At 46.7% G+C, this 60,948-nt stretch overlaps 1 protein-coding gene across 2 annotated transcripts; it reads left to right on the top strand.

The window, feature by feature from the left end:
* The first annotated feature begins 7,348 nt into the window (after positions 1-7,348).
* clmpb (CXADR like membrane protein b) lies at positions 7,349-60,583 on the top strand. 2 transcript variants are annotated; one of them, XM_047035616.1, is made up of 8 exons: positions 7,349-7,822; positions 15,440-15,551; positions 49,436-49,593; positions 51,745-51,946; positions 53,696-53,863; positions 54,859-54,981; positions 55,519-55,660; positions 56,566-60,583. In XM_047035616.1, the coding sequence occupies exons 3-8, from the start codon at positions 49,474-49,476 to the stop codon at positions 56,903-56,905; spliced, it is 1,095 nt and encodes a 364-aa protein (XP_046891572.1). In that variant the 5' UTR covers positions 7,349-7,822; positions 15,440-15,551; positions 49,436-49,473; the 3' UTR covers positions 56,906-60,583. The 2 variants fall into 2 exon arrangements, with proteins under 2 accessions (XP_046891572.1, XP_046891571.1); XM_047035615.1 differs by lacking the exon at positions 15,440-15,551.
* The last annotated feature ends 365 nt before the right edge of the window (positions 60,584-60,948 follow it).

A 60,948-nucleotide genomic window follows, 5' to 3' on the forward strand; every position in this document is an offset into this window, starting at 1 on the left:
GTGTCCGGCCCGAGAGACTGTAAATCGAAGCAATGATAATCTGAGATCACCATTATAATCCACATGAAGTCGGCTGGTCTTCTTTACAAAACATGGTACCGTCGTAAAACCAAGTAAGCCCCCACAAATATACAAGCAATACATATATTCCTTGTCCAGTTATGCACATGGAATACCATTTATAAATAATAAGAAGAAAATATTGTGAAAAATTTGATCCCTGACGACTGATGGTGTGCTTTTTTATCCCCGCAATGCAGGACCGATACAATGTATAGCCCTTAGGGGCCCTGCAGCGAGGGGTCAAAATAAGGGGGCGTGGCCATTACAGTTATGAAAAAATCAATTGATTGATCTGTTTAAATAGCTAAGTCCTACTTGCATGCAGAGGTTCCACTGAGCCCCCAGCATGATTAGCAGACACCTGCTGGGAATGTTAAATGGAGCCACTGTAATGCCACACCCTCGACAGCACACACTGGGAGAGGATGGAAACATAACCTGGAGACCTTTCGTATTTCCGTAAAAGCCAATTTTTCTAATCATCAGATAGGTTACGCTCCTGGAGACAATGTCACAGCACACAGGATTCGTTGTCCCTTTTAACCCCCAGTGAGAACAGAAGTCTATTTTTAGTGCCCTGATATTTTACAAGTAAGTTAGGCTCACTGAGGCATTACACCCAAGCCTTTGTAGGAGGGTGCCTTATGGAACATGTGAAGGCATATGATATTCCGAATCAAAATGTACATCCTCACCTGCAAGATTGGTTTAGCAAGCTTCATCTTGCAAAGATATAGGGTATCATGTCTTTGTGCTCCATTTTTCATGTCTTGTCATTCTTCCTTGCTAGGGCTTGTCAAAGAAATGATCTTGCTTGACTGGACACTGTGTCAGTCACGCCTCAGTCCATAGTTGATCTGGAAAAATAGCCGGCCTTTAGATTAGTTCACGGCCAGCGGCATGGAATAGTCTGTGACCAATAAATTCTTTTTCTTTGAAAAATGATTTTTTTTCTTTCTTCCTGATTTGGAGGTTATTCAGCCCCAAAGCATTCCCGTCATAATCCCCCATCATTTTTTTAAGTCTAGTTCCAGAAATGTGCAGTACATTTATCCTTCGGCTTTCTGTGTCCCCATTTTGATACTAGACACTAACTGTGACCCTGTGTTGGAGGTTGTTTCTCTTAGTTTTCCATGTGGCAGTAACAACAGCATCATGGCCTGTCCAGTTTTGATTTGCGCATTGAGAATAATGCTTCTTCTTCTGCTATTTTTTTCTATGAAAATACAGCACCCAGCCTGCCAATCAAAAATGCCGTGCTGTTGCCAACTCAGCAAGGGCAAACAAGAGCATAATTGTTCCTGCTTCTGCAAATTAAGAGTTGGCCATTAAGGTTATGCCCGCTGTTATCTCTAAAGCTGAACCATTTGAGTCTCCATAAAGATTTCCAGGACCATCATCAAACTCTCTTCATACCACAGATTGAAATGAAGCCCTCTCAACCTTAACCTAGCGGAGCATCTGTGTTTGGAATTAATCCCTTTACAGATGCAATTTCACCACTGACCCAATGGCCACTGTGAAACAATAGACTATAAACAGTGGCGCCCAGACATTTTTCATAGCCGTAACTGAATTTCAGGAATCCTAATATGCTTATATATATATATATATGCTAGTTGAATTTGATGTCATTATGAGAGTTAAGGAATCAGATAATGATATACTTATTTTACAATTGATGTCACAAATGATTGGATGTGAAAAGACTAACACTGGTATGTTAACATTTTGAGTTAAAAAAATCCCCCCCAAATTCTAGACGATATGATGACTTGCGAGGGGAGGCCAGTAAGTGGGCCAGCGATTGTATCAGGGTGGCACTGGCCCCCCCTGGCCCCCCCCCTTGGTGGTGCCACTGACTATAGATTGCTTGTCTAGCACCAATAAAGGCTTGTCTAGCACCATAGAGTCCTCTTCGATAAGAAAATAATTGTCTTTGTTGGCCTTGTTTCAGTCCTTCAACTGTGTGTTCATTGTTTTGTAGAGAAAGCACCATATGCTACTGTAAGGATACTCCACAATGTCTGTTGGTGTAACCCTGGTTGGAATATTGTAATACACCTGATGATACCATTGGGCCACACTAGTGTTAATCATCGGCTGGGCCATTTACCAGTGTGATGGATACAGACCTGTGGAGGAACTATGGCTTTTCCCCTAGCTGACATATGATGCAAACGTGCCTGTTGATTTACACCTGCTCCCCTCCGCCACACGCCTCACCTCCCTCCACCCGCAGTCTCTCGGATGGGGAACACTTCATCAAGGAGATGTGGAGGGGCTGGAAGACGAGTGGGGAGAGGGGGCCACGCCATCAGACATCAAACACCCGTATTCCCCTAACCCCCCCCCTCCGCCTCTCCGTCGAGCATCTCTCGAGCTCTGCTTGTTTGCTTAGTGAAGCCTGCGGCCAGCCACCGCGTGTCAATAGACCCTAAGAAGGTAAAAGAAAGGATCAATGCCAAGGAAGGCATTCAATTTGCGTTGGGATCCAAGGGTAATCAGCTAATTCATTCGGTTCGATAACATATCCTAATCTTCCCGATCGGTGGCTGGAGTTCGTGAAACGTTCTAATAGGCGCGTTGTTACACAAGATTGTTTTCTTTTCACTCATTAGCTGCATTTGCGGTGTAGGGTGGGAGGGGTTAGCCATCTGGGGTGCTGACGGCTACAGTTTTTCTTGGGGGAAAACGTCCCCCTCTCAAAAGAAAGCTGCACCAGTACACTAGCTACAGAGCAACAATAGAAAGCACAGTAAAAAGATCATTTGCATAGTATATGGTTTGTTAAGAGTGAAGACTCACATAAACGGGTCCAATAAACGTTCATAAGCACTTTTTTATCTTTTGGAAAATGAGGTAAGGAGGTTAAACTGACATAAGAACTTCCTCTGCCATAACTTGCTGATGTCTTTAATTTCATGAATTTTTATTCTCTCACTCCCATTTTCTTTTTACCATTCTGTGCACCACTGCAAATGTAGGGCAGATACACTTTGTACAAATATGCAAACTTGGATGTGTTATAACACATTGTGTAGATGCATCCATGTGCAATTACACCATATAGTTATAGTATTTTATACAAATCAATATCCTCCAAACAGAAAACACATATACTCAAAACTCAATAATGTGCCAAATCTATGCCAGTCTTTTATTTAAGAATATTGCTGATCAATCACGGGTTTGTAGACAGACAGGAAATGTGTCAAGTGGTGCTGCAAACACCATCGCAATGTCAAGGAAAACCAAACTTCATGTGGTGTGCAATGTGGTGGAAATTATTTTGCGGCAAGATTGATCTGTTTACCTTGACCTACAGTGGACTGGCTGCGTTACAGCGAGGTCTCAAACTTCTCAGGGACAACACCACGTCATTCAGCACAAACAATGTTCAAGTCCCTTTGATCACAATCTAAGGCCTGACCTCGATTGATTCGTTCAAGCAAGCAGCTTACAAAGTCAAAAGAGGCGTCCCATTGGCTGCACTTGGCCTGCGCCTAAATATGATTCCATCATCTCTCTCTGGGTCTTTAATCAGTGCATGATAACATGTTACAACATCTCTCTCTCTCCCCTTCCCTCTCTCTCTTGGTCTCCCTCCCTCTGCCTGCATGTGATCACCACAAAAGATCCTCATAAATAACTTGAGCTGCAGAGCAACATCTGCTTTTGAAGTCGTTGGTCTTTCCACAGACATGAACACACTGCTACCACAAATGTAAAAAATAAAAAAAGAGAAGCAGATGCCGAAGACAGAGAAAAGCAACGCACGCTAATTTTATGCCACTGGAGTGTTTTGCAGTTCCGCATAGCCATGACATCATGCTGGATTCCAAATTAGTTTGTTGTTCCTTCCCAGGTCTGACGACTTCCTCTGTCGTCAGATACGTAGTGATCACATTTTCCCCACATTTGGCACTTGAAGGTACAGCAATCCTGTTATTGGATTAGAAGTTGCCTGGGAAAATATGCAGCACAAGGACTGGGCAGGTTTCTAAGGGAGTGAGTGAGCCATACTGATCCGTAAACAAACAACCGAATTTCGATCAATAAGCAGAGTGGCTTGAGATGCAGAGCATAAATCTAAAAGAAGGCCTCTCTTGCCCTCCTCCCTCATTAAATCACAAAAGATCTGTGAGCCGTGAAACAGTGCCGTTGAAGGATCCCAACGGTGCCTAAAAATAGAGGACGCCAACCAAACAAGATTTTTCAGTTCATATTGTTACTTGAGAATCTTTTGAACTCTGTCTCATTTCATAAGGTCAGAGGAGAGAGAGAGGTTCTCCAGAGGAGATTTAGACTGGCCAACGGTATCCGTACCGCGTCATCTCGTCGGGAAAACTTTTACACTTCCCCATAATGATGATGATGTCACAACGAGGACTGTACAATTGTGAGTGTAACCAGGAACAAGGGTCGTGTCAGTTTTGTAGCTCACATGCAGCATTTCGCTGGTTCACACTGAAATTGCAAATCTACTTAGGCCAAATGTTGCGAGTGCTCACAACGAAAACGGAAGCCATGTTGAGAGTTTTTATTGAAAAAATTATGGGACCAGTTGCACTTAGGAGAATTACATTTTCACTGGGTTGAAAAACAAGTCCCAACACATAACCATCATCAGTTTTAAAGGTAGGGTTCGTCAAACCTGTGATATTATTATTTATAGATATGCTTTGAATAAGAAATGTGCTATATTGCTGTGGAAATGGATTAGGCTTTGCTCTTACAACTGTGCAAATGTGCAAATGGACTATGGCCAGCTACTGAGGGGTAAAAGATTGTTGTTATATCCTTCCCTAGAACAGAACGAGTCACTGAGCTGTGCCTCAGAGACTTAAGCTGTGTCTACTACAGCGCACTTGTGCACTTTGAGCACTGACTTTCAGTGCTTAGGGCGCTTCACAAAACCTGCAGAATTCAGTGCACAGAAAGTACCCGGATGGCGCACTGCAAACGGTCCAAAAAAACAGTGTACAACGATGGACACTACTCGCCCTAAACGGGCGCCATCTTGGCTACGTAGCGGAAAAGGAGGAGCCCTTTCGGCAGCTTTTTTCACTTGAGTGGAGAAGCGCGTTCATTATGGCAGGTTTTGCGGGTGTCGCGAGCAGATTTGCGTCCGTCACTTCCACCAAGTGTTTAACGTAAGTGTTCCATTTGAGACAGCACTTATCAGCGACGGAGTGCACTGAATATGTAAGTGCACTGTTTTGCAGTGCACTGTATTGCAGTGTACTTTGTAAAGTGCGCGGTAGTAGACACAGCCATTGTGTAGGAGTTAGCCAGTCTCTCTGCTTGCAATTATAATAAAGACGTGTTGTGATAATAATGAATAAACATGTATCTCCTGGTTCCACCTTTGTCTGAAGCAAACAGGTGAAGAATCTTCCACGACATATCAATCTACTAAAATGAAAAAACATATTTTCCCAAAGCCACTGATGATGCCTGAGATTACGCCTCTCAATGATATTGAAGGTGGAGTGTGTGGCACATTGTGATTCAAACCAATCAGTGCGGAAAAAAAAACATTCCACACAAGTGGCTTCTCCGGGCCTGTGGTATAAATATCAGCCATCTGTGAGACCATCTGCATTGGGGTGCTGTGTCATCCAACCAAGCCAAGCCACCACACAGGATCCGTCCACCACGAAGGATCCGTCCACCATTTGTGATGGTGGTTGACCGGCTGCTGCACGCTCATTTGAACAAACACTGAACCTCCACATTGCTCCTCTAGTGTATTCGTCTGTTTACCGACTGGGCTCTGATAACATATGAGATGCCACTTGATAGAAGTTTCCCATTGATGCCTGTTCTTCTTGGCTGTTATGTCAGATATATCTGCAGCTCTCTGGTGCACCCCACCAATATGTACCTGGGAGAAAGGAAGAACAAAACAGTCCTTTGGGGAGCCATGCACCATGCAATCAGTGCAGAGGTGATTGTCCGATCAACTCGTTTTTCTCTGCGTCAGATTGCACTGTGATATCATACACTACAGACCAACCTTGATAGTATTGCTCTCTTGCCTACCAATTGTGATTGCAGCTGCTAACGTGGATTGTACTGCCTTGAATTGCAGCTTCAAGGGTAATCTGCCATCCATCATAGTTTGACAGAGTTGAAAAGGCATGAGCTACCAGTTCTGCTTCAATTCAATGAATACAAATTTCGACAGAATATTCGTTTTGATTATTCAATGATATATTTTTAGCCGTCAGATGAAATTGGAGCCATAAAAAAGTGTCAAATAATGATATTCGAAAAAGAACAAACATGATTTCAGGATGAACAAACCGTCCTGTGACAGATGAAATGAGAGAGGCACAGGCGAGTTTAGCACTAGTGATATTGGCTCGATGCTTGTGTGTGTATGTGATGTGCGTGCACATGCATGTGTTTGTGTGTGGCACTGTTTCGAGCTATCTGGCTATTGGGACGGAAAAGGGACATTTGTGTGTGTTTGGGGGGGGGACCGGTGGGAGAGCTGGTTTGTGCTTTGCTGCAAGAGCCACTTCAGAGAGGTAAGGAGAGTGGTAAAGAGGGCTGTGGGCCACAAAGGAGCCCCTGGCCCTTTTGTTATTTCTGTAGATTGTTCTGAGGAAGGATGGGGGATTCATCTGTCTCAAGGCCTGAGCACTGGCTGCAGCACTCTCCCTTTCTTTTGTTTACTTAACAGAGCTCAGGCTCAGGACACACTCAAACACATCCAGAGAGCCAACAGACAGATACATCAATTGTGCTTGGATGTGCATTGCATTGACAAGACACTGCCTGGAATTTTCCCCCTTGAAGCCAATAGAATAACAGCATACACTCATATTCAAATGAGTTACATTAACATTTTACATATAAAGTATTAATCAAAAACAACAAAAACGTCACCACCGTCTGCACAGCTGTTAAGCAAACTGATGCTTTGATGGATAGATTTTAGACATGCGTGATCTATCACTGTATTAATTAATATTATTTGCTTAATCCAACAGCTGTGCAATTGTTCTTTAAAAATAAAATGAAAACATCGTTTAATTATGAAAAAATGATTGATATGACAGTGACAACAAGGTTCATTTACTCAGTAATTGGTTCCGGTTGTTTGTACTCGTGAATGCGTGGCCTAACACCAACATTCAACATTATAAATCAAAATATCAAATGGTATCGCAGATATGCTTTCAACCCACTGATTATCATGCACACAGCAAGAGAGCTAGCTGCCTGCATCCCTATTCAACTGACCATTGTGCTTGGAAGATGCTTTGTGGTCATACGGGGCTATACAGCATTTGAGCACTTCAGACTCTAGAGGTCTCCATCCTTCAGCATCCACCTTCTCGCCCCCTCGCATTATTGTGCAGAGGTGAAAAGAAGAGAATAACGCTCACTGGCGACGGAGACAGGCGGAATCTGAGACACGCGTCCCACACCAGACAGAAAAGGAACTTTGATTTTAAAGGCGAATATGGTACAAATTACGATATGAAAGAGACGCGTTCTTTCTCGAAAGCTTACACATCCCGAATGTGTAAGATATGATGTCCTTGGACTCTGCTCAATATAGATTTGCATTGCAGTTTTATCTCTACCAATTGCCGATGTGCTGCTTTATTGTGACTGTTGACTTGGGTCACCCGAATTAATTTTAAGGCTGCCTGAGCGCATTGTTTCCAGCTTCGTTGCATGGGATTTCCAGACTTGTCGGGTGTCACGATGTCTGCAATATTTCGCTCTTTGTCTCTGGGTAAGTCCCATTTCTTATACATTATTGACTTACTGAACTGTCTGTTATCTATGATATGGTGTTAACCTTTATATATCAGAATCATTGTTTCGAGTTCCTATCAATTTCTTATTGGCAAAACGTTGCATGCATATGTTACACACCTATCCGCAGTTCACAAGGTAGGCTACATTTAAGAAATCCATTAATGCAGCACATTTCTATCTTTCCGACATTTGCCTTTAAAAATAAGAGATAAATCCATGGTTAATGATGGAAACACGTTTCCAATAAATTGGAGCTGAATAAGATCTCATTTTAAATTGTGGTCGCAACAAATTCAGCAAAAGAGCAAATAAAACATCTTTAGAAGGGAAAAAGTTAACTTAAAATAAATAATTTCTCTATAACAGTCGTACAGTATTACCCAGAGACTGACATGGAGATTGAAAACATATGTGTCGGTTCTATGATGACTGTACATGGCTACATTTCAGGCGATCACTAGCCCGTCACTGAACAAAGAAAGCTTTAGTGTTGGCAGACATTCCTTTAAGTTTCCGTTGTTTGCTAATGAGAGATTAAACACAACTACTTCTTAACAGTAAGCACAAAGGCAGGGCATGAGAGCTGAGCGGAATAACATAATTTGTTGTGACACCGACTGTTAATAAATAGACCTACTTAATAGATGGCCGGTGGAGGGAGAATGGCTTGGTTGGTGCCCTGAGATATAAGTGACCGCAAGACTAAAGGATGCTGGTCTCTCGCGTGCCCGCGTGTGCCGGGGTCAGAGCATGCGAGCTTGTGAGAGAGGGAAAGGCTTGTCTTCAAGACTCACAGTGCTTGTACGGTGGTTAAATATCCAAAAATAACATTCTTGTGATTGAGAATGCTATAACTTTCAAGCTAAACTGTCTGTTGACGTTATATATTGTATTGTATAGCCTGTGTGTTCGGTCTTGCATCCAGACCAAACATTTGTAACTTGAATAAATATTGCTATTAAGTCTGGCCTGATAATGGGAAATGAGAACATCTGGAAATGTCTCTCTGTCATCTGAAGCTGAACAAGATTCAAATGCAGTTATTTTATAGTAATAGGGAAGCACAAGCCACAGACTCTGCAAGCACACTGTATAAGTTAGGTTTATTAAACTTCAGGAAACAGCATTGCATCATGTCGTGCTGTGGTGTACCATTCATGTGTCAGGTTACTTCCATTGCCTTAGACACAGAGCAGACCATTGTTCTACTGGTAGTTCCTTAATGAGGTGTTGCCATTTTTGCATGTTCTAACTGTCCATTGTAAGGATCCCTTGTTTTATATTGCCAATAAATATTTGAATTGCATTACTGTAACATGATAAGTGTAACAATACCATAAGACTGATGAAGATTATGATTGTGCTGTCTGTTAATGTTAGATGATTAGTAGAGGGGGATAGATAGTAAGTAAGGGTAAAGCGTTACGACGATTTTTATGGTTACCATCAAATGTGTCCTACCAACTGTTTTCAGATATTTGACATTCAAATGGAGAGTGTTGAGTTGACAGCCAAGTGACACCCTGAAAAATGGAAAAATAATTCCATGATTTGGAATCAGGGTGAAGGACATCCTAAGATAACATCAATATTTAAACCAGACCACTCCAGAGGCTCAGCCGAGAGGGGAGGGGGCCTTCTATTATAATATGATCAATACTCATTAATAGGCCTCATTTCCTTTTTATTTGTTGTTGGACTTGGAGGTCCTGAGACCCCTTTAATTTAATATCTGTGGGAGACATAACATCCAGAGTTCACATGACAGATAAGTGCCGCAATTAATCGCAGCAAAATTCTTTAAACGCCTTTATCATGCAGCCCAGATCTCAAAGTGAATCCAGTGTAGCGAGTGATATGAAGGTAAAACAGCTTGAAGTGGTATTAGGGAAACCTAAGTCAAGGAGCTTAATGATGGATTGCCTGCCTGTCCTTGCCCTAGCAATGGATGGTTTTGAATTAGAAATTTTCAATGACTGTCTTGGAAGTAATAACAGATTGTAATTCATTTGACAGAAATCTAATAGAAAAAATGAGTATCTCATCCGCCAGAGTTCATTCCAGACCGCACATACCTCATTCTGAACAGAACTTAACAATGTCACCCTAACTATAAATGCTTTGTGCAGTCTCGCTGCACACTGCTCTCTGACAATGGCAGAAGCGACACAGTAGTGCATGTTGTAGCTTCACTTCCATCTCATTTGATTGAGACGAGCGTTGGATGTTCATGCATAGACCAGTGGCTTCAGAGTTGAATGTCTGCTGCCATGTTCTATATTTAGCAGAGTCCCAAAGCATATCTCCCATGTGAAGATGACAGGAGCCCCCGGTGCCAGAGGTCAGGATGTGACATCTCGATGTGTTCACTCTCGTCACACTCCCACGCACACGCAAACTGCCTCTATTCGATATTCACAAATAGATGAGCCATTTTGATACAAGTTATTAGGTTACCAAGGAGAATATCAAAGTTCTTCAACTTCTTGTAACTTAATTTGAGTCTCATGTATATAATTACGTTGTTATTTTTTTGTTGTGTATTTTGATTTACAGTTGGCTTTGACTTGGCTGTTCTCCTTTATGGGACCAAAATCGCACAGTATTTCACACATTTGGCCTGAGCCATTGACTCCAAGGTGGATATGACTTTCCTGTGGGGTTGAGTGACAACTTGGGTCTGAATCCTTTTTTCCATCTTTACCACCTCTCCCTTCTCCTTTCAATAATTTTCGGACTCACCAAAAAATGGATGACTGCTTTCACAGCTAAAAGGTCAGCACTTTGACACAAAAAGTGCGAAGAAGCGGTCAGAAATGATATCCATCGCAGGCATAGCTCCATGGCAATACATGCGAAAACAGGAAATCCAACTACAGTACAGCAACAGTCCAGATTGCATGGGGCGCAAAGGATGGATCAACCTTTACGGGGTGGTTGAACACAGAGGTCAAAGAGAGCTATCAAACAGACTCTCAAATGTGGTTTCTCAAAACCAGGTCCATGCATCGGTGCAGAGAAATACCCGCTGGTCTGCAGCACCTTCTTCTTTTTTCTCACACAACAACAAAAAAAGCATTTATGGAAGTGTACCAGTAAGGGGTAAGTGGAGAGCCAAGTAAATGGTCTCAAAGAAAACCAAGGGCTTAGTTACAGTATGCACCTCAAAACAAAATGAAAGCACTTAGATATGTATGTCTAAAACCCATTTTTTTGTTTTGTTTTACCCAATCAAGTGGTCCTCAGAGGAGAGAGGTAATGTTTTGCCAGTCACTGGCACAAGAGATTCTGCTTGAGACTCATATCACTACAAAACAGCAATTTGCATCCCAAGCACATTTTGCAGATGTGTTACTTGACTCTTATGGCCTTTAGATGACGGTATGTTTTTCCATTGCGGTAGTCCTCTTCTTTTTGTGGAGTGATCCTTCACGTTTCATTGATTGAGGAGCTTTTAGTCTGAAGGTCTTTCCGTCCCATAGAGCAAGCCCTGTTCTGTGTTTTAAACGAGCAAAAGTCGAGGTGAAAGAGTGGATGTTACTGTACACACCTTTCTCTCTTTCGCTTGCTCTCTCTCTATCGGTGTCCCTCTGTCAGTGGAACGTTTTCACAATGAGCTGTTTATTTTTACCAACCAAAGACATCCAAGGTAGAAGTGAAGGTCAATGGTAACATGGAAATGAATGTTTTAACATAACAGATCTCATTCTTCAGCACAACACTTATTTTCCCAACCAGTCTTTTTAATGTACAATTCGATGGATATATAAAGCTAAAAGATGCAAGGTACAAAGTTGAAATTGAGTATGTAAACAAAAGATCTATGTTTTACATTCTGCGTTTGAAATGTTGCTAAGAATGATAGAGGGCACAGATGTCTGCACATGACTGGCCCTGTTCTGTTTTCTGACCTATAAATCCTTGCCTCTTTTTCATCCTTCACTGGGAAAATTACTAACAGATTATTTTGGAACACATGAACAGGAACTGCCTATTTCACTTCTCGGCTAACCTTTGACAGATGTTCTTGGGAGGCTTCAATTCACGTTAACTCAAGCCACATGCATGGAACTGCAGTACGTTCATTCTTGAAAAAAAGGAAAAAGGCTTTTTTATGTTCTGCATCGCTCGAGGTGGCCCTTCCCTTACAGGTTGGCAAGCTGGTTTCAAATGTTAGAATGCCCCGCGGCGCTCTCTAATCTGTCCGGCCACGGTCATTTCCCAGCAAAAGCAAGGATTTCTGCGTTGTTTGTAGCAGTAAATAATCATGAAAGTCAATGGAGCTTGGACAATTACAGGCCTTTATTCATGAAACCTCAGACCGCTTTGCTGCCATTCAACATAAACAATTTTGATTCAAGTCCCTTTGATTGTTTTCTGATGATGCTAAGACCAAGTAGTTAATGAAACAATGACACAATGGTGAAGCAGTATTTCATGAAATACAGAAGGAGACAGAAGATAAAAAGAAGAGAGAAAGAAAGAGAGAGAGTGTTAGTATTATCAATTCCCCCCATTGATGTCTTGGTTTGGTCCTGGTGCACCGCACCTCAACCGAGTTCATGTATCGGTAGGAAGACGACAGAGAGATGGTAGACGTGATCAAGATCTTCAGGTGTTCTACATTGGGTTACAAATGATCTCCTTATCACGGGAGCCCGTCGAGATGCTTTCCTTCGGAGCACCCAATCCTACAGTGCTCATCTCAAGCATTCGTTGCTTAAGCGAAAACTGGCAGCTCAAAATAAGGCTGGCGTGCTTGTCTTCTCCCAGCAGAGCAGGCCTTTGATCTATGCTCTCTCTTGGAAACCAGGTATAATATCTCTGTTTTCAGTGTAGGGTTGAGCTCTACAGGAAAATAAACAGCTCCACACGCCCCCCCTACCACCACCTACCCCCCCCCGCTCCCCAAAATCCTTGTCACAGAGGTGTCTCTCAATTTCAAGCAGCTTAGAATACTGCTTACATCACTGACATAAAAGAATAACATGTTCCTTACAATATGTTTGGTGTATGCATTTGCCTTTTCAATGATATGGAAATTATAGATCTGCTAGAATAACACAGCATTTGCAAATAGTTTTAAAAAAAAGTGGAAGCTGTTGTGTGGAGTGTACTGCACGCACACATTGCGAATGCACACCCAAATACACACAGTCTGACACACTGACAAATAGACTGTCATCTAACCCCCCCATTAAGTTGACCAGGAGCACTCCTGTCGAGCTGAGATGATATACAATCAGTTTAATTGTTTCTTTGTTCAGCACACGACCTGATCCAGGGCGACTTGGAAGATTATTTGTTTAACTGGAGAATCAGTGACAGGCATGTCAGATATTCAGACATTGTTGGTCGAATACGAGTTCCACTCATCTCTCAACATCCAGACCAAACCCAGAGGCAAAGACGTCTCTCACCACTGTGATTATTGATTATCATGGCCAAAGAAAGTTTGGATGATTCAAAAGACAGGGTTCATCCAGAATCACCTGGGGAATATTCCTCACAGTTTGACTTCCTCGTAAGGCAGTCTAAGAATGCTGAGAAAATCATTTTTTCACAGGTAGAAGAGGAGGAGACTATCTGGCCATGCATTTCCCTCACACCGGGATAGCACTAATTCACTTAGAATTGACCGTCTCTCCCTTCATATGACATTCGGCTGTAATTGAATGACCAACATTGATTACAGATAGACTAACCCAACCCATGGTGCAAATGCATGTTTCACAAGACAGTGGAACCCCAGCAGGTTCCGTTTTTTGTTATTGTCTTTCTCTCTTTGGTTTCCTGGTGGAAAGCCGAGTGAATGAATGGGGGGAAATGTTCCACGTCGCTCTGTTTAGACGCCCGCTGTTCCTTTCAATTTGAAACAGTCTATTAGCTTTGCTAGCAGGCCACTCCATTAGGTGTTTTGAACCCGCGTGCACCATTGTCTCACTCCATTTCCTCCCTTGCGTGCTCCTCTCCCCCAAGCGTTAGCGCCTGTAATCAGAAAGAGGACTCCCGTTCCCCCTACATTCATCTTCGGACCCTTCGGTCGTCACAGCACGAGGCGTGAAAAGATCCCAAGATGGATGGTGTTTGGAAGAGAAGAATTTGGTGGCCATTGATTAGAGTGCTTGAACCTCAGGGAAGACAGAACAGTTACCTGGTTTAGTGATGGATTAGGACTGCATTACGACACTAGATGGTTCTTCTACAGTCTTGGTGGCTGGCTGGGCTTTGAAGGTCTCTGAAGTCAAGGGATGTTGAATATTATATACACTTCAATTCAATTCTATTCTTGGCTCATTTTTGGTCACGTCCATGAAATGACACTTTCATAAACGTTACCTTTAAATTACTAGTGTCCTCAAAGTAAACTTTTTCTCACAAATAAGCATGTATATTTGCTGTTTAATTCTTAATACGAATATATGCTTTGGTCATCACTTGCACCCTATTTATTGCTGTTCTGTAGTAATTGTACAATGCAATATACTGTAGTTGCTGGCTGTGTTATCTTGTAGTGGAGGCATAGTGATGGATGGTTTAATTATCGAACCACGGTGCCAGACATTTGGCTGTTCATACCAGAGCGAAAACATTGTAAACTGGATATCGCTGATCAATCGCTAGGCTGCCTGCAATTAAGTGTGTAATGCCCCTGATTGCGCTATAGCCTGCAGTGTGTCACACTAACTGAATGCCGCAACCTTTAAATGCTGAGAGACTGGGATGCACTCAACGGAAGAAGTTTATGTTTGCATAGGAGATTAAGTTACTTATTCAGGTGCTTAGGCCATGGGGGAGAGTGGGCAACAGTGTACTGGCCCAGCTGAAAAAGCTTTTTCTCTCTCTCTTTCCATTTTCCCGGGACACAGTTCCAGAACAGATGGCACCACCACCTTTGTTTTTTACGAGTCGTTAGACTTGACTTGTTGATGAAATGGAGCCTTTACGCTATACTGCCCATGCAGATGTGGTGTTTTATGGCTGTAACCGCCACGTCGCAGTGTCAGGCAGGGCCAGGCGCAGAAATCTGGAGTGAGTTGTACCTAGAAGCAAGACATTTGTGCCTTAAAAAAAAAAAGATTTTGCCTTGTCTACGATGAGGGTGAGACCGTCAACTTGATTGTGTAGATTGTGTAAAAGTGAGTTGTGTTTGATGGTTGCTATTCTGTGTACCGGACACGTGTAAACAGACACACACAAGCACACTGAGCACGCTAGCTGTACTGCAGTGCACTCTGGGGAATGGCAAATTAATGCTGTCTACTTCCCGAACTAAGCTCCCAGATGGATTGTGTACAGATGCTACTGTACTGGACTGTTCCATTGTCCCTACAGTTCCTCCATTGTTTAGTCATCCTTTGCCTCTTTTGTTGTCTCCACATGTGAAATGTACTCAATTATGGTCGTTAGGCAACGAGCCAGCGAGATGAATGACATCTTTCCTTTCGAATGTGTTCAGAAATGAAAGGTGCAGTTGGGAGCAGGTGGAATGCGCCTCTATGACTTCAGTTATCCTCTTGTCATTTTAAGATGGACTTTGGAGGTTTGAACTTCATCATTTTTACACTAGCACACATCACTTTATTGTCAGTGTCATTCCAGAGTTAGGATATGGGGGAGTGTCTGCCATGATTTGCCGCCGGAGGTCCAGGGTTTGCTGTGTGGGAGGAAAAAGGCGGCGTCTGCAAAATCAAGCTCTTAAGGTAATTAAAGTTGGCATTATGACTGTGTACTCAAGACCGGGGCCGCAGCAAAAAAAAAAAGAAGAACGACAGCAACAGAAATAACCCTCTCACGTCAGCGCTCTCTCCGTGTTGGAAAGCAAGTACGGGGATGTGACGATTCCAAACGTGGGTGGTCGTTTCTACGCAAAATTGTTAAACGAGAGCCTCTTTTGGCGGAGGGGCCTAATTTGAAGCCTGCTTCTTTGGTCTGGCCTTGACGAAGGAGAGCGACGCTATTTACTCCATTAACCTTTCCTCTCGGATGCTCTCTTGACATTGAACAATGTTGAGGAACACTCTCCTCACTCGCCCCTCTGCTAATGAGGCAATTAAGTCCCTCCTGCCTCCGCCGAGCGCAGGGCTGAGGGAGCAAAGCTAGGAGTCAGCTGCTGTCTCAGCAAACAACAAGCGCCTTAGCCCGCCCCGCGCAGAATGCACAAAGAGGCTCGTCTGGTGGGATTTGCTCACCCAACCTTCCGCCTCCATGACCCCTGCTCCTCGTCAATGGCGACCCTCTGATCGCTGACGATCACAAGCGAGGGATCAGGGCGCCTGGAAAAGGGGCGAGCTAGAAAGGGTCTTCGATGTACCATTAGCCTTAGTGTGCAGCGGGCCTTCTAGGGCCCTCTGAAGGGTTTCTTTGAATGTTATAGAATTGACAGCCAAAGTCCTTGGACAATGACGGCATTTTCTTTTTGATTCTGACAAAACAGTTAAAGAGAAGACTGTCATCTGCTCAATTTTATTGCACCAAACGTCCTAGAAGAGTTTAACAGTAGCCTATGCATGATAAAATATTAATACTTAATACTGTTGCATATTCTTTACAAGCAATCATTACCGTCTGTACACAATCAGCCAACTCCTGGTAAAGTTCTGTATATTACTGTCACTATTTCAAGCTAACAGTACAAACACGTATCTTAATATGTTTACATAAGGATTCAGCTGTGGACCAAACCCAATCTGTTTGATATACTGTCTGCAATGTTGAACTTTTCAAGCTTAAAATGGAGGGATTAAGTTTAATAAAATTAACATTCCTTAACGTGTTGTCCCATGAGTATAGACATGAGGAAATGAATGCTGTCCCTCTGCACTTTCAAGTTATTGTTATTGTATCCTGGACTTTTGGATCTTACTGTAAAAATGTAGTCATTTTTTCTAAATGACTGCTTAGCTATTCTCTTTGACTGTGTAATACATACAATAGTCAATTGTAACAGTGATCACTGAAATAGTCCCTATTAGATGGATTTATTTCACCATAGCAGTTTCAACAGACGTGAAAGGAGTGGAAACGTGGAGTAGCAGTGTTTTTCCTATCAGGGCGAACCCTTCGCAAGTGGAGTATTTAACATCTTTTCCTTTAGCCTATGAGTTATTCATGCTCTAGATAACTCCAGCGAGCTCAGACGAGAAGGAAGTTTGGGCCCGACAGAGCAGGCCTTGTGGCTTTGATAGCAGAAGGGAAGCTAGTGTAGAAAGAGGTAAATTTGTCCTGCGATCTCCTACAAGGCTCATTAGAAACACAAAGCCCTTACTTACAATCACCTGTTTCCTGATTACTGGAGAGCATATCCTTTGAATGTTGGTGTGATCGTGATTGTGTGTGTGTGTCTATTTTTAATCTTCAGATTGCATCTTCACTGAGTATATAGGGGATGGTTGTTAGTGAATGCTAATTCAACCACCTCAAGGCTGTTGTGTTTATTTCCTGGATTGTTGATTGTTGAAAATGCACTGATACTCCACATTCATACCGAACACCTCCTTGTGCCCAATTAAATCTGAGTGACATTAATTAGCATATCGTTTTTACCTCCTAGCTTAGCGACAGGCTACTGTTTCATGAAGAAGGTAAATTAGCTTAGCCTAAATTAATGTTTCGAAGGGGATGCACAATACAAATGAGTTTTAAAGGCTGATTACGGCTGTTTAGAAGGGATAAGGTGACATAGCTGTCTGTCTTGCAACGCTAACTAAACCGACAGACTGCTCTCCTCTCCTCGTAATGAATCGCCGGCGTTTCCTGACAGAAGGCATGAAAGAGAACGTCTCACTTGGCAAAGAATGAAGGCGGCTGCTCATTAGTACTGGAAAGGTGTGCCGAGCAAGAGACGGGGAGATGTTGGGGCAGATTTGCTTGAAATCAATGCCTGTCTCTGAAGTCCGATCTATGTGTCCGTTTCGGCGGGCGATTGATCAGACAACTTTGACGAGCGATCCATATGTGATTTGTAATGAGACTGTGGTGCAGGTGGATGGAGAATGTGCTGAGGTGGTACTGTGCAGTGTAGTGCTAAATAAAAGGACCATTCCAGATTGTTTCCCTATTTAGACGTCTTGCAAATATGCTAGCTGCGGTCTCTGTAGAATGTGACGATCCTGTTCGGTTTGCGAAAGAAAATGTCAGGAAGGACATATTGCGTGTCACAATCTATCTGCAGACGTCGTTGCCCAATCAATACCAAGAGATCACCCTCTGCTTTAGTATGAGGGGTGGATCTTGGAGGGTGGAGTTTTCGGTTACAGGTCACATGGAGGGCACGGTAAACCTAACAAAAGTGCCCTGTGAGCAACGTCTGACCACATCTGATCTGTGATAGGCTGGGAAGAGTGACACCAGATCTGGCAGGAAACGTGCCTTGACAGCCCAGCTCTCTGAAGGATAAATACCCTCATCTGTAGCCAGACATAATCCTTTCCTCCAAATGCACCGCTTACAGGGCCTTTATAAAGACATTAGACAGAGGAACGACTCTTTATTCAATATTGCAGCCACATAGCATGGTGGGACGAGACAGTGGAGGACTAGAATTTCCCTTGTTAGAGGAAATGCATTGGGTGTGCGCCCCTGTGGATTCTTGTCTCATTGCAGACTACTCCTGTCTACGTTATTGTCACTGTTCTGTGGTACCTTTTAGTCTACATGCAGCTAATGTTGTTTTTGGCAAGTCTGCAAGTTAGCCGGATAACTAGAAGTCGCTAACAACCGGTATAAATGGCTAGTCTCAGACTGTGTTTTCCTGAAGTCCATGTCGATAGTGCCACTCCCCCAGTGTACTGATTTGCACCAGGGAGCTCATTGACGCAGTCTAGTTAGCTCCATTCTGGAATGGCGTTTTTGTCTACAGTCTGGTCTTTCGGGAAATCACGTTGGTGTCGCTTCCGATTCATTTTTTGGATGGGTAATGAAGGTTGTTGGGTCTGACCTAGTTACCTGCAGTCCTAGCTTGCATGTCTCCATCCATTTCCTGTCCTGCTCTTCCCCCTTCAGACTATCTGCCTCTTGGTTAATCACCTCCCACAATTGATTTGTCTGAACGTTCATGCAGCAGAAGGGGAAAAAATACATTTAACCTGTCGTGTCTTGGGGGTGGACATGTTGATGTATCGCGCCGCGCATTTTCATCTAAATGCATTAACATGGCTAGCCTTGGGGAAGCCTACATAGGCTTTGAAAGACCCAATTACTTCACTTATTGATTTCCTTTTCTATTTTTTTTGAGCTGGTTGAGTTTGATCTTGAGTAATCCCATTTATTGTTTATCTATCCATTTTCTTTTTGACATAGGCTATTGTAATTTGATGTGGGGAGAAAATTCCTGTAAGAGCTCAGCCATTTTTCTACCCAATGCCCAACGACCTTTGTATCAGTCTCAATGTGCTGTTGGAATGGACTACAGGCATGAAGGATGGTTCATTCTAGCGACTCACACAGTCATTAATCCCAGTATTTATACTGTATCCACTCCAGGCTATGGCTTTGACTACAAGTAATCATAGCCTGCACCAAGTATCGAAATGAACGCTACACCCGCAGAACCCAAGTCCATCAATCTAGGGGACACGAGATTTTCTTTTTCTCTCCAGCCACGCTTTTTGGCTTTAACACCCCATCTCGGGAAGGAGGGACCATTTTACAAGCCGGTCCCTACTGTCCTTCCACCATCACCACCCCCACCCCAACCCCACTGTTATTGGACAGGGCATTGCCTCTGTAGCGTTGTGATGGATGGCCACTGAGCCACATGCGTCTTGCTCACCCGAGGCAACCCATATATATCATGTTCATCTCCCTTGTAGGAACTGTTTGGTGCAGGGTTTGGCTTGGTGGGGGAGGTAGGAGGGTTGCCTGGTTGAGGTCAACATGCCTCCAGGACCTTAATAGGAGTTTCCAGGTCAAGGAAAACACTGGAAGACACAAGAGGAAGTGTACGAGTGTACGACACGAAGGGAGGAGGCGGATATTAGAAGAGAGAGAAAGGCAAAGAAAGACAGAGAGGCAAAGCGAGTGGGAGGGGCACAGAAGAGTACAGCATGAGATTAATGTTTCAGTAACAAAGTCTGGAAGGGTAAGGGAGTTCAGAGCAGGGGTGGGAGGGATGGAGGGAGGGAGGGAGAGGCTGGATTGGTCATTGATCCTGAAGCATTCACCAGGGTTGTAGCTACAATGAAGTCTGTGCCATGCTTTGGAACGCGAGCATTTCTACAAACACCATACAAAACGTATCACATTGTCATTTTTGGGCGTGTGTGAATGTCCATGTTTGTATGCGCGTGTGTGCATGGAGGAGGAGAACTGTGGGACTCATCCATCATCCTCCCTCCGGCCCACGGTGTCCTCAGAGGAGCACCAGGCTGTCACGGTGACATTGGGCTCATGTTCACCCCCCCCCCTCCCCCTTAAAAAACAAACAAAAAAAACATAGAAATGGAGGAGCACACAACACACTTCACATCTAGCCCCGGCACCTCCGCCACCCTCCGCCACGCCGCCACCTCGGCGATGATCCCTAAGTCTTATCCCCCGTACCACCCCCCCCGCACACACACACACACAAGCAGACACATACATGTAGACACACACACATTGTGCCGTGGGACAGATCGCTAATCAGAGGCTGTTCGAGGGCCTCCGTTTAGAGACAGCCCCCCCTCCACTCCCCTCCCAGATAACCTTGGGTGCGTGTTCATGTTTTCGTGCCGGGCTGGGGGGCGGAGGAGGTGTGTGGGGGTGTGTGTGTGGTGTAAAGGAAGAAGGTGAAGAAGGTAGACGGCGTTGGCGTTAAAACGAGGGCCAGCTTATTAACACGGCACACACAGCCAACCTTCCTCCCCCCCAGGGCCGTAACTACCATTGAGGACACCGAGGTCGTGTCCTCGGTATTTTTTTTCGTATTTCAGTTTTTTTTTGTGCTTAAATCGTGGTATATAAACTCAAAATAAAGTACACGTGAAACTTACTGCAGGACGATGATCTTGGTCTCCCACAAACCGTAACGTGATTTTATACTTGAAGAGCCGAGTAGCTCAAGAGTTTGGACATACGTGCTGCGCGTCATCAACAAAACGTACTGTCGTTATGGTAACCACCAAACACAAGTCGGATGCTGATGTTACCGCCATAGACATACCGCTACTGTTAGTGAATAGCCTATGTTAGTTACAGTCACTGGAAGAGGAGCGCAGCAAACTAAACATGTAGGTTAAGAGAAGTTTAAGTGGCAGATGACTGTGAGAAGAAAGATTCATTTTCATGTGGAAATATTTGTATTGCAGCAGCGTACTACTCAGATAAGGAAACATCAAATCAAAGTTTGGTTAACTCCGTCAGTACCGGTTGTCAATCAATTTCCACCGGTTGAATCAACATTCATTTTGCGATTGATATGTCATTGATGTGATTGATTGAAAATGAAATTCAGTGGCAATTGGGAAATATCAAACTGACTCGCTATCGCTCGGTCGATACGTTCCAGCCTCAGTTTGATATTTCCCGGCATGACCGAACGGTCGAGGTTAGTAAGTAGTTTATTATATGGCAAGTTTAGATTATTTTCGTTTTGTAAACGAATATAAATGGTACCTTTAGGCTAATTGTAGCTAGCTCTCAAGTCTTCTCACGGTGTGTTTCATGTGTTGCCAAGCAACTCATTACTTTTGATAGAAAGCGGACAACATGGTTCTGCTAAAATGGCTTTAATTTCATCACAAAATAACGACACAAGTGATTCAAAGAGTCTGGTCTTCATCCTCACTTTCGATGACAAAGCTTTTCAGCATCATCTGGATAGTAAAACTCAGCAGCTGATTCGTCGATATCGCTCATTTTGAAGCTGACGTCAGAGGGCAATACGGATCCGTATTGACCGGCGAGGAGGGCAATACGCGGCTGGGGTGACTACTCATTATCCAATCAGAACGCTCGTACCGTCGTTGCCATATAATAATAAAAATGAAAATGAAAATGGCCATATTTAAATAATGTAATTTAAAAAAATTCCGGGGGAGCATGCCCCCGAACCCGCCTAGAAGTTCTGACTCATGACCTCAGTATTTTTTGGGCCCTGCGTACGGCCCTGCTCCCCCCCAACGCACACACACACACACACCTCCAACCCCAGCCCCACCCCTTTCTGGGTACTGTATCGGATGAGTCAGCAGGAGTGATCTAATCAATCTGTTTATGCTCGCCTCTGAGGAGGTGATGTGAATACCACACTGCCGGGACACTGCTGCTTCACAAGTCACAGGCTTGCCAGTTTCTCCCCAGCCTAACTAGCTATACGTACGTGTTTCTGAGTGTATGTCTATAGTGTGTGTGTGTGTGTGTGTGTACATGTACACTGTGTGTGTGTGTGTCAGATAGAGACTGTAAAGGCATGTGTCTGCATATGAATTGTTTGCACATGAAGCATTAGGCATCTGTCACGGTGTGTGTGTGTGTATATATTAGCATCCATCTGAGCGTGAAACGGCGGCACACACAAAATGCGCACACACACACACACACATGCAGTAAACACGCAAAAATGCACACACACACATTCCTTCCATCGTAAACTGCTGGGAAGGACAGCTGTCAAGGTCAGGTGACACACTGCCTAATCAATATACAATGCTGTCTTTCCCGGGAGAGGGGGATGAAGATACGCAGGAAGGATGAGGGAGAGATGGGAGGATGTATGGCAGAGAGAGAGAGAGAGAGAGAGAGAGAGAGAGAGAGAGAGAGAGAGAGAGACTGAGAGCACACTGTCTGCAGCATTATGGAGAGTAGTACAGAGTGTATAACACCAGGGCTTGCTCCAATGGACTACATTAACCCTCTCCACCATTGTTATGCTTCCTCTAAACCTGGGGCTTGTCAAACCACAAGACCTTGGACCAGTCCCTGGGCATCCTTAAGAGTGTACGGCGATTCAACATTAGCCATGTGTGTAACCTGCTCACAAGCAAATCTTTTTTCATACACACATGCACACGCGCGCACACCCACAGTCTTCTGCCCCCCGCTGACATTACGCAACACCAGTCACAACATCTTTGCGTCATTCCTCCCAAAACTCTGACATCCATCTACTGCCTTTAAGGATGCTGTGTGTGAGGGTGGGGGGAGGGCGGCGGGCTGGTGAAGGGAAGGCTGGGCGGGGAAGGAGGGGTGAGGGAGGGAGGGGGTGAGGGATGCAGGGAAGGGGGACAGATTCACAGCACGTTTGCCCCCTGCCATCGCCTTGTGTCGGCCGTAATTGTCAGTCCCCTCATCGGCCTAGCCTTTTCACACACAAACACCTTACCTTAAGGGACACCTTACCTTAAACACACACACCCCCCGTCCCCCCCCCCATCCCCCTGACATGAATCAGCGCCAAACTGGAACCGTGACACTGCCCAGGAAATACGCACACAAGCACATCCTGTCCTTCCCGGGTCCCTTAGCAGCGACTCCTCACCTCTGTCCTGCCCTTTTCCCATTTCTCGGAGGCGGCGCCGAGACACTCGCGTCCGCTGTCGCAATTGATCGTCCCTCCCTGTCACCGCCAATCAATGGCCATCCGTCGTCCGCTATCGACGATCCCATTTCGTCCCACGGCTCACCTGGCGACCTTGTGCTCCTCCGTCTGACCTCAGGCTTGCCGACGTCGTGAAGGGCAAAGGTCGCTCGCCTGTGTTATTAATTACCTTCCCCCCCTCCCATTCAGTTTAATGTACTATCGAACAGCAGGGACTATTGTCTTTCATATGCCCCGAGAATAACTTCCTTCCTGTTCTTTAATCGATAACATTAGTCCTGAGAAATATCACGACAGCCCATGCCCTTGCAGCGAGGATAGGGATATGCTAGCCATGGCCAAAGTATCCAATGGCCACTTGGCTGTTCGAGCTTGTGCGCACAGCATCAGATGGTTCACCGCGGTGAAAGTGAAGCCCACAGTGTTCAATCTCATAAAAGCTACACATGCATTTTTTTGGCGCCCGTGCCTGCCGTCTGCATCGAGCCGTTTCCCCTGACACAACCCTACTTCTACAGATTCACCACTCACAGTATTGTATCTTATCGAAGCCTGGCACGGTGAAGGAATGTCTGAATAGCGCATTTCAATCATTCTGCCACGGGAGAACTCTAATCTGACTCTGCTGCGCGGCATATGTCCTCAACTCCCCCCTAATCCCTATTATGCTCTGAGAAGCGAAGGTCATTGTCAAAGCATGAGGAGTGATTAAGTTAATCCACTTGTTTTGTGAATCCGATTTACCTCATTTTCCAAACTACAGGAACAATGATCCAGCACAAAGACATCAGGATGATAGCGAGGCATTAAGGAGGGGCCCCGGCTGGAAAGCCTTCTATTATCTGTGTACATTATCAGCTTCCTGCTTCAGTCCCCTGTGTTTCCTACCTCTATCAGCCCAGTGGATTGGTAATGAATACGTTCAGAGTTATCTCTGCTAGAGAGGGGGAGAGAGAGATCAAACCCAGGGAAAGAGTGAAAAGAGAAAGAGTATGAGAGAGAGAGAGAGAGAGAGAGAGAGAGAGAGAGAGAGAGAGAGCGATCAAACCGTGAGAGAGAAGGATAGAAATAGACCGGGGGGACTGGGAAGAGATGAAAGGAGAGAGAGAACCCATTAACAGCGAGATGATCTTCGGTAGTTATGGATCTATCCATCTATATAACTACGGCAGCAAGGCACAGTGCCCTCGTGAGCACCGGTCCAGTTCTGAGGCCGGCCGAGCTGACTTACGCAGTGCAGTCGCATTCAGTTGACTTCATTAGCAGTGGCTCCTTACTTTTGCATAGACTGGAGATTTACTACAGAGCGGGGAAAGAGGAAGATGCTGCTTTGTTAACACACCCCAGAGATCTGTGCGATCGGAAGAGAGGGTGTGTGTGTGTGTGTGTGCGCGCGTGCCGGCATGTAAGCGTGCATGCGCGTGTGCAATCATCAGAGACTTGCAAGCACACAAGTCTCTCTGTGTACCGATGCCATTACACTCTCTCTGTCACAAACATCCTGGTTCGTGTTGCTGCCATACTCAGATGACTTTTTTTCCGCCATCTCATTGCTCATTGTGCCAATGCCCCTTCACGTGAGGCAGTGAAAAAGAGAGAGGGAGACAGCGAGAAGATGTTTAGACACGTTCACCGGGTCCTGTCGAGGAGCGCTCAGTCAGTCATAATAAACAGAGACAGAATTAAAAACACCTGGTGCCCCTCCACCAGTTATTAAGTCGAGCTCATAATCATCAGGGGGTAACCGCTCTTCAGACATAATGACGGTCTCTTTTTCCATGTGCGTCTTTGTGCGTTGTGTGTCTGTTTGTGTGTTTTTGTGCGTGTGTGTCTATGTGTGTGTCTTTGGGTGTGGGGGGCTCCCGTCTCCTCATCTTTCACTTCCACAGGTGTGCAAATTAAGGTGTGACCAACCCAGAATAATAACTATCTCGCTTCAATTACGGGGTCACATTAAACCGTGTAGCCATACCAAAAACAGACTCGATCCTCCCTCCCTCGATGAGAAATGGGCCCTTGTTATTCCAGGATTCTTAGTCCTCCCCATGTTTTCTTGACAATCATGCAGCCCTTTTTTGAGATGCTATCGTTTCACTGGGTGTTTGACTTGGACTTGGAGACTGGAAGGATATAGATGATCAGAAAGCCTCAGGAAGACTTCACATATGAAAGCCACTTTTCTTTCTACTCTGTTGTTCTCAATATCTTATACCCTCCACCACGAGCTACTTGTTTTTCTGCCCATTCTCTGGAGGCTTTGCGAGGCATACTCCTCGCAATGGGGGTAGCCGAAGACCTTTGAAGTTTTCCCTCCTTCCGTGTGCTCTCTCTCTCTCTCTCTCTCTCTCTCTCTCTCTCTCTCTCTGTCTTCCTATCCTTCTTTTTCATCCCACTACCCAGGGTTAGCTCTCGCCCATTTCAAACTGAGTAAAGGGTGTGTGTGTGTGAGTGTGTGTGTGTGTGTGTGTGTGTGTGTGTGTGTGAAAGGGGGTTGGGAAAGAGGGGTGGTGGTTATGGGGTGGGGGTATATTCGCTAAGCAAACTCTGAACTCTCCCTGACTCCAGCTCATTTGGAATAGAGAAATAGGGTGGGGGGGAATTAAATCTATCCAGAGATTTGAAGAGTCCTACCAATACAAATACTTCATGATCTGGATCTGAAGATGGCTAGCTGAAGCTCCAAAATTAACCCCTCACCCCTGTTTCTCTACACCACTCCCCTCCACCCCCGCCTTTTTCTCTCACACGCTACACCAACACTCGCCAGGCGTTTGATAAATCCCAGAGTTGCATCAATCATAATTAATTCCTAAATTAGTTATCGCGGAGCGTTTCATTAGGATACAAAAAAGGTGGATGGCAGCAACAACTTAATTACATGCCATTTCCTTGCTTTATTATTTTCTCAAGGACCATTTGTAATGATGAAGAGATTAGGGCCCAGAAAGGGAGATGATGCTTATCACTCTATTTCTCATGGAACCAGCCAGGCAGACCCTTGGGCAGCCATTTTTAAGGACTACTTAGCTAGCGCTTTGCTAGCAAAAACAACAATATAGTGTAAAGCTAATGCTAGCATAGCATGAGGCTCTGTGCTTCTTTGGGACCTATGTGCTAATGAAATGCTATTTAGCAGACCTTAATGGTTTTAACTGTTAAGCCTCGTTGTCTCCTTGCCCATCCCTTTGTGCTATTAGAGTTTATGTTAATTCCCTGTTAACATTCTGCATGACCTCGTTCAATCTGCCTAATTCAAAATCCCTTTGATCTTTGCTAGTTGCAAATGATCTCAGGTACTCTAATCAAGGATGGCTGAGAGTTTGAGTTCTTTAAGTACACAATTAGCTCAATAGTGAGAAACCCCCCTCAGGGTTACTTGTGAAAAAGTTTTTCCAAATCATCTCCTCAGTAAAAAAAAGGGAAAAAAGTAAGTACCTTCAAGGAATTATTTTTTTATTTTATTTTTATCTTTTGCTAGTTGGCAAAATCCTCCTGACTGTGTCAGGCTTTTGCCTCTACAGAGCTACTTCAGAGTGTCTAACCAGGGTCTATACTTGTCCCTGTAAATTATCTCCCCACCCACCATGGGAGCAAGGAAGCAATGATCCATTTGAACGCGAGACATTCCCCTATTACTGCACAATTGAACCTGGCGGACCTCGGCCACAGTCAGGCCGGGCGTTCTTCTCATTTGTACAGTAAATGGGTTTTAAGAGCTTTAATCCACCCTAAATGAGTAAATCGGGACTCTTGAGCCGGTTTCACCTGCTTCCTAATCAATCAGACTCTTATTTGCTTTCGCTCTATTTACAAAAGAGATTTTCCCGCGGGCGCTTTGAGCTTTTCGAGATGGATATTGCAGGGAGCCAGGCAAACAGACAAAGTAACATAGGTCGGGTTCGAGGTGTGATTGATGAGAAGATGTGAATTTAGTGATCTCAACTTGAGTGGGGGACAAACCAGGAGTGGAGAATGCTACATATGTGAAGTCGGGGAGATGAGAAAGCTCTTAGTGTTTCCATGCTTGTCCATTCTAAGGGGGTAAGGGAATAGGGTAGGTTTTGAAGTTGTTTCAGCTTGAGATGTGTGTTGTGTCAACTGGGAGGAGGCCGGATCTGAGATCTAGGCCTCAAAAACAGAACTGGAGTCCCAATTATTTCTCTTTGTCTCTCTTTCTCTTCATCCCCTCTTCCTCACAGTCACACTGGCTGCATTTTTTCTTGTGCCAAGCAGAGCCAGGCTTTTGCCAAACACCATTTCTGTTATCGAGCAATAATGGAAACAGTGTCATTGATAACATTAAGAACAATGCAGGAGACAAGATGACAAGAGCTCGAAAAAGAAAGAGAAGGAGAGAGAGCGAGAAGAGAACAGGAGAGAGACGCTTGGAGCGCCCCAGATGAAGCAATCGGATCGCAATTGGCTCGGCTGTTGCAGTAACATTGAGTCTTTGTTGAACCTACTGATGTTGACACCTCTGTTGCGCTTTGTCTGCATAGCTGCTAATTTGTTAATCGTGACAAAGCTGCGAACGATCCAGTGAGTATGGAGGACATCAGAATCTCCTGACTTTCTTCATGTCTAACGTTCACACACTGGCTTTTCCCATTGCTTTAAATAACACGTATCCCAATTCTCTATCGTGTATGCGTTATATATACGTACTATATCATACTATAAATAGTGCTATGCGATGCTTAGAAAAAGATGGCGATGATGAGGTCTTATGTGTGCTCATCATTTCAAAGCCTATTCACGATCCACAGGATTGTTCTGTATCACATTTCTACATATTGCTTTGCTAAGTTTTGGTCCCATTTTCGTGATTCACTTGCGAGGTTGGCAGTAAAGCCTTCACAGGCCCTATGGAGCTGTTACACAGACAGAGTGTACGATTCTGCATGTCAAGCGTTCCTTGGAAAACGCCCGGTCGTTGGGGTACAGGAGACGGGAGAGACGGGTTGGTGGGATCCAGTTTCACACCGCAGGTCGGGTGCCAGATGTTGGCGGACGTGAAGGGGCTAGGCGGGGCCCGGCAGCACTGACTCCCACATGGGAGAAAGCTTGGCGAGGAGGTGCCTGTTCTCCACTTGGCATGACTCAGTGCATATGGCCCAGCCCCAGCTTCAGCCCCAGCTTTAACCCCAGCCTCAGGCACTGGGTAGCCCTAGCCATGTTCAAAGCAGTACAGGAAGCTAGATGTTATGGTGGCCCATCCGCAACACGTACAACATTTCTCCCTGTCTCTTTGAATATAATTCCCCTCAGCATTTCTCATGATCTCTTTTTCTCTCTGTCGCTTTTACTCTCTCTTTCTTTTTCTCTTTCTCTCCCTCTCCAGTAGAACTTTTTTTTGTTGTTGACCTCTTTAGAACCATAGACAGCATTCTCTCGGCGAGAGAAATGGAAAGACGGAAATATTTAAGCTAATTACGTGAATTAGCATTCATTGTTTGGGTTGCAGGTCTTCCTGGTCTTTACATGATGGCATTGAGTGGGCTCTTGATTATAATCGCCACCCCTCTTTCCCACCCGCTGATTATAATTGTTGTTTTTTACGGCTGATCTTGTTTACCGCGGTACCATTTCACTTTGACAGTAGCCCACAAATGAGGTGAGGTCTGACGGGATGATGGTTTGATTGACGGATCATTGATCCAGTGAAGAAGACAGATGAAGGAGCCAGGATAGATGAATCAGCCAATAGCCGCAGTCAACATCTATCACGCCCACACCCCCCCACCACCCAACCCCCCACCCCTTCTCCTCCCCTGCACACCATCCCAAGGTTACCTATAGCCATCCACTCTGCTCTCCTGCGCAGCTCCATCCTGTTTGTCCGGCCAAGGGGCGTGGCCTGGTGCAGTATGATAACGATCCCCATCAGGTCAAGCTGGGGTCCCCACCCCACCCGACCCTACGGGACCCATGTGACCACTCAAAACCAGGGTGAGTGATGGCCCCTTATGACAGGGAGCGCTAGTGCGTCCCTGAGGCTGATGAAAACACTGGCTGATGGGCTGTATTTACTGCTGTAGCCCCAAGGACGAGACTCACGGGAGTCCCCCCCCCCTTCCCCTCTTTCCACAGTGCATGGTTGAGCTGGGAGGGGGCGGCCTTGGCTCTCACACCCCCGTAAGTTTCACCTCTGGCGTCTTGGCATTTAGCAGGTCGAGCGCGAACCGGTTTAGTGCGGAAAGAAGCGCTGAGGCGCCGTTTTGGGGAGTGTGTGTGGTGTGCGTTTTTGGCACGTGTGCGTTGGGGTCTCCGGGATGTGTGAGCGTGTGATACGGCGTGGTCGGGGAGCTGACGGCGTGTCGCTGATAGTGTCCCTGCCGCGATGTGAAGGTCACAGCGCTTTGGCTTTCATCTGGCCCCATCAGAGGAACACCACCGTGGCTGTCAGCTAATGAGTCAGGGGTGGACAGGGAGACGGGGCCAGGAAGGGGGTGGTGGTGGTGGGGTGGGGGGGGTGTCATAAAACAATAGCACATGGATTGAAGTGTGGGAGTGGGTGTGTGTGAGAGAAAGAGAGAGCGAAAGAGGGAGAAAGAGAGTGAGAGAGAAAGAGAAAGAGGAGGGGAGAAAGGAAGAAAGAGAGAGAGAGATGTTTTTCTCAGACCCAGAGTCAGAGGAAAAGGAAGACATAAAGAGAATGAAGGAGAGAGAGAGAGAGAGAGAGAGAGAGAGAGAGAGAGAGAGAGAGAGAGAGAGAGAGAGAGAGAGAGAGAGAGAAAGAGAGAGAAAGACAGAGAGAGAGAGAGAGAGAGAGAGAGAGAGAGAGAGAGAGAGAGAGAGAGAGAGAGAGAGAGAGAGAGAGAGAGAGAGAGAGAGAGAGAGAGAGAAAACAGCTGGTCACTACACAGACAGGCGAGAGACAAAGCTGCTCTGACTTCGGCGGGGAAAGAGAAGAGGAGGAGAGACAGATCGACTCTATCTCTTGTGGCTGATCAGTGTCGGCCTGTCCCAGGCACAGTGGGCTGGGCCTCCCACAGCCTCACCCAGCCCCCCAGCTCAGCTCCCAGAGAGATAAAGACAGAATGGCGTATAAGAGGGAAAACCTATGGGGGGGAGGGAAAGTGGAAGGAAAAAGCGTTAAAAAGGTGTAAAACGAAGAGAAAAAGAAACGGAGAGGGAAGAGAGAGAGAGAGAGAGAGAGAGAGAGAGAGAGAGAGAGAGAGAGAGAGAGAGAGAGAGAGAGAGAGACGGCTCGCTCCCAGACAGCGCCTTGGGGCCGCCATCGTCAGGAATGATGGATTGGGGCGAGGGAGGTTGGAGGGATGAGGAGGAGGTGGAGGGGGCTGTAGCAGAGCACTGCGGTGTAGCATGACTGATGGTAACATGCATTATTTTCCTGGTGGGTGTGGCTAAAATGCAGACCTTGAGCACCGTACAGAGTACTCTCTGTAGGAGGCCAGGATTGCTTTTTGATGCTAGTTTCTTTCCAACCCTTCATCTTATAACGATGCTTCCGTTGAGGATGAGATCATGCCACTGTTGGATGTTGGCAGCAAGTTCAACATGGCCAACACAGAAGAGTCTGTCGATATCAGGGCATTGGCATATGGAGAGAATGTACTGGAAGAACGTCTGCTAGCTTATAGAACAAGTGTGTGTGTGTGTGTTGCATAGACAGCATACAGCTGTGCTGCTCCCAGTGCATGCATTATGCATTATCCATATAACTTAATGCTTCAGCAAGCCCATTAGAATCATTCTGTAACAATGTGCAGAACATGAGTCACAGTCAACCTTGTGACATCATTGCACAACCAATGCCCCTGTGTCTGTCATTTACATATGCAAATTCTGTTTGATTTCGTAATCTAATCATAACCTCTATACGGTTATAGGACCACTTCCCATTGGTTCATGCCCAAAGCCTTATTTACATAGTCACGGATATTTAAAACTCTCAAACAATTTCTCCATCACCCTAAAACAACACTTTTATGGCCTCTTAGTGGCTTTTTGACTCAGATCAATATCGGGGTTCTAAATTGTATACCTTTGTGAAGAACTAATCTCTAATGCCCCCCCATAACAGTATGTCAGTAGGTCTGTACATTTGGTGCTATTGCACCCATCATTCAATTTTAATGAGACCTCTTACGATTCCCACAAGCCACCATGGAGTTTGACTGTTCAGTGAACCTCTTGTCGGACCCGTAAATACCCTGGGTCTGTCAGTAGGACAAGCACGAAAGAGGCGATTTGCAGGAGCGACACTCTGCCGTGCGCATGTTATTTATCACGAGGATGTGAAGCACGAGGGGATGGTGGGAACACATGATAACTGGGCCTATGATGTTTCAGCGTCGACGCACACACTCAGCTTTCAAGTGATCCAAAACTCACACTTTGAGCTTGTGAAAAACGGCGGATGAAATACAGCAATGGCGACCAACTCATTTACATTTACATGTATTCATTTAGCAGACGCTTTTATCCAAAGTGACTTCCAAGAGAGAGCTTTACAAAGTGCATAGGTCACTGATAATCACAACAAGATAGCCCCAAAACATGCGAGTAGCCAAAAAAATGAAGCACACATTGTGAACTTTTCCCCACCGGGCGTTGGATTAGTCTCAAGTCGTGGATCCCTGAACCGCTCGGGTGTGGAGGGGGCAGGGGAAGGGGAGCATTGGAGTCGTCTGACGATGTCTCCACCTATCCATGCCCCCCCCTTCCCTCTCTCACCCCCCAGCCACCTCCCCTGCCCCCCCCCACCCCCTCCTGTTTCACTGATAGGCCAGTGGGGAACGTTGTGCCCCAGGACAGTATAACAGGAAGCCAGCTCTCCCATGAAAGGCAATGGGTCACCGCCATGCCTGTATAAGGCCGGGAGAGTGGCGGGTGGTGTGTGTGCGGTTGGTGGAGGTGGAGGCTTGTGTGTGTGTTTCTTTATTTGTGTGTGTGTGTGTGTGCATGATGGGGGTGGATGTTTATACATATTTGAGTGTGTGTGTGTGGACGTGTCTGAGTTTGCATGTGTCTGTGTGTGAGTGTGTGCTCAACGGGGGTGGATGTTTACATGTACGTGTGTATGTGTGTGTATGTGGCTGAGTGTGTGTGTGTGTGCATGTGTCTGTGTGTGAGTGTATGCGTGACGGGGGTGAACGTTTGTACGTATCGGAGTGTGTGTCTGAGTGCTTGTCTCTGTGTGCGACAGAATGTGCGTGCCTGTGCGCTTGGTGGAGGTGAATGTTTGTGTGGATTGCCTGTGTGTGTGTGTGTGTGCGTGTGCGTGTGTGTGTGTAGGAGTGGGCTGCAGACCAGCAGCAGGCTGACGTGTGCTGTTCACAGCCACAGGGACTGACAGTGCTCTGCTCTCTCTCAGCTAATCCAAACAAAGAGCTCTGCCGGAGCACCAGGGAGGAATGTGTACACTGTTTGTCATGGCAAAGGAGAGGGTCGTGAAGGGCTTTGTGCCTGTGTGTGTGTGTATGTGTGTGTGTGTGTCTAAGTGTGTGTGCGTCTTTGTCCTGGCCTGTCTCTGTCTGTGTTTTTGTGCCCGTGTCCGTGTCAGTGCGTGTGTCCGTGCATGTCCACGTCTGTGCCTGTCTATGTGCTTCGCTGCCTGTGTGTGTGTGTGTGTGTGTGTCGGGGAAGGGGGTTGCATGTGGTACTCAGTACCTCAGTCTCCAAGTATGTGTGCTTGAGATGAAACACTCGGTGAACTTGAACCTGGCAGTCTCTTGGCAGACCTAGGATATTCTTATCCCCCCCCCCCCCCCCGTTTCACCTGATTGCCATGTATAGTCACAGCTAGATGATAAATTCATCCTGCTTGTGGATCTTCAGGCTGCACACAGATCACACACTGGGGAGCCCCGCGCACACGCCCCATCCCCACCGGGCTCCTCTTTCCTTCACGGAGTTTTGTTCATGTAGCTGACAGATCCAGAGAGAGAGAGAGACAGAGAGACTACTAGAGTGTACAGTAAACAAAAAACAACCTCCTTTATGGCCGGAAAGTGGAAATTTGATCTCATATATTTTTTCCATTCCAGTAACATTTGCGCTGTAGATTCCCTGTGGGCTCTTTCCTAAAACTCCAGTTACCTTTTGCCAAACAAAATCCACCCACAGATGTTTGTGTGGGAAGACGGGCAGGGTGCCGCTGCTCACAGCATCGGATGGCACCCATCTGAGACTGTGCTGACTGGGCATCTAGCCATGGTCAAAGAAGAGCCGAAGGTCATCCATCACAGGATGCAGTTGCAGCTGGCTGGCTAGTTGTGGCTGGCTATTTGTGACTGTCTGGTTATGGCTTGGTGGTTGTGGCTGCCTGGTTGTAGCTAGCTGGTTATGGCTGGCTGGTTGTAGCAAGCTGGTTATGGCTGGCTGGTTGTAGCTAACTGGTTATGGCTGGCTGGTTGTAGCTAGCTGGTTATGGCTGCTTCGTTGTAGCTAGCTGGTTATGGCTGGCGGGTTGTAGCTAGCTGGTTATGGCTGCCTGGTTGTAGCTAGCTGGTTACAGCTGGCTGGTTGTAGCTAGCTGGTTGTGGCTGGCTGGTCGTGGCCAGCTGGTTATGGCTGGCTGGTTGTAGCTTGCTGGCTATGGCTGCCTGGTCGTAGCCAGCTGGTTGTGACTGGCTGGATGCCTACATGCAGAACTACTGAGAAATGCAGATCTCTGGCCTAGTCCTTTCCTGCGACATTATCATACTTGACTGTAATCTGGAACAAGGGACTGTCTGTGTATCACACAGTATACAGTATGTTTTGAATGATGATCGCCAGATGCACCAGAAACTTTGTATTATACTGTTGTTGGTAATGGAATAGCTCAATATGGTTATGCTGTTACACAATCCCACCTCATGTTGAGACAACAAGATTTACACGTCTCCTACCCCCTCAAAGCCTAAAAGCCTCTCACTTTTATTAATCCCTCCTCACATCATGTATAAAATAGACATTCTGGCATCTCTTTCCCGCTCCAAAGCGTTCCGCAGTGGCACACCATCAACAGCCAACGCGCTTTGGCTCGGCTCGCGCTCGCTTCCCATTGGCTGAAAGTAGTCAAGCGCCCTCCCCTAAGCAGTCACCTCGGTCGTCCCCTCCCATCCATCCGTGGCTTCCAGTCACAAACAAAGCAGTCACTGCCATTTCGCAAGTGGGCCAATTAAAAAGCAGTGACATTCAAGCGTGGGAGACAGAGTGACATTAAGATTAATTCCTGGTAAAAACCCAGTGACATTCCTCTGCTGATCAGCCTGAGCAGCCAGGCAAGCACACATGCACCTTGCTGGCCAGGAGCGCTGCGCAGAAGCCTTAGTAGCATTCAAAAGCGCTGGCAGGGCCTCGATTGCAATATGCGGCCCTCCTTTCAAATGTCATTAGCCGTTGTTATGGCAATGACATTGAGCGTCACGTACTAAAGGGAAACTGGAAAAGTGTACCGATACAGAGGTGCAAGCTGTGCGAGGCTGTTTTGTGCTCTCCTCAGGAGCGGCAATGATAATTCATAATAATAATAAGACTTTATTAATATAGCACATTTCATACAAGAATTGCAGCTCAAGATGCTTTACATAAAATCAATAAAAACAAGAACATAAGTCATAAAAGTTATAAAACCCTTCTGAACACAGGCTGCAGTCTTTGCGGGAATCCAAAACATACAAGCGGCAGTCTTTGCGGTATCTCGAGCCACAGTCTTTGTGGTTTACTGATATAAATCAAATGTAACTCACAAGCCGCAGTCTTTGCGTAAATCCCCCAAATCAATAAAAACAATAAAACAACTAACAAAAGTAATCAAACCCTAATAAAAGTAATAAAACCGTATGGGTGAATGGGTGAATGTACTCGTCCATCTCTCTGCCTCCCTCCTTCTCCACTCTCCCTTTCTCTCTCTATGTCTCTCTCTCTCTCTCACACTCTTTCTCTGAGTCTCTCTCTCCCTCTGTCTCTCTCACTCACCCTCCCTGTCTGCTTCTCTTTCTGTCTTCACGTGTAGACAGATCCCCACCCCCCATATCTGTTTGAGTGACAGAGGAACAGGCTTGTCACGAAGGACATCTGGCTGAGGAAGGACATTGGGGCTTGAAGGTCATACTGCCAAGTCTATAGCAAGGCGCTTAGGGCTGCATTAATGCTCTACTGAAGTGTGTGTGTCTGTGTGTGTGTGTGTATGGACATATGTCTGTGTGTGCAGAATTGTAGATTCCTTGTGTGCCCATATCTGTGTGTGTGTGTGTGTGTGCGTGCATGTGTGTGTGCGTGCATGTGTGTCCACACAACCACCCTAAGACCTCGCTCCCGGCTGATCTCCGCTGCTCATTAAATCATACCGGGGCATTTCATCCTCATCCACACCAGAGCCTCGTCATCTGCATGCAGAGGCGGCCTGATCCACCGCCCTCCCCCATCTGCTCCCACCCACCCACCCACCCACCACACTCACCTACAACTGCACGGAGGAAGACGGTGGGTCTGGTGAAGTCTTCCTCCCCCCTCTCCTCTTTCAGCAGGGCATCTGACGGCGATCGCCCATCCAGACGTTGAGGGACAACGGGAGACGTGAACGTGCGGAGGACGGAGAGGGTAGCTGAGAGGGAGGGGGGGGGGGGATGGGGCGTGGAGGGCTGCCACTGAGCAGATTAGACCCGGCCTAATCCGGCGGGAGAATAGAGATCATTTTGCGCGCCGAGCCCCCGCGATTGGCTCCGGTGGTTTAAAAGGAGCTGGAGTCGTCTCCTCTCTGAAAACTTTCGCCTCCTCCGCCGACGCCAGTCCGGCGAGGGGACGAGGTCGGTACCGGAGGCCCGCTGGCATCTGAGGGGCCAGAACCAGGGATGATTGAATCAGTTCTTGTTATTGAATCTGGGGGAGAATGTTGTCATCAGCCTGGCGTTGGTCCACCCATGCATGGCACCTACATTATTTACCCTTCACCGAGCAGTCGCTGTTTGGCGCGCGCGTGTGTGTTTGTGTGTGCCCGTCTGTGTGTCTGAGTCTCCGTGTGCACAAGCATGCATAACAGAATACGAAGGTTTTGGGATGGGTGGGCGTCGGAAAATGAAGGGGGGGGTAGATATAGACACGGGACGTCTCTTCAGCACCCCCCCCCCCCCCCCCCCCACCTGAATCACATCTCCAGTGGGGCGCTAAAGTCAGGACGGATGGGGAATCCATTTTAGGATGTGCTTCAACCCAACAGTGGAATACTGAGGAAGAACAGTTTTCAATGGTGCACAGGTTCGACTCCTCAGTGAGTCTTCAGGCAGCCGTTCCTCCGTGGCCTCCTGGAAGAAAGGTTCGACCTGCAATTTGTCAGGAGATGTAATCCCCCTACGAGGTAGAAATAGGCAATGTGTATTTATAGAACTACATTACCCTCTGTGTGTGGTCTTGCCCGGTGGACTCGACAGCCTGATGGGAACTGTAGTTCTCACCTGCTTACTGCTCACTCCCCACACGATGCGCTCAGTGCCGGGAGAGGGGGCGACGGCTGCCGCCTGGGGATAGGAGCCATCTGACAACGGACGCTGACAGGGTCAAATGGAGACGTCCTCAAGATGGATGACAATCATGACACGTATTTACAAATGCGGAGCACTTGGAACCGATCGGTGTGATACTGCGTGATACGGGGCAACACATAAATCAAGCCCACTAGCCCACCCTCCCCACCCCCCTGTCTTTTCAACTAACATCAGGTCTCTCGGGATACAAGACTTGTGGCTGGTTGTATGATGCCGGCATCTAACTCCAACAGGGGTGCTGCCATTCAAATAAACAGCAGGGGTGGGGGGGTGGATTATTTTGGTTCATTTTAGGTTTGACATCTTATTCATCAGCACTGGGAAATGAAAAGGGCATTGTATAAAAGAAAGCTACACTTTTGTATTTATTTGTTAGGCTGGTGAAAATAACAGAGAGACCTAGACGGGAAAAATATTGCTTTTTTGGAGCGAGCAGAACGTCCTAGCAGCGCAATACAGCATTTGCTGTTCCGAGCCTGCTTCCAAACTCGGAGCAGGATTCGAAACGCCAAAGAGCCAAACGTCTTTCATTAATCTTGAGACAAAGGTCCTTGCCTCAGCAGAAGTGCAGCACAGCGATACGGCAAAAGAAGTATGCATCGCACACCCACAACCCCCCCCCTGCCATACACACACCCACAACTTTTGGTTGAGAGTTACAACATGGGAAACCACTCAGACCATTGCGGGCTCCTACTGCACCTTGCTCTCGTTTTAATTAAGAAGAAAATAATGCCCAAGGGCTGATGCATAAAAGACAAAGCACTTAGCATGTCTGGCCTTGTACACGTTTCTAGATTTGGTTGCTTAAAATAAACCCATTTATTCATCCCTCACGGCCTGATTTTTCAGAGCTAAAATGGGCTCGGCTGCGTGTTTATTATAGATGCCATCCCGATGTGGACCACTCATCTTAGGCCGCGTCGTATTCCAATGAAGCTTTCTGAGGAATCAATTACCATGTGAAACCAAGAGAGCGAGAGCAAAGTAAAGAGAAAGAGCCGGAAGGAGGGGACGATGACCAGGACGGAACGAGGCAACGACTCTTAATTCCCGCCCTTCCAAAGGCGCACGTTTGGTTTTATTTTCTTGCCTCTACGCCATCTTCTGTTCAAATGGATTTTGCTCATTTCCTCTAACGTATCCTCAGATACACCTTGTCTGAATGAATCATCATTCTTCCCGTTCACTTGAAAGTAGATAGCGAGGGTGTTTTTCTCTCCGCTCCTTACTCAGGGTCCCCGCGGTGATGTCACAGAGGATCAAGTCATGGATGCTGGGGGCTTTGTTGGTGATTCATCATACACACAGAGGCTGGAGCCAATCAGAACGAGGGAGGCCCCAGAGGCGGGCTCCCAGCCTCCCCGCCCCTTTAGATAGCTAGAGTCAGTTGATTAGCTAATACGCTTAGCTACATGTGTATTGTGGCACAGCTGGCTGAGTTTAATAGGGACCATTCTCAGCAGGTAAACCACAACTCACTAACTCGGCAGCATGAAAAGCACATGTTCAACCGCGAGTGCAGCCCAACCTGTGCCAGGGGTGCCGTTGTTCTGTTCATGCCGCATGTGTACGATGTTGAAAGGGGTTGGTTAGATACATGCAAAAGCAGCTATCCATGTCAACAAAGGCGGACACGTCACCCCCACGAGTGAGTGTAGAGGGTCTGATGTCTTTGAATGTTTTTTAATAACCCTTTTAATTAACTGAAGGTAAAACGGGGGTCTCTTCAGAAAGACGCCGTTCAGCGTCAGTTAATGAGACGAATCTCTCGTTGACCAAACAAACACGGATTAAACGTTAAAGCCAAATTAAATGATCCCAGATTTATTTTCTCCGAGGCGGGTCTGCGAGCGAAGCCACAGTTCACTCAGCAGTTACGTCGCTGAATTGTCAAGAGGGGCAGAGGGAGTGTGTTCGACCTGCTGCATGTGAGACGGAAGGGTCTCGGAGCAGGGGGTGGAAAATAGCAGGCAGTCTCCCTCAGGAGGACTCATTGCTGACGACTGATGAAAACCCCCTTAATGGCTCACGCACGTTCGGTTTCATAAACACAAGACACACACGTGCACACAAACATACAATTCACATTCCAAGCATAGAAAATACAAAAAAGCACAGGGTAGGTTTCAGTCCCACCACACATGGTCTGAGCGTATGAAACGCTTGACACAGCGAGCACAAACGCGTGGTGCGTTTAGCACACTTCTCCACAGGCCAACTAAACATGGCCTTCAAGCTGGAAAAACAAGCCTTGTGCCATTTGGTTGTTTTGTTTTTTTCTCCCAAGTCACTTTAGAACACAGTTCAAGAAAACCTCAGTTGCTCAACTTTTCTGTGGTGTTTTATGACCAGTACAAGTGATGCAGGAACTTTCTGCCACATTGCAATGACGCAGGGAGACTTTTGTAATTCCTCTTCACAGTAAGAGAACAGTCCGGTTCTTATGAAATTCGTTTGATTAAATGTGTTTTTACACTTCATTTGAACTTGTCTTATTGATGGATGCAAGTAGTATTACATTTTCTCTGGAGACGGCTGAAGCTAGGTTCATGTACAGTTTATTGAATGCGTATTAACTTTAAAATATGGTGCTTTAAGAGTGGAATGCATAGATTGTGTGTCAGGACCTCTTAACTGATTTCACATAATCAATCTTCTGCTGCGGACTCTTGGATTTAACTAGGATGCTTCATTTTTCTCACGTTCTCCTGAAAATGTGCAAGTTTGCCCTCATTTTCTTTGGCAGTGTCAGTTGTCAGTTCACACTCTGTGGCCTACTTTGCTTCTAAGTGTGCCTATTTCCCCTCAAAAACACAATAGAAGGTGACACATACCCCCAAACCCCATTTCAGCAAAATCTCATTTAATTAAGTTCATGGGCATTTGCGAATAACTGGAAAATATGAATCAGGGTCAGTAAATGTATTTAGTCGGAAGGAAATTTGGAGCTCGACGTTTCTGCGTCTGGAGAGCGAACTCCATAAGGACTGTTTCAACCAATCAGACAGCAGGCGGTTTTGAACTTTGACCTGCTTTTCTCTGCCTGCGGTGTCACTTAGAGCCCACACCCTCCTCAGATCAACTGAGAGAGAGAGAGACAGAGAGAGAGAGAGAGAGAGAGAGAGAGAGAGAGCCTTGGCCTGACCGATGCCGCGACTCGTTTTAATCAGGCTTAGGGGAGTGAAATATGGGTCTGGCAAGCTAGCTCCACGATCGCTCCATTCATCTGGTTTCAATCTCCCCTCCGCCCTCGCATGTGGCCTCGTGGGCATTCCTTATCTGGGGGGTGGGGGTGGGGGGGGGGGGGGTGGAGGGGGGGAAGGCACACTTAGGAGTTCAAAAGGGCAGCCACATTTATAGGGTGTGTGCGGGTGTGAGACGGTGTCAATTCAGATTTCCTCATTCTAAGAGAAAACAGGTTGATTTTTGTTGTTGTTTTTTTACCGTCGTTAAACACATCACACTTGCGAAACCTAACAGACACAACATAACACATTGATGAAGCGTGCGAGCGCAGCCCCACAGTGTGTGAACAGTGTGTTTGTGTGTATGCTGCTGTCGTCTTTGTTGGCCTATCGGAAGAGAGAATGGGGGAGCCTGTTGATCCTCAATGAACCTCTCTCTAGAAGGCCATGTTTAGCTGAAAGGACTTACTGTACTGGTACTTGAAGCAGTTTGGTGGCTTGGCCTTTCCACCAAGTACAGCCATTCAGTGGCCACAAGCCATTCCACCCCTCGTATCGTCGGTTCTAACAGCTTTGTGATGGATATGAATGTGCATTATTGTTTTGTGTGTGTGTGCTGGTATGTGTGCGCAACACAGCCAGGTTCGTGAGTGCTGTCATGATACAGGCTAGCGTGCTGGACAGATGGTAACCAAAGCCATTAGCGTTCCTCCCAGAGTCAATGGGATCTTTTGCCGCAAGACCTCCCTGTCTAGCCCCCTTCTGTTGGCCCTCTGGTGCCACAGCCAGACACTTTGTCTTTGTCACATACCTCGCAAATCAACGCCTCTCCTGAGTGTCTGATGTAGCCCTGGCACCTCCTCACCTCTGGGGAGATATCTGCCATCGACGTGCCCTTCCCACTCATCCTCCAGGATGGATTGGGTGACTCCATTTCCCATGAAACAGCGAGAGGATCAACCCCCATCCCCCCACACACGCACACCCCCCTTCCCAGGGTTGTGCCCTTTCCCAGGTCTGGTTATGACACGCTCAGTCGATCGAGTCAAACGATACGTCACGTGCCGTGCCGCAGGTCGTTACGGCGACAGGTCTAATATGTCAGCGAGGCGGCATGGCGACGGCGAGCCGTGGCGGATGGAAAGAGCGAGTTAGAGTCCCGTCTGTTTTCAATTAGCTGCTGAAATGTACGACATGGGAGCTGTTGGCTTGTTGTTGTCGTCCCCGGCGCTCCTCTTTGCCCGGCTTCAGCCAAAGCAGCGAGTCAGTGTGTTTCTCTCAGAACCACTGGCTTGTCTGACCCCAGGTGAACTCCAGGGCTTCAGACAGTGACAAACAGTGGCAGCAGCCAAAAGTGATGGAATTAAATCTGCGTGGAGAAAGCAGCGGGGGGGAGGGGGGGGAATCAGGGAACCATTCAGAGCGCTCCACCTCCCGCCTCCCTCCCTTCCTTGGAGCGCACTCCTACTGAGCACAGAAAAACGTTAGCGTCAGCATGTCCAAATTGGGGCCATCTTGGCCATCTTGTCTGAAGCGCTTGCCTTAGCGCTGCTCCAAAAATAGCTTACTTCTTATTTCCATTTTTTGTTGCGGTCATTGGTTTCCTACTCTGTTTTAAAAGAAACGCAAACAGTTTTCTTTTTGACACTCAGTAATAGGGATACTGGGTATTATTTCATCAAAGGCAGTGGCATGATACTAGCTAGGTTAGCATTTGAAGTTTTCATTTGTCACACGCTGCTGCAGAGCATATATCACTTGAAAGCCAGGTGACCACAATACATTCCACTTCCTGTGGTCATACACCTAGTCAGCTCTATTTTCCACCTAATGGACATAAAAAAAATTGCACATTGCAGCAAAACGGACTTGGCAGAACAAAAGCTTATTAAGTATTGATCTTCGGAGGTCAATGCCCAAGTCTGGCAGCTCCTACAATGTGAGAGGACTTCACAAGCAGACAGCCACAAATGGAGTTAGACTGCATAAATAACTGGAGAGATAGGCATCCATTTTGTGCACTGTTTCAGAGAGAGTTATGCCCACAGTCGTGACAGGACGAGTAGAGTGTGCTTGCCTATAATGTAAGCTGCTGATTTGACATTGTGGTTTTTCATAATGATCTCAGACTTAGGATTTCTCATCTGTCTTTATCATGAGCTACTATTGCAAATAACTCACCAATACACTGTCATATCAGTAAAGTGTATCCACAGTTTGTGAAGCAATCTTGAGCTATGTGGTGGTTAATACGGCCAGTCACACCATCTGTTTGGATGGCAGGGTTATGGCCCAGTCTCAAACCTGCAACCTGTGTTTTTCTTTCTGAGGGTCCTGTTTCTCTTCCAGTTTCCTGTTACAGTATAAGTCCTGCATGATGAATATTTCCTTTTCACTTTTTGTTATCCTTCACCAAGGAAAATATATTAATGTCACTCAAAGCGAGAAATAGGCTCAGCCCAAAACAATAGTTTGCTATATTCTTAGAGAAAATATCCAATTTCAAGAATGAAAAGAAAATGTTGTTTTTTTGTGGAAAAAAGTAAGTCCAATAACAGGGAGAACAAATGTAATTTCTTAACAGGATTTGAAATCGTTTTCTTTTAATATTCCAAATAGCTGACTTGCCTTGCTCAAGTCTTGCCAATGTTGTCACGGCACACTTGCACACACAAGGGAGAATCATTCTTTGTTGAATGTTTTTTTGAAAAGACTCAAAGCTTGTCTCGGGTGTCAGTTCAGTTTGGTATCGGATCTTTTTAGAATCCTGGGGGGGGGGGGGGATTTGCCCCTCACTGACACACACAGAACAGTACATTAGCCATATCTCTTGTTGTAAAAGAGGGATGGTTTGTCGAGATTCTTGGTGGGGTAAGCAAACTGTTTTGTTTGGGCCCAGCCAGATGTGGAGAAGGTCTGTTGCAACTACATAACAGAAGGTCTTCGTTTTAGCTCCACAATGCAGCTCCAGAGTGTTATCTTGTGCTAGACAGACCATGTGACATTTGGACCCTTGTTCACTTCGGGCACGTTACGGAAAACAGTTTGGAACGTTTTTTCTCCGCCTGAAAATAACCCTTTAAACGGTTTACCGCCACGCCAGCTTCCGGCGATTATCCCTCAATGCAGCCTGAGAATGCATTGAGAACGCATTGCCGCAATTAACATTCAAATGGAGAACATCCATTTTGAAATGATGAATTGTGTTTTAATTAAAACTCAGCCAGTGACTATCACTGGGATTTGTGTGTTAGGGCTGGGTCTGTTTCTCAGTCACTCTTTCCATTCTGTCATGTGTGGAGCCCTAGTTTTACTGAGCCACTTAAAGGTGGATGGAGGAAGTGGGCGCCGGGAGGCTGTTTACAGGGACGTCTGGAGTCCCACACATCTGGTACACTCTGTGTCTTGTAGTTTCAGCTAGTGCTAATGCTAAATGGTGGACAAAACAGCCTCATCATCTAAGACAGTCTCCCTTGAATATACATGATGCCAACAGAAAGAGTTTGGGAGACTGTTCCTTTGGGGGAAATGTTAGCTTTTTTCCCTTCCTATTTTGCTGCAGGAAAATGCCAAATACTTTGGGGGAATTCAAAGTGAACATCAGGAAACCAGATTAGTATCTATTTTGGGAGTCTGTCAGCGGGAGTGCGTCCCTTTTCTCTGTATGTGACACAAATTACGAGCCTTTAAAGGGGATGCTAATGAAGCCAATAAGAGCTGCTGGAGGTGAAACTTTACCACAGGGCATTGCATTATTCACTTCCTGGTGGAATTTTCATCTCCCACTCCTTATTTCCCTATAGGCCCTGTTCTTTTCTGCTCTCCTCCAGGTCTTAGAGAGTATATTGGAAGCAAATCCACTCCCCTCCATTTCTTTCCTACCGCCTGCTGAAGTCCACACCCTTAGGAATCCATCATTGTAGCCCCGCTCGGACATGAAGTCACCCTCATTTTGGTAAACGTTTTCCACTCCAGCTTTTCCGGGCCTCTCACCATGCTTCAGAGTGGTTGTGATCTGTAATAGTGGTACAAAATGACACTGGTGGGAAAAAAGGGGGGGGAAAAACCATGTTGGCAGAAGAGCCAGGGTGTTGGTGACCACGCCGCGAGGCAAGGAGGATTATGGGGGTTTTATCCCTTCAAAGAGCAGCCTCCAGTCAGAGAAAACACAAGCGGCCTTTGATTTCCTCAGGAGGGAAATATTCATGAGTTGGACCAAAAAACGAGGAGAATGGGCCTTTGCGATGAGCACGATTTAATGTAGGGGCGTGATGGCTGGGAACGTTTATAAAGATTTAGCCCGTCAGAGGCGGTAATTAAAAAGAGCCCCAGCTGTATAAATAAAGGAGTCTCTCTGAAAGCTTTTCATCAAGGTCTGTTTTTGCAGCCTGTCAGTTTGGACTAGTGTCTCTAGTCCGACTTATGTCTGGGGAACCGTCAGAGCTACGAGACGATGTCAGCGTACCAAGCCCTTCATCTTGCTCTCGGAAGCCTCCGAGATAGCGAAAGAAAAAAGGGTGTCTGCTTTACCTCCCTCTGTGCCAGTCTTTCACTTCATTGCCATGGATGGAGGGGGGGGGGACACTTACATATGAACCGTTTTTGTCGCTGCGACGGGAGGTTGCGGTGCATTGAGGTGTATACATCGGGCTGAAACTCCACCCCTCCACCCAAGACAGTGACCTCTGAATATTTCAGTGTTCTCCCATCCAACATGTTCTCGTCTGAAGGCGTCCCTAAACCGACGAAAAGCTGCTATGTGCATTTTTCACACATGGTCGTCATACCCTCCCCCAAAAAATGAGGCCTTGCTTACTCGGAAGACAATCCTGTCTTTGTCCCAACCCTACCTTATAATAAGAGATTCTCCACCCCTCTTACCTTCCCCCCTCCGATCTTGCCAGATGAGTCTGTCAGTGGCACAAGATAAAAGTCAGGATGGCAGAGCACAGAAATGACACCTTCTGCTGCAACCGTTCAGTGGGGATGTCGGGTTGTGCGCGTTGTTCCAGGCAGCCTAGTAACTAACAAAGTGTGGTATTTGAATAGCCACACGCCTGACAAGTTCAATATACCAATCCACACCTCCGTGTGCCGAGGCATTGATTTACCGTCGGTGCGAGATAGGCCTCGTGTTTCCATTACAGAGACAGGAGGGGGGCACTGGAACGCATTCGAGAAAGAGCATACAGTATGTTCACACGAGTACTGCGTCATACACACCAGCGCCCATACACAACACCCTCCTATATGTGAACTTCTAAGGCTAGACATATCCATGCAAACAAGGCCTTGTCAAAGATGGCTACCTCGACACCCGTCTTCCTCCTCCCTCGACCGACCTCCCCGTAAAGCCGCCTCGTCGCGGCCGCTGTCTATCAGCCACACTGGGGTGTCTGTCAGGCAGCTGAGTGGAAGGACTCGAGAGGCTCCGAGGGAGATATCGTCCCCCCTCTTTCTCTCCCTCTCCTCTCCCTTGATCCTCTCGGTGGCGTGAGTGAGCCAAAAGTCAGGGGCTCGGCCTGTGTCGGAGGGCCCGGCCAAGCCAATTTGCTGACTGGGTCTGCAGAGCTTGACTTTGGGGCAATGTGAAAGATCCAGGGCCCGTGTCGGCAAGCGTCTGGGAGTCCCCCGCGCCCTGGCTGTCCCACAGGCTGCTCTATAATAAGATTGCAGTCTTCTGTGGGGAGAAGGATTTACTAGAGCACAACTCCCCCTAGGGCATTTTCATAGAAATGGGTTCCTCCACATTTGGGCCCCCTGTCTGTCTATCGCTGTCCCCTAAGCTCCACGCTGCCCTGCTCCTCTTCCTTTGTTGATTATGACACGCTTCTTTCTTTCCTTTCTGAGGGTGAAAGAGCCGTGAGTCTGAGCCAGAAAAGGATGGTGTGCAGCCGAATTGATCACCAGCCAGGGAAGGGAAGGGAGAGGGAGAGAGAGAGAGGGAGAGAGAGGGAGAGAGAGGGAGAAAGGGACAGAGGTAGAGAGGGAGAGGGAGAGAGAGAGAGAGAGAGAGGGAGAGGGGAGAGAGAGAGAGAGAGAGAGAGAGAGAGAGAGAGAGAGAGAGAGAGAGAGACAGGGAGAGAGAGAGAGAGAGAGAGAGAGAGAGAGACAGGGAGAGAGAGAGAGAGAGAGAGAGAGAGAGAGAGAGAGAGAGAGAGAGAGAGAGAGAGAGAGAGAGAGAGGGAGAGGATCTTGAGGTCTTAGCCAGACTCCAGGGAGATTTCCGGACAGCGTTGGCGGTTACTGACGTCGTTCCGGCTGTCTCCAGCTCCTCTCGTAGCCGTGGGTTACGGTGTCTTCCTCCACAACATGGTCTTCCGCAGGTCTCTGTAGAATGTCACAGAGAAACGGGAACTTGCACGTGGTGTTGTTATGTAGAACTCTTTTGACCTTGAAGCAGAGCCTGTGTTTTAGGTAACAGATTTTTGGGTCAGTGGGTACTTGGAAATGTTCCACTGTTTTGCTAACATAATGCCATGAATCAAAGTCTGCAAAATAGTGAACTATCTGAGTCAAACTAATGTTTTGCGTAGCAATGTCACCATAAGGTGCTGGGATGGATGGAATGCCACACAGTGAATCTCACAAACTATGCTGTCTATCAGTCCAAATGATTCCAGCTGTGCACACTGTAAAAGAGGCCAATTCAAACTGGAGAGCAAATACACTCCAATGCAGGTTTATTTTGGAACCACTGTGTCATCCATTCCACAGAACAAAACCCCCCGCTCTGAGACCTTAAACTGTGAATGTAAAATGACCGAAAAACGCTCTGGAATTTTTGCTTTTCTTGTGATGGAGAGTTAACTCTTTTCGGAATGGTCTTCCAGTAATGAGATGTTTGCATTAAAGTTTCTTAGGACACAGCCCGACGATATGCGTGGCAGTAAACAAGTATAATTCTCTTCCAAGGTGGTTTGTAAGTTAGGGAATAAGTAGGCTGATATACTGTAGGACTGCAGACTTAATTTGCCCCCTCACACAACACCTCGCCTTTTTCAAATGCCCTCTATGATCATTGGCTCCCCTTGCTATCTCCCCCATGCAACACTCTAAGTCTCCCTGGTCTTCAATTCCCATGGTGTAGTGGGAGTGCAGGGAGGGAGGATTTAAAGAGTAAGACAGACAGAGAGAGAGGAAGAGACGGAGGGAGAGTGGAAGCCATGGGAAGTCTTATCAGCTCCGCGCACCGCAGGAGCGGCTTTAGGGGGTGAGGACGACGAGTGTGGGGCCACTGATTAGACAGCTGGGCTGTAGAGACCCCCTGGGCCAACAGGCCGACGCAGGGCTGCCAACGGACGGGCGTGTCCCACCACCGCTATCATCACACACCCACGCACTCACATACCAGACATTCCATCTGACCCTGTCTCCTTCACCTCCTCCTTGGGCGTTTCGAGACCTGTGCAGGGAAGGGAGGACATTTACTGTTCTTAGTTATGGTTCTCTCTCTCTCTCTCTTTCTCTCTCTCTTTCTCTCTCTCTCTCTTCTCTCTCTCTCTCTCTCTTCTCTCTTTCTCTCTCTCTCTCTTTCTCCCTACCTACTCTCTCTCCTTCGGTCTCTTGGCTCTTCCTCTGGTTTCCCTTTTGACTTCCAAACTAATATCGGCGGGGAGCCCGCTAGATGAATGACTCTGCAAATGCTGCATTAAACATTCATGAACGGGGATACCTTCAGGGGCCGGGAGCTCCTGAGCTGGGAGAGGTGGTCCTTATTTCTGCTGAGTAATGATTTGAACCGAGCAGGAGGGCGAGAGCTGGCAGACCTTTGTAATTTGTCCTGTCACGGGGTTAGTGGTGGGCACATGGAAACCTCCCTCTGTGCGGTTCCCTCTGGAGAGGGAGGGTGCCAGTCAGGGAGGGCATCTTGGGTTGCATCGGAGCTGTGACTCGAGATGGATTGCACCTACTGTTTCAGTGCCCCGGGGTGTCGTGGCCAATCTTAAGCAAGGAAGGAAACTTCCGGAGATTTGGGGGAGTCAACCCGAGTGATGTCATCTTTGCGAGTCAAGCCAGAGTGTTGTCGCTGTGAATCAGGAACTGTTGAACGCGCGGTTCATTTCCAGCACGTGTTTCCTGGACCACAGCCTCGTGTCGAGTCACGTTTGACGTCTCGGAGGGAGCTTTTGTCGTTGGCTCCGACGCCACTTGGCTCCAGTTCCCGAGGGCGAGTCAAGCTCGCGTGGCTCCCGACGCTGATGCGTTCGTCACACATGGTCGTCTGCAGAACGTAGGACAACTCGGAATTGACGTCATTAAGCACGAAGGCTTTCTTCCAACCAATGGTTGTCAGTTGAAACACTCAACCCCAGACATAACACTCTGATGCCTGGGCTTGTCTTTGTGTGGTGTTAGTACACCAGTATGTATAACATGCGGTATATTTAGTTCTAAACCTCTGAGGGGATTTCTTGAACGGCTCAGCACCTATTAAGCGACAGTCCAGCATGTAATGAAAAGAAGATGTCACAATATTTACATAACCAGGACAGAGCAGAATAACTTTATTTAAAGCTATTCAGGAGCGAGGGGGGGGATTCTCAGGCCTCAACTCTTTCCACAGTGGCCAAATTAAATGCGGTAGTCACGTTAATGCCATTGTTCCAAAATAATCTGTCGCATTCGGGAGCTCATGTTGGGGGGGGGGGGGGGGGGGGGGGGGGGGGGGGGGCTGCATTGTTTTCACTGCATTTCTGTTTGACCAGGTGGGGGGAATCGTATATCATCTCCTCCCCTCCGGCCTTTGCAACACACACAAACACACTCAAACACACACACACAAACACACTCGAGTCCTGAGCTCCTGGTCCTTCCAAATCCCCCTGACGCCTTTGTCTAATTCCACTCAAGCCAGCGGGGCTGTCCAGCATCCTCCAATAAATTACCCCACCCCCCCGACCCCCCCCACCACCACAGCAGGCCCCGACAGTCTGGCTTGTGGCCCGCAAACACACCACACATACACACTCTTACGCACACCCTCCTGTGCCTCTACGTGCTACTGTAACGACTGTTTAATCATGAATAATGAAAAAAAAACGAACAATTCTCTTTCAATTTCTTGTTTTTTATTTGTTGAGTTTTTATCCATTCCCTGCTCTACTTAGAGCGTCTATCGTAGTCAATTAATTACTGGTCTGGTGGTTGAGTTTCATGTGTTTGCAGTGATGTTTGTTCCTTGTCAAACTAGTTTGAATTCAGTTTTCAACCCCCATGGTATGTTTCATTCTGGTCCCCATCTATGTCATGCCTCCTGTCATGTGTTGTATATGGCGATACTTCTGTTCTGACAGTGTCTTTTTTTCTTCCCCTCTCTCTCTCTCTCTCTCTCTTTCTCTCTCTTTCTCTCTCTCTCCTGTCTCTCCTGTCTCTCCCTATAGTGCTGCTCAGTTTGCTGACGGCCGGCGCCCAGACAGAAATGAAAAGGGTCGTGGGAGACAACGCCACCCTGCCGTGTCACCATCAGTTCTGGCAGTCCAACCCGCAGTCGCTCGACATTGAGTGGATACTGCAGAAGCCCAACTCCAAGCAGAGAGTGGTGAGGAGTCTCACGTTTTCTCCTCTCACATATCCGCCGTCTCCTCTCTCTGTGTCCATATATCTCTCCCACAGACACACGTGGACATCGAAAACAGACACATAGCCTCACACAAACAAATACCCTTCCAATTGATTTCCCACAGACAATATGATGGTCAAATACAATTGATTGGTTCTACTTACTAAGGCACCATTTTTGTGCCTTGGTAAGTAGTGCCTTTCTCAAAGCAATTATACCACAAAATATTCCCAACTAGTTACTTCCAATCCTGCCCAGCGCCATCCCTACATCCCCAACTAACAATGATGTGTCCTTTACAAAGCATGTTTATTGCAGCGATGCACATATTTTTGTGTCTTAGCTTTTCCATATTCCCTGGAGAGTTCTGATATCCATAGACGGCAGCATAGTGAGTGGATTCTTTTGGCTGAAAGTCGACCAGGGACAGGGTAATGAGCATAAGCAATCCATGAACATTTCACCAGCTGTGAAAACAGAATACCTTGATATTCTACACCCTGGAAATTGAATTAGACGACATTATATCTGCCTGCCCTAAATAGAATAACAATGGATCCATCCTATCACCTGGTTAAATTACCATCCAGGCCAGTCTTAAAATGGACCTAATTTGATTTCATGTCTCACAACTCTGAGAGGATGTTACATGATCTGCCTCTGCGTTGCTTTGTAGAACTCTTTTTTTTTCTTCTCCAAATGAAACGTAGTATCTGATAACAGGGAGAACTGTGAAATCTCTACAGCCCTCGTCAGAAGAAAGAGATGTTCTCTCTTTTTTTAAGTCCTTTGTTAGCACGGCGCTCTGTTGATTAGCATAGCGAGATTTGGTTCGGCGAGAAAATAGAGAGGGGCTAGGAGAAGAGGAATGAAAGAAGGGGGGAGAAACAAATGTCTAACGCTTTGATATTTCTGAGGGGCTGGCACATCATATTGAATATTTAACGCGGGCGATAACATTGAAGGCGCCATTAATTAAAATCAAACGTCTGAAAATTTGATTAGGAATGAGACTACGCCAGTGGCGGAATGAATAAATCATTGTTTGGTTTCCACTGGAAGGTGGGTTTTCAATGGAAGAGAGCAGCTTGTCAACATTTAGCCTCTGTTACTAAGCGTACAGGCTACATGTGCCAGGGGCCTGAAGGCCAGAGCCATCACAGAGCCCTGTGTCATGCTAACGCTAATGCTAACAGCCCATACGAATGCTAATAGCCTTAGGCCCTTATCCCCAGGCCTTCCAAGCAGAAAGAAGTACTGCTGTTGATGCTCCATTCATTGCTTTTCCACACAATTCCGGTCACTTGCTTGCCCTCATAAACATATGTTCTGAAATGAGCTGAAAACACAGCCACCAGCACAAACATACAGACACACTCACCTGTAAGTATGCTCTCAACATCCAAAATTCATGAGAACAGCAGACGTGTGCCCATAGGCTTGTGCATAGTAACTTACCCATCTCAGTGAAGGTGCCAGCGCTATGTCACAGTGTGCCTGTGGCAGGCCTGTGTGTGTGTGTGTGTGTGAGCGACAAGTCTGTTTGTGTGGGTGTTTATGTCAGAGTTGGAATGTTGGAATACAGAGAGAGAGAGAGAGAGAGAGAGAGAGAGAGAGAGAGAGAGGGGATAGACAGAGAGAGAGAGAGAGAGATAGTCAGCGTCCGTGGGTGAGTCTTGCTGTGTGTACTAGTGAGCGTGTACGTGTGTGTATGTGCTTGAGCGCGTGCAGGGCTCCGGGTGAGCGTGCCCCTGTGTGTAAAGGGCCAGTCCGTCACCTGCGAGCACAGCAGGTAGGCCCAGCTCCTGTGGCACTGATGTGCTGTGGCACGAGCGTTTAGCAGTCCCCATCTGCAGGCTCTCACTAGCTTAGAGTAATAGGCTGGTGTGACAGCCAGTTTGTGCTTGTTCATAGCAACACAAAACGACGCAGAGAGAGAGAGAGAGAGAGAGAGAGAGAGAGAGGGAGAGGATCTTGAGGTCTTAGCCAGACTCCAGGGAGATTTCCGGACAGCGTTGGCGGTTACTGACGTAGAAAAGAAAAGATCGAAAGTTGCTTTACAATGTCTCTCTCTCTCTCACTCTCTCGCTCTCTCCCTCTCTCTCTTTCTGTCCCCCACTCCCCGTCCAGATCATCACGTTCTTTGGAGGTCAGGTGTACACCAACGAGGTGATGGGCGACGCCAACCGTCTGGCCTTTGCAGGGGACTACCTGAACGGGGATGCCTCCCTGCTCATTGGTGACCTGCTGCTGACCGACTCTGGGGAGTACCACTGTAAGGTCAAGACAGGGGGCAAGTACCACTGGGGCCAGGTCAACCTCATAGTGCTGGGTGAGTCTGCTCTCTCTCTCTCTCTCTCTCTCTCTCTCTCTCTCTCTCTCTCTCTCTCTCTCACACACACTAACACGTAATCACTTGCCGATTAGCCTAGTGCATTTCCTCCGTCATGCTAACCGATCTAATGATTCAATTTTATTCAGACGGAGTGATCCAATTTGCCCGGTTGCTGTTGTCTGCTTTTGTTTGGGTTCTTTTGGTTGTTTAGATGAGCACTGTAGTCTTTGACTACAAGTTATGGAGCCAATAAAGTTAATGTGGTCGTCAATGTGGCAGAATGAGATAGATTATAGACATTGGAACTTGACCTCAACTTGTCAACTTTGTACAAAATCATTAATGAGTTATATTGCATAATGATTTTAGGAACAAAAAAGTTTGCGGTCATGGAATAAACTGCAGACGTGCCTCCAAATGTGAATTAAGTAGCGTTGATCTGTTTTCAATTATGAATATGTGAGGAGATCCGTGCTGTCATTCAGCCTTCAGAAGGATGACAAAGCCAGTTGGACTGCATTAGCCGTAGCAAAGACGCCATTGTGGTTCTCTTTTTCTCCTCCTTTCTCCTTTGTTTTTCCTTCGGCGCAATACACAGCGGCTTTGGCAGATCGGTTTAAAAATGGCTTAGTTTTAACTTGCGCAGTGGTAAATTCATCTCTGCGTATCTTGAGCAGCCAAACGGCTTTGAAGGACAGACAGCGAATGGAGAGCAGCAGCTCCACAAAGCCTGCCTAGGAATCCAAAGGGACGAGCAAGATCATTCTCAATGTCACAAAGCAGCCGATTTATTAAAACATCATGGGAGATTAGCTGAACCGGCGGTTATTGGTTCTTTAATGGAACAGTCTCTTAATCCTTCCCCCCTCTATCCCCCCCCCCCCCCCCACCCTCCTTCTTCTCCATAAAGACATTTCAGTGAGTTAGCGCCACGATTTTTACAAATTGCCCTCAGCTTTGCGGTGACACTTTCGATTTTGAGAGAAGAACATTTGCATTTCTCCCTCGCTCCCGACGCTAAGATAATGGGTTGGCAGCGTAGCTGGCGGCTGGCTGGCTGGCTGGTCGTGGTCCTGAGCCTGAGCGTGTGTGTATATATGTGTATGTGTTTGTGTGTGTGCGTGCACTGTTTCTGCGACAGTTAGCCCTAACTGGCCCTGACAGAGCTGTGAGATGCACGGCAGAAGCCCCTGCACTCCCCTTATCCCTCTCATCACATCCCTTACTGGCCACGGGAGCTGACTGGTCTTTGTGGAAGTGCACCAGCGGACGGATACAGAGATGGGGGGGGGGGGGGGGGTTGGGGAGAGAGGGAGCAGCTGTTCTATAAAGAGCCACAAGAGCCCAGGGCAGGGCGGGCCATCTATTGCTCTGATTCCTCAGGCTAGTGGACGTCTGACCTGGAGATGCAAACTGACTGCAGGCCGTCAGACCTCGATTCAGACCTGAGGCCCTTTGACATAGGCCTCGGACAACAAGCTCTGTTGATGGGATCTGCTGCCTCTCCTCAGGCTGGTCTCTATGTACTCCACTGCTATTTTTGTTATTTATTTATTGTTTGTTATTTTATTGTTGTGTATTGCCTTGCTGCTGGATCCCACCTGCAGCAGCAATGACCAGCCCCTCATTAAAAACCACCTCCGATCGAGTATCTCTCATTGTCGTCCGCTTGCCAACCCTGGGGCTGTTTCACGTGGGGAGCCATGCAGGCGTGGTTAAGCCTTTGCTGTTTGTTGTGTCCCACAGTCAAGCCTTCCAAACCGCGATGCTGGATGGACGGTAAACTGCTGGAGGGCAGCGACGTCAAGCTGAGCTGCAAGTCCAGCGACGGCTCTGACCCCATCAGCTACAAGTGGGAGAGGGTCCTGGACAAGGGCAAGAGCGTGGGAAAACTCCCCCCTCTGGCACTGATAGGTAAGAGGATGACTGCGGCGTGTAAACGGCATCCGTCCCCCTTGACACGACAACGCGCGCGGTGAGAACGCCTGCAACCCCCATGAACACACCTGCGCTCAGACTCGTTCCCCATCGTGGCTTTCTAACGGAGAGGACACGCATGGTGATCGTGTGTCCCCTTCAACCGACAAGTAAATCCCCTGAGGCGCATAACGCACCTCCGTTACCTTGCCAGCTTTGCCACCTATTTCCCCGTGCCCAAGCGTCATTAGCGGTGGCACGCGCTGGGCCCAGACGAAAACCTCCAAATTAACGACCTCCATGAAACAACACCTGTTCCGTCTAATTCGTTTTCATTGGGCGATAAAACACGCGGACGTCAGCCATTATTCATTGGTCCACTGAACAGTACGATCACGTGCCTGTCATGGTTGGGGGATGAGTAAGCATCCACTAGGCCCGTGGAACTCCGTCCACCTCCCAGACAAAGTCTCCCCCCGTTCCACACACACACACACACACGCACGCACGCTCTCCCACAGCGCCACGAGCCTCCCCTCTTCAATCATGGCCCACGCTTACTCACACCGCGTCCAATCTCTCGCAGGCCCAAGATAAACATTTGCCAGTCAGCCTCCTCTGCTCCTCGCCCAGCCAGTGTGATGCATCAGAACTGACACAGTCAGACAGGCGTGGCCGCCCCAAACCCACCCGAATCAGGCTGAACGAAGGCAAGGGGAACGCCTACCCAAACAGCTTCATTATAACACACAGTCACGATGAATATTACCTGCACGCCATCGGCAGAATACAATAGAATAGAATTTGAGAATTCAGAATGTGCCTATGTAAATCGCTACAAGCAGACACAGAACGAAACATCGTCAGAAAGCGTTGATGAACACACTGCGGGCCGCGAATCGCTCTCCGAGGTAATGGCGCAACTGCACATGAATCCCAACCGAGGGAACGTGACATACAACAGCGTCGTGTGTCGTGTCTCCTTCTCTTAGACCTGAAGAACCCCGAGATCGTCACGCTGAGGAACCTGACCAAGGACAGCGCGGGCGTCTACAAGTGCACCGCCAGTAATGATGTCGGCGAGGAGAACTGCATCATCGAAGTCACCATGCAGTGTGAGTAGTACAGCCGGCGCGTGCTTTATCCCTCCGCCCCTGCGCCGCCGCCTCGATGGTGATGGATGGCTGTCGTTTCCAGTGGCCCCTGAAAATTCGTTTTCCCCTCACTCCCCCCCCCCCTCCCCCCTCCACCCTCCTTCTCCCTGCCCCTCTGTAAGCCAGCGTAGGGGACTCTACCTGCAAATCACGAGCCATGGGTCACCCGCTCTTCTCAAACAGCCATGTTTCAGTGTCACACAAATAGATTTGCCGAAAGCACAGGAACTGTGTGGTCAAAATGAGGTGAACCGTTGGGGATATGACAGCCTATAGCACCATAGCAGGAAATGATTTGACGTGTTTAATACAAGTTATTTGGGGGGAAGCATGACTGCAGCAACAATCCACTTTTATTTCAATGTGACAACGTCAAGAATACCTGTGTGCATCATTCACGCGGGTGCTTGCGTGCGCGCGGACGTAAACAGGTCCACGTGCTGTCGATTCCGCGGTCGAGCGCGGCCATCGTAAATTGTACCCGTCTCTCGTTCACAGATGTGAGGGGGATGGGCGTGATGGCGGGGGCTGTGGTGGGAGTATCCTTTGGCGTCCTCATCATCATCTTGATCATCTGGCTGGTGTTCCGTAAGAAGGAGAAGAAGAAGTATGAGGAGGAGGAGACTCCTAACGAGATCAGGTCAGTACCTCAGGAATGTGTGTTTCTATGGATCATGTGGCATGGGTGCATTGAGTGTGTGTGTGTGTGTTTGTGTGTGTGTGTGGGTCTGTGTGCAGGTGTGTCCACGCGTTTGTACAGAATGTGTGTCTGCTACAAGGTCAAGTGCAATATCGACTGCCTTTTAAGAGTCTTCTTTTCGCATTGGTTCGGCGCCCAGGGACTCACTGGCAAAACGGTTGTGTCGAGACTAGGTGTAGCTCACAGCTGTGTCTGGGTCTCAAAGCACAAGTTACTGTAAACTGGAGCCTGCAGACTGACATCTCACAGCAGCAAAAAATGTTGATACAGCTCACAGCCTATGTAGCTGCTTATTGCCAGTTATACTGTACAATGAATTATGCAGCCAGTTCGGGAATGACACTGGGTAAATAATGCAGACTTGAGGAGGTGTTTCCTATTTACATGCCATTTGTAGCTGCTGAGTGCTTCCTAACCCTGTAAGACCTCTGGTTGTAAAATGACGACGTCACTTTTAGCTCTCTAAATGTGGTCTTTTAAAAAAAAAAAAAAGCTAAAAGTGACGTTGTCGATTTACAACCAGGGGTCTTACAGGGTTCTAAGAGGGACTGTCAATCCTTGGTTCTGTCGCTTCTCTTAGGAGGGGACTGGGTAGGGTGGGGTGGTGGTGGCTGGTTTGATGTGTTTGATTTAGACCCAGATGAGAAACATTTCGATAGAACCCAGATGTTCCAGAAGTTCTTCCCGGGCACTGATCCACCACAGAACAACCTTACCCTTTCCGTATGGGCTCTCTCCAGTTGTCTGTCACATCAGGTTGTCTGTGGGTGTGTGTGTGTCTTTCCTTAAAGCCAATACAGCAGAAATGTAATGGTCTCTTCCATGTTGTGCTTCGCGTCTCCCAGGGAAGATGCTGAGGCTCCCAAGGCCAAGCTGGTGAAGCCCAACTCCCTCTCCTCGTCCCGCTCCGGCAGCTCCCGCTCCGGGGCCTCCTCCACGCAGTCCATGGTCCACAACAGCGTCCCCCGGGGTCCCCGGGGCCCCCGCCCTCCGCCCGTGGCCACCCTCAAGGAGAACGGACAACCCCCCGGCTTCCCCCAGTCTCCCCCGGCCTACAACTCTGTGGTGCCGCCCAAAACCCCGGAGCCCCCCATCACTCCCAAATTCAACTCCAGGAACCTCACAAGTAGCACGCCCCCCACCCTCATGGTCCCCGCCCAGACCAAAGCCTTTCAAACTGTGTAGGACGGTAGAGAGACCCCCCCCCCCCCCCTTCTCCTCACTTCCTGCTAGAACACGTAAGACCCCTGCGTCCCATCCGAGCTCCTGTACCCTCTCCCTCGATCTTCCCTTCGAAGACGCACACTGTTCCATAAACCAAGAAATGCAACAAGTAAAAAGGATGTCATTAAAAGAGTCAACAATAGAACCCCCCCCCCCTCCCCTCCAAAAAAAACTTTCAATTAATGCATACTTAACAAGGGAACATAAGACATGCTTGCCCCCTACTGAATTCAAGAAAACAACAAAACGAGAGGAGACTCCAGACGGAAGAGTTTCTTCTGTTTGGGTCTCTCGGCCACAGGCAGAAAAAACTTATTTTTGAGCTTTATTTCTTTAAACTTTTCGGAATGCACGGGGACGCATTGTGTGTGGTGAGGTGGAAGAATCCCGAGAGGAGCTTTTTATTTATTTATGGAATCAAAGGGACAGGCCTACAGAGGAAGAAGGGAATAAAAGAAAACCGGATAAATGAATGGATGGGTGAATAAAGACAAGATATCCAAATGTCAGAGCTGGTTGCCGATGGAGATGTCCTGCTGGCGAGCCCTTGTTGCTGTGGAAGGGAGGGTTTGAGTGAGGACGGCACCTTTTATTTTGGGCCAATGATGTCTCTGACTGATGTAACCACACCACTTCCTGCTTGCAGCTTTGAACAACTGCTTGAAACCACAAAGTCCATATCCCCTTCAGACAGTGGGTGAACTGTGGAAACACGTTACATCATCCCCCAAAATGCTCTCTGATGCATCAAGTACTTCATCACGACATTCTCGACAAAACCCCCGGACTCTGCTTCTCTTGAATGAAGAAATGTATGTTATAAGAAATGTAATTGTTTTATCTCCGTCACACCACTATGGATATGTGTTCCGGAAAACCTGCCCAAATTAATAAATTGTATGTTTAGGTTTAGTTAGTAAGATTGGTAGGGATAAATGACTATGAATATATTGTACCTATGATAAGAATATTTGCAAGTCATGATTCTTTTTTTCTTTTGTCTGTTTCCTTAGAATTGTGTCTGTTTTATTTGTATTCCTGTTTATCCTGTTAAGTCTCAAAAGGTTGTTAAAGGTAAGAGACGTGTGTTTCTACCCAAAGAAGTGCCACCAATCCCAACAATGGGTCATTGTTTCTTTTTTACTTTATTTACCTTTTGCTATTTTTTTATGAAACCAAAATCTGTCACAAAACACCATGAATGTGTGTTGAACAAAGATGGTTGGTAGAATTATTTTTCTCGCTCCCTAAGGTATTTAATGGATATCCAGTATAGGCATGACTTACCGTGAAATGGTAACCTAACAATACTGTCGATGATTGAATGGTGAAGAAATGGAGGGTTCTAATTGTATAGCATGTATAGTGTAGTATCACCCAAGGTACTTTATTAGGACCCATAACAATAGTATGGCACCAGATTGCTGTTTCATCGGTGGAAGTCTCTTGCTGTTCATTGGTCAGGCAGTGACGTCCGCGATGCTCCCTATCGGTAACTCCATCTCAGTGGAAAACTGTGCAGTTTGAATGGACGGAATAAAAAGGACAAGTAGCCTATTTAGTGTGCCTTTGCAATCCCTATTGATGCTTTGGTTTCCGTCCTTGTCCTCTACACGCAAGTTGCTGTTGCTGATTTAGTGTTTGAAAAGACACAAAATCACAGAGGCTTATACACCGAGAGCTCCAATGTCACATAGCTAACCCGACGATATCATATGCAACCTTGTCACAGTGCAGACTGCCGACATCTTCTCAATGATATGGCAATTTGTGTCCGCAGGATCAGTGTACATTCTGTATTCATAGTGTTGTTTTATATTGTACATACAGATAGATATATGCACATGATGTCATTTAATTTAACAGATGAGATAATGCTTTGGGAGTACTAAGGAGGAAGAATCCTTTTGACAAAGGGAAGAAATGGGTTGTTGCCAGCCACGCCCACGCATTCGCTCGTGTTAGCTGTTCATTCGAGGGTGGAGAGAGAGGGAACTGGCCAGCCATGACCTCTCCAGAATGATGTGGCCACTGACACACAGTGTTTATTTGAGTCCCTCTGACTTTATACGCTCATACAATTCAATTCACTTCCGCAGACAGCAATCTTGTTTTCGCTAGCGGCAGTGGTATCTTGAGACAAGGCCTGTCCATAATTCATACTCATCTACAAGGAGGTTGGTGGCATGCTGCAGTTTTTTAATGCACTCTGCCATGCACCATTCTACACACATACACACACACACACACACACAAAATCAAACAAAACCAAAAGCACGAATAGTCATACTTGTTCTGTTCAGGATAATTGAGATGGATGGAATGTCGGAAAGTATTATGACTGACTGATGGTACCCTTCCACCATAGTTAACAGAGCGATGCATTGTACAGTGCATCACCCATGACACTAACACAAATAAACACACACAGGGGCTGCTATGCATCTCAACACTCTCCGATCCAGAGGCTTTGACACCGTATTGAGAGAAACCTGAGAGAAGTGGAGGGTAGGGGATAACAGCATTGATATCGAGACAGAACTGCAGGCTCTCACATTTACATTCCCTGCACTGTCTCTATATAAATGGAGCCTGATGTAGGATGGGATGCTTGTCTTCCAGCTGTTAAATTCCTTTTTTGATTTGCTTTCCAGCAACTGGAGGTCTCAGGTGGCAAATTCCCCAGTTTATGAGCCCTCACGTTGCCTCTCCTCTCATCTGTGCCAGCTTTGTAGACTGACAAACTCACTCGGTTTCCAACAAATTAATCTTGAGGGTTTTTTTTGTCTGAGCTGTGGTGATTTTAAGATGGAAGTTTTCCACCCCTCAGTTTCAAAACAACTTGTATTCTGGTCTACAGTGGCACCACTGTGTATTGTTATCAACATTCTAAGGTACAATAAGTGAACAAAGATTCATGTTATGATTATCCTGCATTATATTATAGGAATATAAATCTTATGTAGCCACCACGTTTTGTGTTCTTAAAGCCGTTTTTCAGATAAAGCAGTCAAGCATGGCAAAGTGAAGTTCTGACTTTGTTGATTGGCTTGCCTCTGGTATGGGAGAACTCTGAAGTGTTGGCATTTGGGGTGAAACGGAGGTGGAAAGGCGAAAAGATGTCCACTTCAGCACAGAGAAGCAAAGGACGTGCATGTCGACGCGAATCGAGAAAGGGAATGCTTTGCTTTGATGTAACATACCTGTATTCGGCAGAAGAAAAAAAAAGAAAAAAAGTACAATTGTAAATATACACAGAAACGTTTTATGAAGCTTTCTTTTCTTCTTGTTTTAATTTTTTTGTTTTTGTTTTTCTTAATCCATGTACTTTGCACTTTTTGTGTGCTGTTCTCATCGCCGGTGAGGGTTCTGGGTGGTTGGGTCTGTCTGCTATGACCTTGTCTGGATGTCAGAGGGACACAACTCAGCACGGTGTAATAAAAGGGAAATATAAGTCACTATTTTCCTTTTTACTCATCATCATATTTTCACAGTCGCTTCTCTTTGGTTTTGTAAAGCGGTACTGTTTGTTTTGACAAAAACAATCCATGTAAATATCACAAGTAAAAAAAAAAAAAGTATATTTTTACGACTTCTGAGTTATTCATTTGCAAATAAAATATTCAATGACAAGTTACACTGCATGATGGCATCGTGTGTTGCTTCCATAGGACAACTGCAGACAACGCAGAAGACAAGTTGTTTTCAGTGGAGGTAACAATTGTATGAAACTAACAGTCAATGAAGATGTTTAGCTGAGAGAAGGACTACACTTGCAGTGCTCTCTGTCACTAATAAGCCTCATGATCCCCAGTCTCCCAGTGACAGGATGCCTGGTGATGGCGTTTCCCATCAGAGGCTTCCTTCTGAGGCTTAAGTGCTTCTCCTTGGCCTCTCAGCGTGAATCCTGCGTCCATGACAGTGAGGTCAGAGATATCTATTGACCTGTCAGGCATTTATTGACTGACATTCATCTTTTTTCCTCTGAAAAATTCCTTCTATGT

The sequence above is a fragment of the Hypomesus transpacificus genome, chromosome 15 (genome assembly GCF_021917145.1).
Source record: "Hypomesus transpacificus isolate Combined female chromosome 15, fHypTra1, whole genome shotgun sequence".
Classification (NCBI taxonomy): Eukaryota; Metazoa; Chordata; class Actinopteri; order Osmeriformes; family Osmeridae; genus Hypomesus; species Hypomesus transpacificus.

Excerpts from the sequence above, each read along its gene's own strand:
- clmpb (XM_047035615.1), top strand. The coding sequence starts at position 7,762 with ATGGGATTTCCAGACTTGTCGGGTGTCACGATGTCTGCAATATTTCGC. Across the intron at positions 7,823-49,435 it reads ATTTCGCTCTTTGTCTCTGG|TGCTGCTCAGTTTGCTGACG; the intron begins GTAAGTCCCATT and ends CTCTCCCTATAG. Across the intron at positions 55,661-56,565 it reads GAGACTCCTAACGAGATCAG|GGAAGATGCTGAGGCTCCCA; the intron begins GTCAGTACCTCA and ends CGCGTCTCCCAG.